The sequence below is a fragment of the Phyllobates terribilis genome, unplaced genomic scaffold (assembly GCF_046119375.1).
Source record: "Phyllobates terribilis strain yellow unplaced genomic scaffold, ASM4611937v1 Scaffold_3__8_contigs__length_932513732, whole genome shotgun sequence".
NCBI lineage: Eukaryota > Metazoa > Chordata > Amphibia > Anura > Dendrobatidae > Phyllobates > Phyllobates terribilis.
In genome coordinates this window covers 829,519,185-829,591,273 of record NW_027362763.1, presented here as the reverse complement: position 1 = coordinate 829,591,273, position 72,089 = coordinate 829,519,185, and positions in this window count along the sequence as shown.

Genomic DNA, 72,089 nt, shown 5'->3' with positions numbered 1-72,089 from the left:
CGTCCAGGTAAAGGAGGACCGTCTCGAAGTTTCGGTGCCCTAGACAGCATTCCATCAGCCGCTGGAAGGTCCCTGGTGCGTTGCAGAGCCCGAAAGGCATACAGTTGAATTCGCTCAGTCCCATCGGGGTGGTGAAGGCGGTCTTCTCCTTGTCAGCCTCTGCCACAGGAACCTGCCAGTACCCGCTAGTAAGGTCCAAAGTAGAAAAGAAGTTAGCAGATTTTAGTGCGGCTAAAGACTCTTCTATTCTAGGCAGCGGATATGCGTCTTTGTGGGTGATACGGTTGATTTGTCTATAGTCCACGCACATTCTCATGGTGCCGTCTTTCTTTTTGACCAGAACCAAGGGGGCTGCCCAGGGGCTACAGCTGTCTCTAATGACCCCAGCTTCTTTCATCTCCCTTAGCATACCCTTGGCGTTCTGATAATGTGCAGGGGGTACAGGTCTGTGCCTCTCTTTTATTGGTGGGTGGCTCCCTGTGGGGATGTGGTGTTCTATCCCTTTTACTCTGCCGAAGTCTAGCGGGTGCTTACTAAAGACTCTCTCGTACTCCCGTACCACCCGGTAGACTCCTTGTTTTTGGTGCAGGGGAGTGGAGTCAGCACCCACGTGGAGTTTCTGGCACCAGTCCTCCTTTTGTTTCTGGGAGCCATTACCCTCCGCCTGAGGAGATGGAGGCAAGGGTTCCACGGCCCTGATAGCTTGGTGTTCGACAACAAACAGTTTGGCGAGTGTAGCGTACCTGGGTAAGTGTACTTCCCTCTCCCCAATGTTGAGGATGCGGACGGGCACCCTCCCATGACGGACATCAACCACCCCCCGGGCTGTCAAAATGGTGGGCCTGCTGTCTGAGTACACGGGTTCTACCATGGCTTGGTAGTCTCTACCTCTCAACCCGATTGCAGTCCGACACCAGATCATCATTTCACTTTTGGGAGGCATGGAAATGGGGAATGGGTCACTCAGTCTTACGCTAGCGATCTCACCACCAGACAGTTCTACCTGCTGCCGTCTCATCAGGGCTTTTATCTCCTTGTTGAGGACTCTCTGTTGGCTGGAACTAGCATTCACCGCCACCTGTTGTAGAATTACAATTACTTCTGAAAGACAATTTTCAATTATGTTAGTACCCACAGTTATTTTAGGGTGACTTTCATGACGGTCAATGTCCACAATAATCACTCCCTGTGCCAGCAGTTCAACTTTACCAATTTTAATGGTCATCTCCTTGAACCCCATCTGCGGCACGGGTAAGCCATTACTGGCGATGATGCTCAAGTTACTGTCTGGATACCGTGTGATATCAGCATCAGTCCAATACTGCTTAAAAAGTACATAAGGGATTGTGGTTACTTGCGACCCAGTATCCAGCAAGGCGCTCATGGGGATACCGTCCAGCACCACGGGTAAAACCGGGCGCCCCCCAACGTACTTATCACGCCAATTATAAGGGCCTGGTGATCTTATGGCTGTGGGTCGGCCCTCTGCCCCAGGGGCCCTCTGCCCCGTTTAAATTACAGTACCTGGAAATGTGTCCGGGCTGGTTGCATCGATGGCAAATGGGCTGTCCATCCTCTGCGTAGCGGTCTGTGGGCCTCCCTCGGAACAATGGGATCCTCCTCTGTCGACGCCACGGGACATCCTCCGGACTTGAAGCCAGCTTGATGGGTCTTGACGGGTCCACTTGCAACGCCTGGACGGTCCTGGTCAACGCCGCGACGCTCCTGGTCAGCTCCTGGACTTGGTGGTGCAGGCCTTTCGACGGGGCTTGGTTCAGGGCCTGTGCATCAGCCTCCACGGAGTCCATAGAGGAGGGCGCCGCCTCCTGGTGGTAGGTGATAGCAGGGCGCCGGGGGTTTATAGCGCCACTGGTTGCAGATTCACGGAGCACCCTTATGGCCCTGTCCTTAAATTGGGCAAAGGTCAGGTCGGGGTTCTGGAAGAACATGAGGCGCAGCTGGGCCCTGTGGGCGCTGGACAGCAGACCCTCTATGAATTGCTCTGTTAGCAGCTTATCGGTTTCCTGCACACTGCCAGGGTCAGTTTGTTGAATAGCCCTCAAGGCTTCCTGCAGATTTAGGGCATAGTCTCTGATGCTGTCCTGTGCCCGCTGCTTACATCCATAGAACCTCATTTTAATCTCAGCGGAGGTACGTGTATCAAAGGTACCCCGCAGCCGGGCCAGAAAACCGTTCACAGTCCTTTTCTCCTCAGTGGGCCATGATTTTACCTCCCTTTGGGCTGCGCCAGTTAACTGCCCTGTCAATATGCTGACCTTCTGCTCCTCTGTCAGGGGGTAAACCTGGAACAAACTGTATAGCCTTTCCTTGAAGTCAGTTAGGGCATGGGGCTCCCCTGAGTATTTGGGCAGCCAGGCCGCTCCAGGGATGTAGGGCAAGGAAAAGGGCATCACCGCTGCTGCAGCTGCGTTGGTGGTAGTGGGCGCCTCTGTGTCCGACATCTTCCTCCCCCCTAGTTAAACGTGGCCTACCTTCAGACGATCCTCTTCTGTAGGCCGCGGCTCCGCTGCTGCTGCTCTGGACGAGGACCTGGCGTCGCGTCCTGATGACGTCAGCGTCACTCTCTCTCCCTTCCAGGACCTTGCGCAGCGTCGGTGCGTGGGGCGGAGCTTCGGATCTCGCGCGGTTTGGACGTCCATGCCCCTCTTCTTCCCGCGCGGCGTCCTGATGATGGCGTCCGATGGCGGGAAACGACTCCGGACGGCGGGAAACGGTCCGAGATAGCGGGAAACTTCTCCACAGGTAAGTTTACAACAGTCTTTTTCAGGCACGCAGTACCCGGTGGTTGCGGGCACGAAATCCTGCCGACTACGCCAAAGCTGACTCGCCTCCTGGGCCGTGGGGCACTCGGATCCGGGCAATAGGGGGAACGATGGGAGTAGTAGTGGCAACCCGGTTCCGTGGCCCAGGGTGGTCAGGCCAGTGGTAGTCCGTTATGAGTTATTAATTATGTCCCACTACGCCACCCGTGGATTTGCGGTTATTAGGAACCGCCGCTGCATGCAGACCGCTGGGGCTGATGAGGTGTGCAGCTATGGTAGTGTGACTCCCCACGGGAAGAGTGCGGCCCCAGGGCAGTATAGTGGATGGTGGGAGTGATGGTAGTGCTGGAGGAGCAAGGAGCACACAGACAACAGATTGCAGTCCAGGGTCTTTACTAAACAGGTAAACTGACCCACAAACAGTCCCAGCTAGGAGGGGACCTGGATGTCTGAGAGCAACGGGGAAATTGGCCCTGGTCAGGGTGAGGGTGTAGGCCTACCGTGCTTTCTGCGCTCCTTCTGACTATCTCCTCCTGATAGGATAACAGCCCACGTTTCCGAGCTTTCCGTGTATTCTCGCCTGTATGGCCTGCGACGTGGGTTCCTTTCTGCTCCCAACCTTGTACGGCTTTACTGGTCCCTTCGGTTGTGGCAGGGCCTCCAGGCTTCTTAGGCTAAGGAATGTATAATCCCTTGCGGACTGGTTCTCTGCTGGGGGATGTGGAATCCTTCCAGCCTCAGACACCAAAGTCTGGTAAAGCTAAGTCTTTCTCTGCCAAGACAGGCTCTCTTCGCCTCTTGTCTCTGGCTTGTGGCTCTCCTCCTGCCACACTTCCTCTTAGGTGCAATCAACTTTCTGTCCCTGCTCCACTCTGGGACACGTCTCAAAGCTAAGACAGGCAATCCAGTTCTCTCTAACCCTGTCCCCAGTACCAGCTTTTATAGGGGCAGCCTGCTCCCCCTACTGGCCTGAGACAGGAGGCATTGCATGCTAATGTTCCCCTTACTAGAGAACCTCCCCCTTGCTCTCAGACACAGCTTTATTACATTTTGTGGCATCCAGGCCAGGGTGACACATATACACGGCCACCGCATAGTGCTCCGTACTGTATACACGGCCCCGCATAGTGCTCCGTACCGTATACATGTCCCCCTCATAGTGCTCTGTACCGTATACACGGCCCCGCATAGTGCTCCGTACTGTATACACGGCCCCGCATAGTGCTCCGTACTGTATACACGGCCCCGCATAGTGGTCCGTACTGTATACATGGCCCCAGATTAAAAAAATAAATACTCACCTCTGCCATTCCAACTCTGATCCCTACCTGTGGGCCCACGGACCATCATCTCACCCTTGTCAGCGCACGCGCCTTCCCCCTTTCTCTAGCGCCGCGGCCATTCTCCTCTGCGCGCGCCCTTCCATCAGGCCACGCACCCTCCCATCAGGCCCAGACCATGGAGGCACAGGGAGGGCAGTAGTACTATATTGGGGCACTGAGAGGGCACTAGCACTATATTGGGGCTCAGAGAGGGCACTAGTACTATATGGGGGCACAGAGGGGGCACTAGTACTATATGGGGGCACAGAGGTGGCACTAGTACTATATGGGGGAACAGAGAGGGCACTTGTACTATATTGGGGCTCAGAGAGGGCACTAGCACTATATTGGGGCTCAGAGAGGGCACTAGTACTATATGGGGGAACAGAGGGGGCACTAGTACTATATGGGGGTGTGACACCCCAGGGGTCTGGTTGCCACAGTGATAGAGATATTATGTCTGAGAGCAGGTGGGAGGTCCTTTGGTCAGGGATCCTGTGCATGCCACACCTCCTGCCCAGTCTTGGGAGGGGAAGGACTTCCCCTATATAAACCTGGGGCTGAGGCAGGGTAGGGAGTTCTGAGAGGAGAAGACAGGGAGCAGAGCTGCTCTATGGGCTCTGCTCCACAGGCAGGCCCTGTCCAGGGGCCTGAGCCTGGAGTCAAGGAGAGTAGAGACAAGAAACAGCAGAAGCAATACTACTACGAGTCAGGGGCTGGCAGCTGCAGAGCTCGCCCTGACTGAGAAGCTTTCTTACCGGACCCGGCGTCCGAGGCTGTGGGGACTAACTCTTACCCAGCAGCAGAAGCCGACCGGCAGGGGATTTCAGGTCCTCAGGCCCAGAAACCCGAAGGCACGGTCACACGCGTGGGACCAGCACCGCCATCGTGGAGCGGAAGCCATTAGAAGGCCCCGAGTCACCGGCCATACGGGTGAGCACCACAAGGTACACTCAGGGACGTGGGCTACTTATATCCGCTTCTAGCAAGGTAGCCAGAAGAGTACAGTCAGTTTGGGAGGCCTACAACTCCGCCTGGCCAGGGGAGATCCCATCTGCTCAAGGACTGACCAGGCCCCGATTGCTAGCAAGTACTCCGGGAGGGTCTATCATTGTTACCAGTAAAGACCCTGAATTACACCGCACCATCTCTGAGTGGTTCCTGCTACCCCCATCATCCACATCTGCTGCCCTGAGGCCATACCCCTCCCGTTGGGGGTTATACCATCTACGCTGCACCATCCATCCACCGGCCTCAGCGGCCTGTCCTGCAGCGGCAGCTCCATAGCTGCATTCAACGGGTGGCGTAGTCGTCCTACATCTACCGCTGTTACATCGCCGCTCAGTTTGACTCCCTGGGCACGGACCGGGTCACCGCCACGAGACTACAACCCTCAAGAGATCCGGCTCCGGGTAAGCTCCCGCGTGCGCAACGCAGCGCGACACAGGCCCAGGGGCGCGTCAGGGGCACAGAGGAGGCACTAGTACTATATGGGGGAACAGAGAGGCACTAGTATTATATGGGGGCACAGAGGGGGCACTATTACTATATGGAGGTTTTCCAGACATGTAGGATCCCAAAGTTATTAAGAAGTAAACGAGTGAGTATGACACACGGTATTATCAGAACTACTTCTCACTAAATGTCCTTTTAGCACTCTAGCACTTTAGACTGGTACTTTCCACATTACTGATTCACAGTGAATATGTCCTGTTAGCACTGTAGCACCTTAGATTAGATGATTTCAGTCTATTGTTTCACAGTGACCATTTTCTGAATACTTGCACTTTAGCATTCTGCACTTCTCTTCTTTGCACTTTATACGTCCCTCAATGAATGCCATTATTTTGGCTTTTTAGCACTTTATATTATAGATATTGTCTACACAACATCAGCACTTTTGCACTTTAAATTTACACAACTTAATATGTATTATTGCTGGAATTTCTACATAATGTGTACCATAATGATTATTAAACTCACTGTTATGTATTATTTTGCACTTCTGGGTACCGATGTGTCCTTTAATATTCTATGGGCTCCTGTAGAATTTTAGAATAGTCCTATGGATTTTTTCTTCTGTGTCTGTCCTATTTAATAAAGAACCCCTTTTTTCACTTTCATTGTGTAGGGTGGTTTTATACACTCTTGTGTCACCATATTTAAAAAAAAACTTTTTTATTATCACTTTTTATTTGAATGGATTCACTTGAGGGGTATTTTTATGACACTGTAGGATTCACTTGAGATGTATGATTTCGGTGCATCATTTCCCTGTTTTTGAATATTTTCACTCATTGCACTTGATTTGGTGGCTGAATACTAATATGTGAAGAACATTAATAATGTTATGTGTTTTTATGTGTCCATATACATACAGTTATATGAAAAAGTTTGGGCACCCCTATTAATCTTAAGCTTAATGTTTTATAAAAATTGGTGTTTTTGCAACTGCTATTTCAGTTTGATATATGTAATAACTGTTGGACACAGTAATGTTTCTGTCTTGAAATGAGGTTTATTGTACTAACAGAAAATGTGCAATCTGCATTCAAACAAAATTTGACAGGTGCATAAGTATGGGCACCTCACCAGAAAAGTGACATTAATATTTAGTAGATCCTCCTTTTGCAAAAATAACAGCCTCTAGTCGCTTCCTGTAGCTTTTAATGAGTTCCTGGATCCTGGATGAAGGTATTTTTGACCATTACTCTTTACAAAACAATTCCAGTTCAGTTAAGTTTGATGGTTGCCGAGCATGGACAGCCTTCTTCAAATGATCCCACAGATGTTCAATGATATTCAGGTCTGGGGACTGGGATGGCCATTCCAGAACATTGTAATTGTTCCTCTGCATGAATGCCTGAGTAGATTTGGAGCGGTGTTTTGGATCATTGTTTTGCTGAAAGATCCATCCCCTGCGTAACTTCAACTTTATCACTGATTCTTGAACATTATTGTCAAGAATCTGCTGATACTGAGTGGAATCCATGCGTCCCTCAACTTTAACAAGATTCCCGGTGCCGGCATTGGCCACACAGCCCCAAAGCATGATGGAACCTCCACCAAATTTTACTGTGGGTAGCAAGTGTTTTTCTTGGAATGCTGTGTTTTTTTGCCGCCATGCATAACACCTTTTTGTATGACCAAACAACTCAATCTTGGTTTCATCAGTCCACAGGACCTTCTTCCAAAAAAAAATTGGCTTCCCCAAATGTGCTTTTGCATACCTCAGCCGACTCTGTTTGTGGCGTGCTTGCAGAAACGGCTTCTTTCGCATCACTCTCCCATACAGCTTCTCCTTGTGCAAAGTGCGTTGTATAGTTGACCGATGCACAGTGACACCATCTGCAGCAAGTTGATGCTGCAGCTCTCTGGAGGTGGTCTGAGGATTGTCCTTGACTGATCTCACCATTCTTCTTCTCTGCCTTTCTGATGTTTTTCTTGGCCTGCCACTTCTGGCCTTAACAAGAACTGTCCCTGTGTTCTTCCATTTCCTTACTATGTTCCTCTCAGTGGAAACTGACAGGTTAAATCTCTGAGACAGCTTTTTGTATCGTTCCCCTGAACAACTATGTTGAATAATCTTTGTTTTCAGATCATTTGACAGTTGTTTTGAGGAGCCCATGATGCCACTCTACAGAGGAGATTCAAACAGGAGAACAACTTGCAAGTGGCCACTTGAAGTAGCTTTTCTCATGATTGCATACACCTGGCTATGAAGTTCAAAGCTCAATGAGGTTACAAAACCAAAAAAAGTGCTTTAGTAAGTCAGTAAAAAGTAGGTAGGAGTATTTAAAACAAGAAAATGATAAGGGTGCCCATACTTATGCACCTGTCAAATTTTGTTTGAATGCAGATTGCACATTTTCTGTTAGTACAATAAACCTCATTTCAAGGCAGAAACATTACTGTGTCCAACAGTTATTACATATATCAAACTGAAATAGCTGTTGCAAAAACACCAATTTTTATAAAACATTAAGCTTAAGATTAATAGGGGTGCCCAAACTTTTTCATATAACTGTATGTGTGTGTGCACTTGTGTGTGCACATGCACATGTATGAATAAACATTTTTTTGCTTGTGTACACACATGCAGGCAATGTGTTTGAGAGATATGATTTTGTGTGGTTAGGGACAGATGAATGGATGTATGAATGAGTTATATCAGATGATATTTACTCCCAATTGACAACTTCAGCATATGCATGTGTAAACTTGGAAAAAAAACAAAAAAACATTTATTTTCTATTAGGGATTCAGTAAGTATCTATGTCCATAGGTTTACATACCGTATATGCAGGTTTAGCTCTTACGAATCTATGCAGTGGTGTTTCCGTTTTGTGTGCCAGACTCTGGGTTTGATTGTCTGGACATCTATATATATCTTTTGGATGGGATCTTTCCATATTTATATCTCCCTTTGGTTGGTTCCCTATGACCCCTACTACACTCTAACACATATTTTGTGTGTGGCGTCTGAATTTGCCTGTGTGATGCTGTTTCCCAGATGGTGCACATATATACTCTGTGCATGACTTCGGAATGTATGACTATACGGCCTACTATACGCAGCCCACTGAAAACCCCCCAGTTACTATAAATAAAAACCACCACACTGTGACATTGGATATAATGGCCACAGCAGCCTCATTTATTATATAACAGCATAAACATAAATAACATTAATTAACATTAAATTAACTCTGAAAAAGGAGGAGGGGAATTGAAGGCTCCACCATTTTTGGAGAAAAACTGCAACAAACAGCTCCACCATGCCACCCCCAGCCGCACCACAACCGGCCCAGGGGGACCCAGCTGACTGTTGCCCATACATTTTGAAAAACTGCAACAAACAGCTCCACCATGCCACCCCTAGCCGCACCGCAACCCGGCCCACGGGGACCCAGCTGACTGTTGCCCATCCAGAAATGTCCCGCTGAGACCTGGCTCAGTAGGGACCCGTTTTAAATTTTAACACCCGCTTAACACCGATGAGAGTCACCCATCCCTGCAGTGGGTTCCCCCGTCCTCCTTCGATGTAAGCAACCGCCTTCAAAACCCCCCTCCTTTTCCGCCATAGCGAGCAGGCATGACACCTTATGCCTGAGAGTCCCGCCATACCAAAAGTGCCTTTTCAACTCCCGCCATCAATGCTAATGCCCACATATCTATGCCAATATCATTCAAATGGACCCCATCAGACCGCAGAAATTCCCTAGACGGAACTTCCAGATCCCGATGACGAACCACAACCCCCCCATGCAGAGCAATGAATCGGGAAACCTCCCTATTCACCTTGCTCCGAGCTTTATTTATCCTTTCGACTGACCTGGCGTGTCGCCATGCCAGGCGTGCGACGATGTCCGACCATACGAGCACTAATCCCGGATAGGTTTCCAAATGCCTCAGGCAGTCAAACGATGTCACGGATCAAGTCTCTAGACGTCCTGGAGCCCAAGTCATTCCCACCCGCATGCAAAACGAGTATATCCGGGGGCCTAAATTAGCATAAAAATGAAATTCGGGCATTACCCGGATCCACAGCAAATCCCTGATACCGATACACCGAACCATCGCAAACTCCTTCGTTGTGCCCAACTGGCGCCCCGCCGGTCTTGCGTTGGCCCGAATGGAACCCCAATATACATATGAGTGACCTAACACCCAGATCAACCGAGGGGGTCCTGAAACATAAAACAAAGAGGGGGGGGGGAATGTAAAAAAGAAAAGAAAATCGTTATCAAATAATAACGCTATCAAAAAATTGGGGGAAAATCTTATAACATATGAGGCCGGACATAAGACCGATACCTCGCCGACTCCCAGCGACCAATCTTTTTCACAGCTTTAACCCCCAAACCCCAGCGAGCAGCCTCAGTAGCAGCCCCAATCCGAAACGAATGAGAACCAAACTCCAAACCATTCAGACCACAACTAGCTAAACCCCGCCTGAAGATGGTAATAAACTGATACACTGATAATGCAGATCCATCTTGATGTAACAAAAAGGCACCTGATGATGGACCTCTCACCTCCAGAAATGCAGAAACCCATCTCACAGGGCATTCAAACAAACCGTCCACAGCCCACAATTCCACCAAACAACCCTTACCGGCTGTATCGGTTTTTGACCGCCTCAAATAACACCGTACTGCCTCCTCCGAGCACACTACATAATGTGATAACAGCCCGCCATGACACTTAACATTTCTGCTCACCAATTCGCTTATCCTAAATGCCCCAAAAAACGCCAGAACAAAGGCCGGCCCAAATAACCGACATTCATATTCAGAACTACACAAACAGCTAAGGCAACGCAAAAGCTGACCCAGTATTTCAAACTATACCGGGCTCCGCCAATCTCGTACCGGATAGCTCCTCCGAAATGCCTTCATCGCCTGGCGTACCAAGAAATCCTTGGTAAAGTCCCTCCAACCACTTAACTTAAAGAAGAAGGCCAAACCTGCTAACCTACCAGCTACAGCTGAGCCTGATAAACCCTCCTGAAATGCCCTGCCGATCATATACAACAATAAATAGGGACGGTCCGCTTCCTTCACCTGCTCACCTGCCGACTCCTCTAACTCCTGCCAAAGACGCCATGCAGAAACAAATCGAGACCAAGTACTGGGGTTAACAGAACACCTCACCAAATTCAAAGCTGCACGGACACTAGATCCCACAACCACCGGGGCCAATCGGTCTCCAACTGCTCCGCGTCTGGCGCTAGCTCCCGAAAACGATCCCACTGGAAGCGAGACAATGCATCAGCTATTGAATTCTGAACACCCGGTACATGAACAGTACAAAACCAGACATTAATATCCAAACACCTGAGCACTAAATGGCACAAAAGAGACAGAACTGGCAATGAAACAGCTGACAAGTTGTTAATACAATGCACTACACTTAAGTTGTCACAGAAGAAAAGCACTTTCTTGTTCCTCAGCTCAGAGCCCCAAACCTCCAAAGCCACCACAATAGGAAACATTTCCAGCAATGCCATGTTTCTTGTCAAACCTGCATCCTTCCATGATTCCGGCCACTCTCCCACACACCATTTTCCACCGAAATAGGCCCCAAAACCATAAGAACCTGACGCGTCTGTAAACAAAACCAGATCCACATTAGAAACTACTTGATCCATCCAAACCGACCAATCCAAATAAGATTGAAGAAACTCCGCCCAAATGGACAAATCCGCCTTGTGTTCCGAATTCAATCTTACAAAATGCAACGGATGTTTAATGTCTGCTGTCGCCTGAACCAACCTACGTGAAAAAACTCTTCCCATAGGTAAAATCCTGCACGCAAAATTTAACTTACCCAAAAGAGATTGCAGTTGGCGCAGGCGCAATTTCTTTGCCCGCAAAGCCTCTTGGACACAAGACTTCAGATCTAACAACTTGTCCTCTGGCAAGCGGCATTCCATCCTGACGGAATGCAATTCAATGCCCAAAAACTTCAAAACCGTGGAGGGGCCCTCCGTTTTCTCCGGGGCCAACGGAATGCCAAAGCGAGATGCTACCTGTTCAACCGTCGTAAGCAGCAAAGAACAAACTGAGGACCCAGCTGACCCAATACACAAAAAGTCATCTAAATAGTGCAATACGGAGTCCAAGCCGGATTCCTCCCTAACTACCCATTCAATAAAACAACTAAACTTTTCAAAGTACGAACACGAGATCGAACATCCCATCGGTAGACAACAATCCACGTAATAATGAACGTCCCAAAAACAACCAAGTAAATGAAAACTGTCTGGGTGCACAGGAAGCAGACGAAAAGCGGACTTAATGTCCGTTTTTACCATGAGAGATCCTTTTCCCAGCCTCCGCACCCAGTCCACGGCCTTGTCAAAAGAAACATACGATACTGATGCCAAATCTCGATCAATACCATCATTAACTGAACTACCATGAGGATACGACAAGTGATGGATTAACCCAAACTTGTTAGGCTCTTTTTTGGGCACAACGCCCAGAGGAGAAACACATAAACACGGCAACAGAGGTTCCAAAAAAGGACCAGCCATGCGACCGAACTTAATTTCCTTATCCAATTTTTCCTTAAGAACTGCCGCATGCATCCGAGCCGAAATCAAATTCTTAGGCCGCACCGTACGTGGCACAACTGCCGACGGAATCCTGAAGCCAAAATTAAAACCATCCCTCAACAACACAGCTGCTTCCTTATCCGGATACCTACTTAGAAACGGAAGCATCCGATCTATTCTCACTGGTGTCCTCCCTTTTTGAAAAAGAGTCGCTTGATTTTTTCTTTCTTTCTTTTTAAAGCACTTAGAATGGCTGTGAGACCCTCCGCAGCCTGAACATTCGTGCTTAAACTTACAGTCTGTGCCAAAACGGCATTCCCGCTCGTTAAACTGCCAGCACAGCCCCTTCCTGGAGCCTGACGAGGATGCCGCCGAATTGGCAGAACCCCCGCTACTCCCAGGAAAGGACTGTGAGGCCGACTTTGGTGCTGTCATCAATCGCAACCACAAACTAATCTCCTTGTGGTCCCACCGTAAACTCGGACGGACTGCCTTTCTTTGCCTAAACTGTTCATCATACCTCAGCCAGGCCGTCCCGCCATAAACACGGTATGCTTCACTAATCGAATCTAAATAACAAAATAATGCAGAACAGTTCTCCAGAGCTTTCTCCCCAATGACACTCGCTAGTGTGGTAAACGCCTGCAGCCAATTTTGAAAAGTGCGAGGAATCAGACGATAACGCCTGCGCTCCTCCTCATCCTTCTTACTCTCATCTGGATTTACCCTGTCCTAATTAAACATCTCCAACGGTAGCAAAGAAAAAATTTCCACGTACTCATCCTTCCATATTTTTTCTCGCACCTCCTGCTTTAAATGAGCTCCCAAGGGGCCATCAAAGCACATATAAACCTCGCCCCTCGCTCTGTCATCCAACCGCATTGTATCCACTGGAGTCGCCGCAGCCGCTGGTGCTGCAACCGTCTCATTAGCTGCAACTGGTGCGGGAATCCCTCCACTCACAACTGCCGGGGTCTCCGCAACCGCCCCTGAACCTCCAGCACCACCAAACTCCGCTAGGACCTGCCGCAGGTGACAAAAAACCCCGCACCATGCTAAGAAATTCCGACACAACATCGCTCACCCGTTCACTACCCATCGCCCTGTCAGCCGCCAAGCCCCTCTGAAAATACCGCTCCCTCTGATCTACATCATCCGCATTCCCCCGAGGTGCATTTAAACCATGTGACTTACCAGGCCGACTACGAGGAAGCCTCGGAACAGCCGTTTCATGTCCTCCGCGGCGATCGTCCCCACTCTCTTCGCTGCCAGATGAAATCTGGCCCTCTTCTTCAGAGGCAAAGTTAGGCTCGGGGACATCCGACGGAGTCAACCCATCGCTAGACCTGGACCTCCTATCCACAATAGCGCGCTGTCTGGGAGGAGGAGAGACTTCAGCTGCATGCCTGCAGCCCGCATCCCTAGCAGCAATCTGCCCTCTCCCATGGACATTGCACCGGTCCTTGGTGCTACTGACATCCCGGGTGGGTCGTCTCCTGGCACCCCCCGCACTGGTCTTCCTGATCTCCGCCGCCGGGGTCCTGCTCATCCTGACGCCTGGGCCCGGTGCGATTGCACCTGCCGTTCTTCTGGGTCAGCTCCAACTGACCGGTACTCCTTTGCTTTCCCCGCTGCATGGGCCCGGCGCGGCTGTGCCTGCCGCTCACCTAAAATAGCTCCCGCTGACCAGTTCACCCTCCTGCCTCCTTCTGCTCCCTGGGTCCGGAATCCTTCAGGCTCAGCTCTCCTTCCCCTGGCTGCTCGCTGGGCCCGAAGTGGATGCCCCGGCCGTTCATATAATGTATCTCTCCCTCCTGCAGCAGCAGAGGCCCTGCTCTCCTGAGCAGCCCGCACTTCCTGGATAGTGGTGCCACATGACCGGGATGACCTCACAGGGGGGGGCGGAGCCAACGATGTCACTCACCCCGGTCTCTGGACGATGCTGACGCTGAGAGATTCTTCCAGAGCGGCGTGCGGCAGATGGGGGCTGGGGTTGTGCCTGTGATCCGGAGGGGTCCCTGGAGGTTCTTTGCAACCGGCGCCTGGTCCAGGGAGTCCCTTCCGGGCTGAGTTTCTCCGGCGGCCTGGACCTCCTTGCACCTCTCTGAGGTGATGCGGGTGCAGCCACCTCTCCGGCCGTCCCTTCAGTGTTCCATCGCTGCAGCTGATCCTGGAGCCACAGCTGTCCCCTGCTCTCAGCCAAGGAACGGATCTCCTGGAAAAGAGCTTCCATTCCTCAGGAACCGACGTAGATTCAGGTACCTTAACTTTTCCCGAATGGACTACCCCCACCTCTCCACACCTTATATACCCCCCACAGAGATACTTCCCACTAGCCAATCAGATAACCCCGTACTATCCCCCTGCCCCTATACTCCTCCCCTACAAATTCGCGCCCAAAACTCTATTCCTTACATTAACCCCTTATCACCTCAAATTACGGCCTAGCAGACCTCCTGAGTCATGCGGCCCTCCCCTTACGGCCCCTATGGGGGGATGCAGTCCGGGCCATACTACCTCTGGAGTAGTCCAGGCAACACGCACTTTTATATGGACTCTCCTTCCTCTGACGTGTTGTCACACGTGGTGGGAATGGATGCACTATTTGGCGTCTGGGGTTGACCGGGCAACACACGCTCTCCCTGATTGAACTTCTCCCCTCCCTCCTCTCACATGTGACTGCACGGCGAGAAAGCGAGGTGCAACAGGTAGCCCGCCCTGCAGGTGAGCTTGGCGTTTTTTACCGCAATCGATATCTGGTGTATAGGGCTATATACTCCTCATTCTATAAAGGGTTAACATCTCCATGTAACATTCTCATGCAATCATTTTAAATAGCATTTGATGTGTAAGGTAGTGGATTAGCTGTCCAATTACATAAATACCCAGTCTCTGTCTACTCAGTATACCCTTTTGAAGAAGCTTTGAAGCGAAACGCGCGTTAGAGGGTTTACTGCAGTGAATATGAATTGCTTGCTGTCCTTTGAGACTTATTTATGTTCAATAGCACTGTTTTAAGGATTTTTCAGTCTGCTGACTATGTGGTTATATTGAGCACTTGTTCTGTTTATAGTTATACTTTTTTCTGAGTACCACTCCTCAGCATTGTCTCATCCTGTTGCCACTACCCTTATGGAGTGAATCCACGGGAATATAAAATCTTTTTTCTATATATTGATCTTTGTGAACAGTTTTATTGTGCGACCATAGTATTTCTATTTGATGAACACTAGGTGGATCACACATTGTGTACTTCTGGCACTATTACTTAGGTCTAAGAGTGAACTTTCACTATTTATATTACATATTTATACAGCCGGGTGGATCCCCCTTGATGTTCATTACTGTTCAGGGCATTTATATGTATATATTTGGATTCTCATCCTTTATATGTTTTTTCTTCATATTGGTCTTTAGTGGCTCCATGTGCAATTTATATTTATATTTGTAACCTGTCCAACTTTCCAGGACAAGCATGCTAATTTGCATTCATCCACCATCTCTGTAGTATCACTTGTTTAATGTTGTCTAATTGATTGTTGAATAAAGATTGACTGATTTTTGTACATGGGAATTCTCTTTTTTGGCTTTTTGTATGAGAAGATAGTATATAAGAGTGGACACTGTCCTAATAAATTTGAGAAGGTTTGGAAGCTTTGGTGTGACCCATACCCTACTGATCCTACCTCTCAATTCAGTCTGGGAGATAATAGTTTTCCTTGTATTTCCCCTATAAACACCTGTGTAATGTGTATTGCTGTATTCTTTAAACTTGACTGACATGATGTGTATGGAGATGTATATAAAGAGCTAATAACAGATATGATGTTGTTGAATAATTATGTATTTTCATTCTGGAACCATTGTTATTCTTTTTTTCCTGTTATGCAATCTCTCAATTACTTGAATTAAAAAAAAAGATAATCTTGGAGAGGTGACGTCTAAGAAGGAAAAGAGATTTAGACATGGTCTATTCCAACTTGGATGGAAGACACCCCTTGCCAGAAAAAGAGCGAAAACTAACACAGGACACAAGCAGAGGTGCACATGAATGAAAGTGATCAGAGAGACATCTGCGTTTTCATTTTAAGACTACGCTAAACTCCTTTGTTTCATCAAATATTGGTGAACATCTCCTTTAATATTGGAAGTGGCTGGTGTGAATAGTCAACTCTGATCATGGACCTAAAGGAAGTTGTTCTTCATTTGTATCTGGATCCTCAGTGAAATGTAAGACATGTTGAAATAATTCTGAAGCCCCCACTACTTTCTTACCAGAATGGTTTTATACCAGGGAGTGGAACTGATTCATTTGAGGAAAGTGTTTAACAATATTAGGAGACGGAGACCACCGCTCCATCATGGCATCAAAGGCCACAAAGACTTGTAACAGGGTGGTGTAGGAGTTCTTGTGGAGGGTACTCAAGATGTTTGGGTTCAGGGAGAATTTTATCAGGCGGATCAAACTATTATACCATTCACCCAAAGCCAGAGGTACAAAACGGTGATGCCCCCTCTCTTATCTTCTCACTGTATTTTCCTTGAGGAAATCAGTGGTTTTGGCAGCAGTGGAGAGGGGGAAAGATATTGATCTATGCAGATGATATTCTGCTGATTTTGTTAGAGATGTGGAAATCTCTCCTGTGGACCATAGAGGTGACCGTGTCTTTTGGTGCCCACTTTGGCTTGGATAGCAACTGTAGTATATGGGTTTTATTACCATATGATGAAAAAATCAGAAAAGCGTGAATAGATTTACAGACTTTAGTAAAAAGATGGCTTTGAATATTTAGGGATAAATATCACATGGGAGCTTGTGAGTTTTGTATCGCTTAACATTATATTGTTCATTAGGAAATTAAAATAGATGTTGATGTGGATGCTGCTGCCGATATCTAATGTGGATAGAATAACCCTGATTAAGATGATGGTCTCTCGCCTCTAGTTCATTATGTCCTCAGTGTCTGCCCGGTATGGGTAAATGAGAAAATCTTTAAATAAACAGAAACTCTTCTGAACGACCTGATTTGTTGGCGAGAGAGGGTGAGAATAAAAGTAACTATCTTCTGAAGTCTCAGACAGAAGGAGGCTTGGCCGTCCCTTATTTCCACAGATATTTCTGGGAAGCCCAATTACTTAAATTTCAGGAATTCTGATTTTGAAAGATTTTTACTAAATAAGAAAAAAGGGGATTTTGTAACATTTATGAATTTTTGAAATCAGGGATTTTGTTTCACGGGAATCTAGGAGATGACAAATGTTTTATTCTTGCAATTATACTTGATTATTTAAAGAAGATATTAAATATTAACACGTCAATTGGATACGCCTCATCATAGGATAATATAAATATATATAAAATTGTTAAGATACAGGGTTTTGGAAGAGAAAAGGTTGCATTTGGTTAAACATTTAATCCATGAAGATGAGTTGTTGCCATTTAATGTGATGAAGACACAGTTTAGCTTAGTAAAGTGCACGATTTTAGATATTGTCAAATTCAACAAGCGATGAAGAGTATGAGGGAATCAAATTGAGGAATGGAGTATTTTTTGATTGGTTGCCATTTAACAAAGAATCTATCTAATATTAATAAACTTATATATTTTATACAATATTCTATAATATAATAAATATAATATTAATAAAAAATTAACCGTGATTCCTTATATATTTAATGTTTAAGAAGAAGATTAGTTGAGAAAGTAAAGAGTAAATCTTGCAGAGGCTCAATATATATAAAAACAAAAGTGGGATGTCAATTAATCAAACTATAAATTAATCCAATTGATCCATTAGTTCTATTATTTTCACCAGGTATTATACAGAATGGAGAAGATAGCTGACAATACTTGTAAGTTGTGTAAGAAACAAGGGCAGAATTGATACATTTATCATAGGGTATAAAGATATAGAGGGGAAACTGGGGACTTAGATCTCCATTGAGGTCAAATCAACAATTGTAACCTGCTCTCTGGAACGGAAGAGATGAAATGAGGAAGAAGAGTTCGTAAGTAGGCGACTTTATACAGCAAGAGTGGATTTGGTTAGGAAATGGATAGGGAAAAAAATTGAATACTACAGAATGGAAGAATTTTTTTCAGAGAGTAATAAAATAGAAGAGGGCGTGGCTTTGCTCCTCAGAGAACTTAAAAAATTGGGAGAAGATTTTGCAAAAAATGTAGCGTAGAGCATTAAAACTTTGGGGAGAGGGATAATCAATCACCTATTTTTTTCGGGGTTTCTTTGTTTTTTTAAATCTTGTTTTTTGTCGACTTTTTTGATTATTATTTTTTTTCTGAACAATTCAAAAAAGGGCAGGAGTTAGAGAATTAGAAGGATTGTTGTTTTTTTCTGGATTTATGTTTTGTATTTCTGCAGTACGTTTTCTAGATTTAAATAAAGTTAAATAAAAAAACAAACAATCGCATCATTCCGATGATGTCACAATGACTGGACGATATAGAACGCCCCGTCATCCAGAGTTCCGCTGAGGGATTTTGTAGGCGTTTGTGGAGAGAGGAGTGTTGTAAGTGACTTTTGCAAATATGATGAGAAAAAAGCGATTTAAGCGCATTATAGTTCTCTCTGACACCGAGGACAGCAGTGATAATGACGATTTCCATCAGGTGAGCGTCATTTTTATATTTTTAAATAGTGAGAATACATTTGGGATAAAAATCCCATTAAAAACAAATGGTGGCACCAAAAATAGAGCTCCAGGAAGAGGCATGATGGGGTGATAGTTTGGATCATGTTTGCAGAGTAATGACTGCCTTTAGTTGTGGTATTTGTGTCAACATGTCCATGTACAGGGTACATAATAATATTGTATGAAGACACGAAAATGTCACCACCGCCCCTATCCATATCCTAACCATAAGTGTCCCGCACACCCGTCCTACTCTGCACATGAAGTAAGTGCAGGCCAATGGTAACTATATTCATATAGGCATCTACCTGTAAGTCAATGGAAAATGGAGGAAGATTATAAATTAGAGATGTTCATGCTCATAGATTCTATCTGACATGTTTGACAATTTTTCAGTATCATCCACGAAAGAAGCCAATACCGAGGTCTCCAGGCCAGGTTATCATCAGTGGCTTCAATTCGGGCCCGACTCCGAATTTACCAGGTACTGTGCTCCGATCCAGTAACAGCTCTGATATATTGATGTGTCATTATAGTCATTGGGTGCAGCTCATTGTGGTCAGGGCTTGGATTTATCTCTATTGTACGTCTAAGGTAATGAGTTCATATTAAACATTTCTTTTCAGCATTTGGTCAGGAATATTTATGCAGGCATTATAAAGTCAGACAGAAATGAGATTTGGGGATTTCTTCTCATGGTGGCCATGTACAGGGCAGGTTACTGTACCTGAATGTGGTGTTTTGCCCCATGTACATATAGGGTTACACTGGATACATTATTAGGATTTTTTTCTTTGATGTCCTTCAGTCATTGTTATTACAATATTCTTATAAGAGATTTATGTTGTGTTGCCCCCACAGATCTGAATTTACCACCTTCAGATCCTGATCCGGACAGTACAACCTGGTAAGACCCACGTCTCCTCCATTACTAGGTATATGATGGGGATTAATGATTAATGGTCAGCTCATTATTTGTTACCTTTATTTCACAGCTCCGATGCCATCATTATTAATGATGATGAGGATTCCAATAGAACAGGAACTTCCGCATATAATAGTAAGTGATCATTTCTAGATACAATCAGGGTAATGTTATTGTAGAAACAACATTGAATTTTCTGTACTGTCACAGATCAGTTACCAAATGTAACAATTAAAGGCAAATTATAAATGGGTCTGTGCATTTTTAAATTAAAGATACATTAAAGGGGTAATCCTATTTTAGATAAGCTTTATTGGTGTGAGTCCTATGTCTGGGACACTTCCATAGTGGCAGAACAACATTTCTTTTCAGCATTTGGTCAGGAACATTATTCATGCATTCGCTCTATAGTCGGTCAGGATTGGGATTCAGGGATTTCTTCTCATGGTGGCCATGCACAGTGCAGGTTACTTTAGCTGAATGTGGTCTATTTCCCAATCTACATATAGGGGTACACTGAATACTGTATTAGGATTTATTTCTTTGATGTTCCTCTGTCGTTGTTATTACAATATTTAATAAGAGATTTATGTTGTGTTGCCCCCACAGATCTGATTTTACCACCTTCAGATACTGATCCGGACAGTACCACCTGGTAAGACTCACATCTCCTCCATTACTAGATACCTGATGGGGAATAATGATTAATGGTGGCTCATATTCTGTTACATTTATGTCACAGCTCCGATGATGACATCATTGTTATTACTGACGATGACGATTCCAATACTGGAGAATCTTCCACATATCATGGTAAGTCATCATTTCTAGATACAACCAGGGTTATGTTATTGTAGAAAGAACAATGTTTTTTTGTACTGTCAGTTTCCAAATCTAACAACTAAACGCAAATTACAGTTGGGTCTGTACCTTTAACCCCTTAGGGACTGGTCAATTTGTAGTCTACTTATGTCTTTTCCTCTCCTTCTTCCTTGAGACTTATCTGTTTTTATATTTTCATCCACATTGACATATAATGGGTTGCTTTTAGTGCAATGAGATGTTCTTCTCAATGGCACAATTCACATTACCATACAATGTATTGCAAAATGCAAAAAAATTCCAAGTAAGGGAAAACTGAAAAAAAAAAACAACGGATTTTTTGGAGGGTTTTTGATTTTTAAGGTCTTCATTGCACAGTAAAATGAACCTGGAAATAAGATTCTCCAGGCCAGTATGATTATGTCCATACCAAACTTGCAAAGTTTTTCTTTTTAAGTGTGGAAAACAATTCTGATATTATTAATAAATATATTTGATTTTGTCGCCATTTTCTGAGATCTGTAACATTTTTATTTTGCTATTGATGGAGGCGTATGAGGGCTTGTTCTTTTATAAGGCGGCTCAATGTTTTTATTGATAATATTATGGGATGTGACATTTAAATTGCTTCTTATTGCATTTTTTGAGTAGTTGCAGAGAGAAAAAACCCCACAATTCTGGCATTTTGATTTAGATGTATTTTCACTTTACAGCATTTATTATGTTTTCTCTCTAGCATGGATCTGCATTCTGACCTGTCTGATTACAAATTTTCATTCTTCCATATTTCTGTACAGATAATTTACCATCTGATAGTGAGGAGAGCTCCGCTACAGAGGAGAGGTGAGTTATACCGGATGCATCTACCTCTGTGGAAAACCATGAACTAGGTCAGATGTTTCCTTTGGATTTATTTCTGATTCCTTATCTTTCCCAGGACACCACTATGTAACATCCCCGGCTGTTTCCTGGAAGACATTATTTCTCCATCTTCCATCTACGTTACCCACTTTCAGGTAACAAAGGAGAAGCTGGTGGAGCGACTGTACCATCTATACAACAGGACAGTCTTCGAGAATAAGGTATCTTATTATCGGTATCTGGACGACACATGACTTATCCATTATCTCCACCTTCAAACAATCATTTCTATCATTCTAAGTTTCTGAAGAGCACCCTAACTCCCTTGTCATGGTTCTGAAATCTCAGGCAAAACTCACTTAGTTTGGTAAATGCCATCACCTTCTTCTTATCTGTGGGATGAGTGGAGACCTTACATGATCCATCATGCAGACATATAGAGATTAGCAACTTTTTGTAGTTCACAGGATTTTACATTTACATATAAAAACCAATTTGTTGACATCTGGACATTTTAGGAAAAATTTATTTTTATTTTTTTTCTCACATGTTGGACTTCTCAGTAGACCCCATGTCCCATACAAGGAGACTAGTGCTGTAAATCACACAGTAGAGTTGGGTGCTTTGTTAGAATGGGGTAAAAGAGTTTACAGATTTAGTGGAATTTGTTTCCTCTATTTTAGCTCCCGAGGAAAATGGACGTAGTCTGGAATAAGAGGCTGACATCAGCATCCGGTCAATGCCGTCACAAGTTGGAGAACAACCACCGTTCCTCAGTTATTGAGCTTTCCGATAAGGTCTTGGATTCTTCCGGTAGGTTTCATATCACGTCCATCCTGCAGCTTTATGAGACAACCTCTATAGGTTGCAAAACTGCTACTTGTGATGTAATACATCTTATAAATTCATCGTACATGCTGTCATGGGAAAAACTAAGTACACCCTCTTTGGAATCTAATGTTTTACATATTAGGACAAAATCAAAAAAAGCATCAGGTCCTTAGAAGATCTTAAAAGTAAGAAAATACAATCTCAGAAAACAACATGATAAATAATATAGTGTAATTATTTATCTAACAAAAAGAAGGGCAAAATGCAAAAGCAGTGTGTGATAAATTAAGTACACCCTTGCTGCAGCTTCAAGTTATTATTGATAAAGATCATTCTAAAAGCTAGTGATTCATGGGGTGTACTTATTTTTCACTCTCTGCTTCTGCATTTTGAAGTAGTTATTGGTAAATAAGTAATGGCACGTTGTGACTTTTCATGTGTTTTTCATCTCAGGATGTATTTACCTAATTTGAAGACGTTTTAAGGACCAGACATTTTATATTATAACCTAAATCCTGATATGTAAAACCAAAGAGTTCAAGCAGGGTGTACTTAGATTTTCTTATGCCTGTATAAACCCTTTTTTAGTGCGACTACGATCCACACTTGCGCACGAGATGTGCCATGCTGCCTGTTGGATAATCGACGGTGAAGGCAGAGATAACCATGGCCCGTTATGGCAGACTTATACCAGAAGGGTAAATGACATCCATCCCGAGCTGCCGGAAGTGACGATGTGTCACAGCTATACCATCAGCTATAAGTACAACTACCAGTGCTCCCTGTGTGATAACAAGTAAGTAGATTTGATGATTCATCGCGTCATGAAACACAATCACCGTGCAGAGACGTCAGGGCGGTTCTGTTGGTATAAGGCTTTTATACTTTACTACTATCAGAGCGGACTGACGTCTGGGGACTGTAGGGCTTAGGATGCTACATGTTATATTTTCTGTGCTGGGGCCAGTCCTTAATATATTGGTTTCAATTTGTTCTTTTTAACATGATCCATGGTATTAACCAACGTTCATTCCAGTCTGGTAACCAATATTTCTCTTATCTTTGTAGACTTGGGCGTTTTCAAAGAATAGCTGATAATAAATCTTATTGCCGCCGGTGTGGAGGCCGATTACGTCAATTGTCCATCAGCTAAACATGTAACTATTCTTCAGAATATTTAGTCTCTAATTTTGTTTCTTTATAATTTAAAGTTCAGATACTTTTATATATTTTCCCCTGAGTAGCGAGACAATGAGTATTTGTGCTCATCACCAGCACCAGCGATTAGCAGCAAACATTCAGAATCCATCCTCATAGGTTACCATATTAATACTGGATACATTTCCATAACTTGCTGGATATGGAACGATTGATCATTTCCATCAATTATCTACAATGCTTTTGAAAACCTTTTATAATTTCAAGCTTAGTTGGATGTAATTATGTTTCTTTATATTTTCAGGTTCACTATTTGAACTATTTGAACATTGAGATTTGTCTAAATATCATCATCTCATCTACCTAAGATGAAGGTAAGAAAGAAGCCTCCACTATCATCAACAATCAGTAATAAGCTATTTTTAAAATATTGAGAATCGTAAGTCTCTAATTTAGTCTTTTATTGCCGTATATCATTTAAAGTGTAACTACTTTTATATATTTAGCTTTTCTTTCACCACGTAGGGAGACAATCAGCACACGTCTTCATCACGAGCAGCTAACAACAAACATTCAGAATCCACCTATCCTGATTCACACAAAGCTTCCAACATGTATTTTCCAGGTAAATATTTTGTTTTTCCTCCATGACTTCTCTTTAGTTTGTTTTATTTGATAAAAGGGATATATTCAAAATTTTTTAAAAAACATGTATTTTAATTGTTTTCAGATTAATGAGAAAGGCGTCTTATTGTTTCTATACAGGCATGAGACATCTTGTTAGAAAGAGGTGAAGACCTGCACCCACCTGCGCTGACAACATGATCAGAAGCAGTTTCCAAGACCTGGAGAATCTCTACATGTGTTTTTTCAGAGCTGCCCAGCAATGGATATGATGGATATGGTGTGGAACATTTGAACATTGTTTTTTTTTTTACATTTAAATATAAAAAACATAAAAAAAAATATATATAATTCTTTCTAGTTTTGGATTTTTGTTCTGGAAAGCGATGGTTTTTGCTAAACATATTACAATCAATATAAACCTAAAGAACTTCAACTTGGGTTACTACAACTATCACTGTCATTCATCCCTCCTTTTCGAGTTACCTTGCTTGAATTGTATGTATTTTTTTTATTATTTTCTAATAAATATATCTTTTAATCATGTGGGGATGTCATTCATTTTGGTTTATATTTATTTCGTCAAAGTGTTTTCCCAGTTACTGCTATGTGGATCCAGTTTAGGATTTTTTCCTTGTTGTATATTACAATCAATACTGTCTACGTGTGTTATTCAGCCATCATCTGCCTCTAACAGCGAAGTTCCGTCTACGTCTGTTAATTGCTGCTGTCAGTCTGTGACAGCAGCATTTAATGCGCGCCGGCAGGGGGGCTCACTATTCTAGGCGCCCAATGGCCCCCCGAGACTTTATCATGGCGCGTCAATGGGTTGCCATCATGGTCGGGAGTCTGCTGAAGACCCACATGCCGGTCATGATACAAAAGTTCAAATCACCTGTTTTCCCCCATTAAAAATGATGAAATATAAAAAAATACACATATTTGATATCACTGCGATCATCAAAGTCCATCTATCAATGTATAGAAAAAATTATTCCAATCAGTAAATGGCAAGAAGAAAATCAAAACGCCAAAATAGCATTTTTTTCAGCCATCGCAACAGCACAAAAAAATGTAATCAAAACATCCTATCCACCCCAAAGTTATATCACTAAAAACAATGTCTCGGAGTACAAGAAACCAGACCCCGCACAGACCCAAGTCCTGAAAAAAGAAAATGCTGCAGTGCATACAGCTTGAGGCTGATGTTGACGTTCCGGAAATGGAGGGTGAGGAGAAGGTGCAGGAACTGCTGTATAGGGTGGGGGCAACCCTGATTGAACCAGGGCCCGCAATCCTCGGTGTCGGTAGCACATGTACCGTCCCTGGGTCGACTGGGTCCCAGCTTCCATAGTATTCACACAGTGTGCTGTCAGTGTACCGTCAGGGAAATGTAGTGTCCCTGGCCACAAGCACTTGTCCACGTGTCCGTGGTTAGGTGGACCTTCCCAGTAACTGCATTGTGAGGACACGGGTAATGTTATGGGACTCGTGCTTGTGTAAGGCGGGGACAGCACACCGGGAGAAATAGCGGCGGTTGGGGACCGAGTACCGAGGGACAGCCGCCATGAGGTTGCGGAAAGCTTCCATCTCCACAAGCCTAAAAGACAACATTTCCAGTGCAAGCAGTCTGGAAATGTGGCAGTTTAGTATTTTGGCCTGTATGCGAGTGGTTGCGTATTTGTGCTTGCGTTCCAAGAACTGGGGTAGGGACAAACACTTGGTTGCAAGTGCAGGTGGGAGGCATCTTCGCCTACATCATGGACAGGGGATTTGATAGAAGAAGATGCGCAATCAGCTGTAGATTTGGTGCAGGCTGAATAGGATACTATCCCCCGTAAGGATATAGATAATAGCCGTACTCAAAGGTAATTTGCAAAGGTGGAAACAGTTTATTCAAATATATACATTCACCACACCATTGAAAACCAACAAGGAGGAGCTTAAAGCGATATGCCATGACGTTTCGACCAAAAGTGGTCTTTTTCAAACATCAGTATAAGAGAAATATAAAAGCATTAATCGCATATAAAAGCACCTGAAGGGTTAATAAACTTCTGGAATGTGGTTTTGAGGGGTGCATTTTCTAGGAGGGTGTCACTTTCGGGTATTTTCTGTCACATAGGCCCTTCAGTCACTTCAAAGGTGATGTGGTTCCTTTCAAAAAAAAAAAAAAGTTTTATTGGAAAAATTAGAAATTGCTGATAAACCTTTAACCCTTCTAACTTTCTAACAAAAATAAATTGTTTAAAAAATTCTGCAGAAGTAAAGTAGACATGTGGGAAATGTTAGGGAAATTAGGGAAACTATTTTGTGTGATATAACTCTCTGGTTTAAGAGCATAAAATTCAAAGTTTGAAAATTGCTGAAGTTTCAAAATTTTTCACCAAATTTCTGATATCTTCACAAATAGATGCAAAAAATATTGACCTAAATTTACCACTAACATAAAGTACAATATGTCACAAAAAAACATAGGGTTGGAGTATAATAATGACTTTGTGGAAGAGCAATGGAATAAAAACAAGCACAAAGATATAAGGGGTAAAAAGAAGATTTTATTTATAGATGGGGATTATTTTATACTATAATATCATGTATGTGTAAATTATTCATCTATCAGACTAATCCTATTTATGGGCCGTGTTGATCCAGAGGAAGGCGAAAACCCCCTGTGAGGAATAGGCCAATTGTCCTCATATCAGGGGGGAAAATTCCTTCCTGACCCCAAATAAAGAATGGCGGTCAGAATAAATCCCAGGATCAAAGGCTGATACCGAACCTGTGAAATGTAAGTGCAAATTAAAAACAAACAGAAACAAATGATTTTTGCATGTGTGCACTAATTTATGTCTATATTTGGCTTAGCTAACATTTTTTTTCACTAATATTTTATTTCATACCTTATTCTTATACTCTCAAAGTATGTACTTACTTATTAACCTCTCACACTAAATGTATGTAGGGGCCGTGTTGATCCAGAGGAAGGCGAAAACCCCCTGTGAGGAATAAGCCAATTGTCCTCATATCAAGGGGGAAAATTCCTTCCTGACCCCAAATATGGCGATCAGAACGAATCCCAAGATCAAAGGCCAATACCTGACCTGTGTAATGTACCTAACCTGTGTAATGTACCTAAGCTGTGTAATGTACCTGACCTGTGTAATGTACCTAAGCTGTGTAATGTACCTGACCTGTGTAATGTACCTAAGCTGTGTAATGTACCTGACCTGTGTAATGTACCCAACCTGTGTAATGTACCTAAGCTGTGTAATTTTCTAAGTAATCAAAAAAAAATCATTTTTTTCTCAGTAATGATGAAAATTAATGTTAATACGCAGTTTGAGTGTACAGCGGGGTGGGGGGAGGGGCAGGGGATGGATCTCTGCAGGAATAATGAAGATCTCCATTTTTTTTTCTCTTTCCCGCATTTACAGTGGGGAGGTGCAATCTGTCAGCCTATCAGCAGCGCACACACGGAGCGAAGTGCTTTTTTTCACACAAGCAAGGGCATGTGTCATTGGCAGTGTATATCACATGTCCTTGCCCTATAAGACCAAGCCATTTTCCCCGTCGCCACCATTTTCTCACTGCTGCAGCTGCGTGTTAGACGGCACCGCTGTTGCTGTGTGCGCTATACCTTGTTAATTTCAAGCCAATTTTCGCACAAATCTACAGATAGCTTGGGAGTAGGGAATAGTTGTGATTGCAGTCCTTTTAAGGACTAGGTTACAGCATTTCCTACGACTTTTATCAGGCATTTCTGTGCTCTTAAATAGATAGGTTGTGGGAGTAAAGACTAATTGTAATTGGAGTCCTTTTCAGGACTAGGTTACATCAGTTCCTATCAGTTTTTGCCAGGCAGGTCTGTGCCAGTGCTGTGCAAGTTTTTTTCACAGCATTTGGCTGAATCTAGCAAAGCTAATCCTTTTTGGCCTATTGCAGAGTGTGTTAGTCAGTGGAGTAGCCTATCTGTGTTGCAAGTGTAGCACCCTGAGGATTCGGCTGCTACAGGGGTATTGCACCTCAACCCAGAGGTGTGATATTCCACTCCCGGGTAAGGATGGAGTGTGGAACTGAGCTCGGTAGGCTGCATGCACTACACACATCCCATTTCCGAGGAGCAGACCGACGGTACTCCCACTTAGAAATGTGCAGGTACGACCGAGTCTGTTCCTGGCTGGAGTGGGAGGGGGGTGGTACATCCCAAGTAGTGTAGGGGCAGATAGGGGGAGCAGCCTGGGTAAAGATAGGAGCTCATTGGGTGCTGGTCACCTGAGCTCACACATAGAGGGTGTATATAAGGTGGGCACCATCAAAGAACAGGGTCAGTCAGTCTTTGCAGGCAGGTCAGTCTGTCAGAGTAAGAAGCAGAGGAGCAGAGCAGCCCCAGAGAGAGAGAGAGAGGAGAAAGAAAGAAAGACCCAGAGGGGGAAACAGAAGAAAGGAACTCTGAGAACCCAAAGTCCATCAGCGGGTGAAGAGTTGGCATCAGGGTACCGGAACCCAAGCTGGTGGGGGCAAAAACACTCCCCAGCCAGAGACCGGAGGCCATGGGCAGCGTCTGCCACGGTCACCCACCACATCCACCACGAAAGCATACCACGTGGAGGGTCAGGGAACCCAAGGCCAAGGGTCTCCCAACAGAAGGCCCGAGGGAGCTGGACCTGGGTGGATCAATAGTGGGGACGGCCAGTGAAAGGACAGAAGGAGAGCTCAGGGTCACGCTCCGGACTTGCTTGGGGGTTGGCTGGATCCAGGACCTGGTGGATGCAGCACGGCTCGGGAGGTCACTCGAAGCTGGAGTGACCGGAACATCAGCAGTGAGTAAATACCCTTAACTGCATAACCCGACTCTGTCTTCATTTAACACCTATGCTGCACCACCACAACCCCCATCCTCTGCACCTGACCCCCTGAGGCTATACCCCACCCGTTGGGGGTTATACCATCACAAGCTGCACCTACACCATCAGCCTCAGCGGACCCTGCTGCAGCGGCGGCCATAGTGACCGCAATACAACGGGTGGCGTAGTCGACATTAAGAACTTATTAACATCTGTAGGACTGCCACATACAACTGAGTTTGACACCCTGGGCACGGACCGGGTCATAGCCACTCGGAGACTACAACCCCCATCTGATCCGGCTCCGGATATTCCCATAAAGAATATGGCCCAGGGGGCGCGTCAACTTTGGCGTAGTCGGCAGGATTACGTGCCCGCAACACCCGGGTACTGCGTGCCTGAAGAAAAGAACAAGTTTACCTCAAAAAGAAGTCTCCTGCCGGTTCCGGAGGGTCCCCGCCATCGGACCCCATCACCAGTCGATTCCCGCCGGTTGTCCGCCATTAACAGCGTTTTCCCGCCATCTGCAGAGTTTCCCGCCACTGGGAAGCGATTCCCGCCATTTCCAAAGGTTTCCCGCCTTGGAAGAGCGGACGCCATTATGGGCGTGCCAGAGGGTGGCGAGAGGCCGCCTCCCATCGTGGGCCAGGACCGAAAATGGCGCCAAAAGTGGAAACCGCCCCCACCAACAGAGACTGTGATGCTAGAGGTGTCTGTCAGCGTGAAAGAACTGCCCCTGGAGCTGACAGTCACCAAGTGGCCCCGGGACCGCCCTCGGGGTGGGAGGAGATGAAAGGAGAGAACAAAGATGGGTGCCGCCTGGAGGAGTCTAGAGCGAGCGCACCCGGAGGCAAGAAGCCTGGAGAAGAATATCGGAGGAGCTTACCCGGAGATGGCGAGAAAGCAGAGCAGCACCGGCCCGTTGGCCAGGAGCCTGCTAGAAACAGAGGAGGGAGAGCAGAGCAGCACCGGCCCGCTGGCCAGGAGCCTGCTGGAGACGACTGTAGGAGAGCAGAGCAGCACCGACCCGTTGGTCAGGAGCCTGCTGGAAACAACGACCCCACTAGGACTAGTGGAGGTCCTAGCACAGCTCCCCCGAGACCGGGAGTGTGCACAGACCGCTCTGGAGGGCCTCGCAAGGAGGATGGCCCGGGTGCAGCGAGAGACGTTGGCGGAGTGGAGCCGTGAGATGGCCCAGCAGACCGAGACCTGTCAGCGGAGCACGCCACCCGAGACGAGGAGACAGACCGCCTCTGAGGATGGCGCGGGAAGATTGAAGGCCGGAGACGGCGCCGAGAAGGGAGCCGAACGAGTGGAGGCAGGTAAAGGGGACGTCTATACCCCAAACCGGGAAACCGCGTACCTGCCCCAGCTCCCCGTCGCAGAGCCCGAAGTCTATCCTGCCGTGCCCGTCGCTGCAACGTCACCGCCGCCGACTAGGCCTCGAACGGGAGCCGCGACCCCTGTGACGTCACACGCCTCGACCCCGAGCGTGACCAAGCAGGAAGTACCACCAGCCTGGTCGCAAGGCCTAGTACCCCCGGGCGCCGCAATACCAACAGCGCCCCCTACCTCCGCGGAGCCCCCGGCCTGGTCGCAGGGCCAAGTAGCCCAGGGCGCCGCCGTCCTTACGGTGCCCTTCACCTTCCAGATACCCCAGGCCTGGCCGCAAGGCCCGGGCAACCCGGGCGCCACCACCACCGCGCCCATAAGACCAAGAGTGCCGCATCTGGGAGAGGACCTGTACGCCCAGCATACGTGCCCGGATGGGCAGCCATTTATATGGCCACCGGAGTTTCACCATCCCCGACTCCGGAGAGAGAGACCCCTGGATGAACCCCTGATCCCGGCTCCAAAGCCCGTAAAGAGGATCTCGCCCCCGCTAGCGGAAGCACAGTTTGAGTGGGACCCCACCGGAGAAGATCTTATGGGGTTCACTCAAGAGACTCGGGCAGCTGCAGCGGAGCGTGCTGAGTGCTGCCGCCAACAGCTCGAGGACTTCGAGAGGGAGCGGAGAGAGAGGCGGGTCCGGGAACAGCAAGCTCAGATAAGGAGCGCGGAGCAGAAGAGCCGGGCCAGGAGAGACCCCCGTGCAGCGCATAGTCCCCGCACCACCGGGACTGTGATAAAGTTTAACCTGCAGCATGGGTGGGGCTTCATCCGAGACCACCACACCCTAGGCGACGTCTTTGAGACCAGAAGAGACGTTGAGTCCCACCTACCGGAGGGACACAGAGGTCGTGACCTTTACATCGGGGACGAGGTCACCTTCACCCGGCACAAGTGTGCCAAAGGTCCTTACGCCCTCCATGTGCATCGCCTGACGGAGGAAGAGCTGCGGTGTGAGGAGGAAGAACAAGAGGACCCGGACGGGTCTGAAACTAGAGCCAAAGGTAACCAAAAAGCAAGAGCAGGAGGACGCCGTCGCTAAGGACAGCGAAGCAGAAGCTGTATATAGTTGCCCGTCGGGGCACAGTAAACTGAAACCGTAAACTGAAACTGAAACTGTTGCTGTTGCTAATATAGTCCCCGTTGGGACCAGCATGTGTGAACTGTTACCCGTATTTCCCTTAATCCCACTGACCGAGGACTGAGAGCGGTCATTCCTCCCTAATACCTGGCCGAGGACTGAGAGCGGCCATATCCCTTTATATAGTTGCGCGTCCTAAAGCGCCCCCTACCGGTTTTATAGGAAAACCAGTTTTCCAGAGAGACTGTCGCACTTTACCCGGTCACACGTTGCACAGTGACCGGAGGAGGAGCCAGAGGCGACGAGAATGTTTTATATATATATAATGTTTTATATGTTTTATATGTTTATGCAAAAATTTGTATGTTTTGGTGTTTTGTCTTACAGCCCGAGGACGTGCTGTGATTTACCAGGGGGGAATGTAGCACCCTGAGGATTCGGCTGCTACAGGGGTATTGCACCTCAACCCAGAGGTGTGATATTCCACTCCCAGGTAAGGATGGAGTGTGGAACTGAGCTCGGTAGGCTGCATGCACTACACACATCCCATTTCCGAGGAGCAGACCGACGGTACTCCCACTTAGAAATGTGCAGGTACGACCGAGTCTGTTCCTGGCTGGAGTGGGAGGGGGGTGGTACATCCCAAGTAGTGTAGGGGCAGATAGGGGGAGCAGCCTGGGTAAAGATAGGAGCTCATTGGGTGCTGGTCACCTGAGCTCACACATAGAGGGTGTATATAAGGTGGGCACCATCAAAGAACAGGGTCAGTCAGTCTTTGCAGGCAGGTCAGTCTGTCAGAGTAAGAAGCAGAGGAGCAGAGCAGCCCCAGAGAGAGAGAGAGAGGAGAAAGAAAGAAAGACCCAGAGGGGGAAACAGAAGAAAGGAACTCTGAGAACCCAAAGTCCATCAGCGGGTGAAGAGTTGGCATCAGGGTACCGGAACCCAAGCTGGTGGGGGCAAAAACACTCCCCAGCCAGAGACCGGAGGCCGTGGGCAGCGTCTGCCACGGTCACCCACCACATCCACCACGAAAGCATACCACGTGGAGGGTCAGGGAACCCAAGGCCAAGGGTCTCCCAACAGAAGGCCCGAGGGAGCTGGACCTGGGTGGATCAATAGTGGGGACGGCCAGTGAAAGGACAGAAGGAGAGCTCAGGGTCACGCTCCGGACTTGCTTGGGGGTTGGCTGGATCCAGGACCTGGTGGATGCAGCACGGCTCGGGAGGTCACTCGAAGCTGGAGTGACCGGAACATCAGCAGTGAGTAAATACCCTTAACTGCATAACCCGACTCTGTCTTCATTTAACACCTATGCTGCACCACCACAACCCCCATCCTCTGCACCTGACCCCCTGAGGCTATACCCCACCCGTTGGGGGTTATACCATCACAAGCTGCACCTACACCATCAGCCTCAGCGGACCCTGCTGCAGCGGCGGCCATAGTGACCGCAATACAACGGGTGGCGTAGTCGACATTAAGAACTTATTAACATCTGTAGGACTGCCACATACAACTGAGTTTGACACCCTGGGCACGGACCGGGTCATAGCCACTCGGAGACTACAACCCCCATCTGATCCGGCTCCGGATATTCCCATAAAGAATATGGCCCAGGGGGCGCGTCACAAGATATACCACCTGTGTATAGAATACCAATTTTTTTACTGCACCTAGTGAAGTAAAATCTTTTGGGCATAGCATCATTCTATTAGTCCATCTATACTGACCTCCATCAGGTTGCAAATTAAAAATAATTTTTATCTGCATCTAGCTCTGAAAAAATATTTGGGCTTCTAGCTGTGTGTGGGACTTGTTCTATTAGTCCATCTACACTGACCTCCATCAGGTTGTAAATTGAATATAATTTTTTTCTGCATCTAGCTCTGAAAAAATATTGGGCTTCTAGCTGTGTGTGAGACTTGTTGTATTAGTCCATCTATACTGACCTCCATCAGGTTGCAAACTGAATATATTTTTTTCTGCATCTATCTCTCAAAAAATATTGGGCTTCTAGCTGTGTGTGGGACTTGTTCTATTAATCCATCTATACAGACCTCCATAAGGTTGCAAACTGAATATAATTTTTTTCTGCATCTAGCTCTGAAAAAAATATTTGGCCTTCTAGCAGTGTGTGGGACTTTCTCTATTAGTCCATCTATACTGACCTCCATCAGGTTGCAAACTGAATATAATTTTTTTCTGCATCTAGCTCTGAAAAAATATTTGGCCTTCTAGCAGTGTGTGGGACTTTCTCTATTAGTCCATCTATACTGACCTCCATCAGGTTGCAAACTGAATATAATTTTTTTCTGCATCTAGCTCTGAAAAAATATTTGGCCTTCTAGCAGTGTGTGGGACTTTCTCTATTAGTCCATCTATACTGACCTCCATCAGGTTGCAAATTAAAAATAATTTTTATCTGCATCTAGCTCTGAAAAAATATTGGGCTTCTAGCTGTGTGTGGGACTTGTTATATTACTCCATCTATACTGACCTCCATCAGGTTGCAAATTGAATATAATTTTTTTCTGCATCTAGCTCTGAAAAAATATTGGGCTTCTAGCTGTGTGTGGGACTTGTTCTATTAATCCATCTATACTGACCTCCATCAGGTTGCAAACTGAATATAATTTTTTTCTGCATCTAGCTCTGAAAAAATATTTGGCCTTCTAGCAGTGTGTGGGACTTTCTCTATTAGTCCATGTATACTGACCTCCATCAGGTTGCAAATTAAAAATAATTTTTATCTGCATCTAGCTCTGAAAAAATATTTGGGCTTCTAGCTGTGTGTGGGACTTGTTCTATTACTCCATCTATACTGACCTCCATCAGGTTGCAAGTTGAATATAATTTTTTTCTGCATCTAGCTCTGAAAAAATATTGGGCTTCTAGCTGTGTGTGGGACTTGTTGTATTAGTCCATCTATACTGACCTCCATCAGGTTGCAAACTGAATATATTTTTTTCTGCATCTACCTCTGAAAAAATATTGGGCTTCTAGCTGTGTGTGGGACTTGTTCTATTAATCCATCTATACAGACCTCCATCAGGTTGCAAACAGAATATAATTTTTTTCTGCATCTAGCTCTGAAAAAATATTTGGCCTTCTAGCAGTGTGTGGGACTTACTCTATTAGTCCATCTATACTGACCTCCATCAGGTTGCAAATTGAATATAATTTTTTTCTGCATCTAACCCAGCCAATAGTCTTGGCCTAATACCACAGTTTGGCCACTCAGCTCTGCTCGGTTCCCATCCATTGTTTTTTGGTGCAAACAACTCCAGAGTTGTGAATTAGTTAACCACCAAAATGAGTGGAAAAAGGCCTGCTGCTGGTGGAAAGGGGAATAGGCGTGTTGAGAAGGGGAAAAAAGGTTGTGTCTGTGGGGTAGGTGTTAAAGCAACAGTAACATCTGCAGAAGAAAGACCATCTTCCAGCCAAACTAAAATGTCTACTTCTTTTAGCGGACAATGTGATAAGATCCCTTTCTTACGGCCACGCCAATCGCTACAAATTCCAGATGAGGCACAAAAACAGCAGGTGCTTCAATGGATATCAAGTGCTCCTTTAAGTGGGCTCTCCTCCACATCAACTTCAACATCACAAATACTCCAGTCCTCAAAGGTGTCACCCCAATCGCACTTGCTTCCTCACAGCTCCCAAATCTCCAGCTGCCCGTCTGAGTATGAGGTAGAACAGATGGTTGAGTCTGCAGAGCTGTTTACTCATACTATAGCCTGGGAATCAGAGGTCGACTCCAGCGCTTCTGTGATCCAGACGAGGAAATGATCTGCACTGATGCCCAGAATCTTTATGAGTCGGATCCAGGACCAGACGCAGAAGGTTCTGACCATAATGTAGACCCTCATTCCCAAACTGTAACTCCTGTTGGTGGAGACAATGAGGAAGACGATGATGAGACTCAAATACCTGATTGGAGCGACAACTTTAGTTTTTTGTCAGGGCAGGAACAGGTTGGCTCTGAGGACGACGGGTGTGATAACGCACAGGGTGATGATGATGAGGTTGGAGATCCCACTTACTGTCAACCCACAGTCAGACAAGAGATGAGGTCAGCAGAGGAGGTGGAGGAAGATGCTAGTGACGACGAGGTCAGGTTGCGCCTTCCTGGACAGAGACGTAGTACTGGAAGCACGTCAACAACTGCATCCTCAAACACAACTCTGCCTCTCACCACAAGTCGTGGTGGCTCTTCAGGTCGCATGGGTGCTAAGCCTTGCATAGCCTGGGCATTTTTTCAGATCGATAAAGATGACCCAACTCGTGTTATCTGTAACATTTGTCAGCAAAAGCTAAGTAGAGGCCAAAAAATACATAGTTTGAGTACTTCATGCATGAACCGGCACATGGACATGAAGCATAAGTTGCAGTGGGAAGCTCAGTGTGCTACAATGTGGCCTAGCAGGCCGGGCCAACCACCGTCTGCCATATCTTGTGCATCCGCGGCCTCTTCATCCTCTGTGACTGGGGGGACAGCAGTCACACCTGTTTTTGGGCGCAGACCTGCCACCTCTTTACCCGCAACAGCCAGCGTGATTGGCAGGTCATCATTTTCTTTGGAGGTGGTAACACCAGCTGGTGTTGAGCGCTGTCCGACATCGATAGCACCACCTTTGGATCAAGGCAACCTAACATGTCCGCCTGCATCTTCCTCACAGACCGGCAGGTTGCCGGGGACACCCTTATCAACCCCGTCTAAGCACAATAGCCAGCCCTCGGTCCCTCAGATGTGGACAAGTAAAAGACCATTTCCTCCTAGCCATGAGAAAGCTAAGAGGTTGAATTTCACCATCTGCAAGCTCTTGGCTACAGAAATGCTGCCTTTCCGCCTGGTGGACACAGAGGATTTTCGAGACCTTATGTCCGTCGCAGTGCCCCAGTACCAGATGCCCAGTCGGCACTACTTCTGTCGCACACAACATCACCGCTTCTTTGAGAAACTCTGTGTGTGACAGGGTGCATTTCACCACAGACACTTGGACGAGTAGGCATGGACAGGGGCGTTACATGTCTCTGACTGGGCACTGGGTAACTATGGTGACAGCAGGACAAGGGGCTGCTGTCCAAGTCTTGCCGTCCCCACGAGTTGTGCGTCAATCCTCTTTATGTCAAAGTTCCTCCACTGCTTCTGCCTCCTCAACCTCCTCTCGGTCTTCCACCTGCACCCAAAGCCTGTCTGGTCATGCCACAAGCTTTCTAACTGCGCAGAAGGGATCCTGCACACTATGCTGGCAGTAGGGCTCAACGTCATCAGGTGGTTTTTACTTTGAAATGTCTGGGAAATGTGAGTCACACAGCTGAGGAGTTGTGGTCAGCTCTGGAGAACCAATTTCATAAATGGTTGTCTCCACTGGACCTGAAACCAGGGAAGGCCGTGTGCGACAATGCTGCAAACCTGGGTGCGGCCCTTCGCCGGGGCAATGTCACACACGTGCCTTGTATGGCTCACGTGTTGAACCTGGTTGTCCAGCAATTTTTAGCCCACTATCCCAGACTAGATGGCCTTCTGCAGAGGGCACAGTCGCTGTGTGCTCACTTCCGCCGTTCGCATCCCGCAGCTCAGCGACTTACATCTCTACAGAAGTCGTTGGGCCTGCCACTTCACCGGCTAAAATGCGATGTGCCTACCCGGTGGAATTCAACTCTGCACATGTTGCAGCGACTGTGGCAGCACCGACAAGCCCTGGTGCAATACGTTCTGACGTATAGCCTGGGCCAACGAGATCCAGACGTGGGGCAAATCACGCTGGAGGAGTGGTCTCAGATCAGGGACCTATGCACCCTTCTGCACAGTTTTGAAATGGCGACGAAGATGTTTAGTGCTGACGATGCCATTATCAGCATGACTATTCCGGTGATTTACATGCTGGAGCACATGTTAAACAGAATTCGGAGTCAGGTGGTGGCACAAGAGGAGGTGGAAGAAGTAGAGGAGGAGGAGTTGTATGCGGAAGGGCTAACATCTGCAAGGTCCAAACGGTCGGCAGCACCAAGGCGGCAGGCATGTGAGGGTGGGGGAGATGGTTTTACCAGGGCGCATGGTAGCAGCCAAACTAGTGAGGAAGGTGCAGGAGCCCAGGAAGAAGTGGAGGACGAACTGATGGAAGACTCATCAGATGAGGGAGACCTTGATCACATTTCTGTTGTGCAAGGTTGGGGGGAGAGGACAGAGGAAGGAAGCATGATTGTTACCTCGCCACCAACACAACAGGGACTTGGTGCTCCTGGATGCGCAACACACATGAGTGCCTTCTTGCTGCACTACCTGCAACATGACCCTCGAATTGGGAGAATTAGAAATAATCCTGACTACTGGGTTGCCACACTGTTAGATCCCCGGTACAAAAGTAAATTTGCAGAAATTATTCCTGCCATAGAAAGGGATGCACGCATGCAGGAGTATCAGCAGAGACTGTTGTAGAATCTTACATGTGCTTTTCCACAAAACACCAGTGGTGCACATAGTGAATCTCACAGTTCCAACTTGCCAACCGTGGGACCGTCAAGTGTTCAGCACTCAAACCATAACAGAACCACAGTATCTGCTGGTAACATCAATTTTGCGCAATCATTTCACCACTTTTTTAGCCCATCCTTTGCAAGGCCACAGGAGACAAGAAGTCTGACACATAGTCAACGCCTAGAGACGATGGTACAGGAGTATCTCCAAGTAAACATTGAAGCCATGACTGTGTCACTGGACCCTTGCTCTTTTTGGGCTTCCAATCTGGATAAATGGCCGGAGCTAGCCACTTACGCCTTGGAGATCTTGTCATGCCCCGCAGCCAGCGTTCTGTCTGAACGTGTGTTCAGCGCTGCTGGTGGTGTGCTGACAGATAAGCGCACGCGGCTCTCCACTGATAATGTAGACAGACTCACGTTCATAAAGATGAACAAATCATGGATCCGAAACGACTTTTCTACCCCTGTGTCATCCTGGGGAGAGTAAAAGATGGATGATTGGTTAAAATCACCCTACCAACCGTTTTAAGCTTTCAAATTACTAATCATGTTTGTCTGTATCTTGACTGGAAAATAATTTGGGCTTTGTAGCAGTGTGCAGCACTGATTCTATTAGGCCATCTATAATAAGCTCCACCAGATTTAAAATTACTAATCGTGTTTATCTGTATCTTGGCTGGAAAATAATTTGGGCTTTGTAGCAGTGTGCAGCACTGATCCTATTAGGCCATCTATACTAAGCTCCACCAGATTTAAAATTAATAATAATGAAAATAATTTTGGGGCTCCGAGATGCGCAAGACACATAAGTGCCTTCTTGCTGCACTACCTGCAACATGACCCTCATATTGTCAGAATTTGAAGTAATCATGACTACTGGGTTGCCACACTCTTAGATCCCCCAAACTTTTCGATCAATCTTTTCATTTTAATAAAGACCAACAAAATGGTCATTTTTGAAATTATAAGCATTAGCAGGTTATTAGAAACTGAAATCAAACAGTTTTCAACTCAAAACTTTATTCTAGGTGATGTTACATTTTCACATAGGACCCCTTGTTCGAAAGGAGCTTCTGAACTCTCTCGTCCATTGAATTTGTCAGGTTTTGGATGGTTTCTGCTTCAATTGTTTTGCATGAGGACAGAATACCCTCCCAGAGCTGTTGCTTAGATGTGAACTGCCTCCCGCCATCATAGACACTCCTTTTGATGATGCTCCAGAGGTTCTGAATGGGGTAGAGGTCAGGGGAGCATGGGGGTCACACCATAAGTTTGTCCCCTTTTATGCCCATATCAGCCAGAGATGCAGATGTTTTATGTGCAGCATGAGATGGTGCATTATCATGCAATAAAATGATCTTGCTGTGAAATACACGGTTCTTCTTCTTGAACCATGGCAGAAGTGCTGTTTGAGAAAATCCAAATACATTATGGAGTTCATCTTTAGCGCCTTCAGGGATCCTAAAGGGACCGACAATCTCTCTCCCCATGATTCCAGCCCAAAACATTACTCCACCTCCTCCTTGTTGGCACTGTAGCCGTGTTTGCGTGGGGTGTCCATCAACCAGCCATCCTCCACTCCATCCATCTGGACCATCGAGCGCTGCACGGCACTCATCTGTGAACAAAACAGTTTTGAAATCAGTCTTCATGTAATGTTTGGCCCACTGGAGCCGTTTCTGCTTGTGTGAAGTGGATAGAGGAGGTCGACAGGATGGCGTATGCACAGCTGCAAACCTCTGAAGGACCCTGCATCTTGTTGTTCGGGGGACGTTGGAGGCACCAGCAGCTTCAAAAACTTGTCTGCTGCTATGACAAGGCTTTTTTGCCGCTGCTCTTTTAACCTAATGTAATTGCCTGTAGGAAAGAGTCCTCAATTTGCCCCTATCAGCACGCACACGTGTGTACTGTGAATCAGCTACATACTTCTTGATTGCCAAGACACTTCATCCTGATCATCGTACAATGTTGATTGTAGTCATGCCTTGACCTAAACACTCCACAATTTGTTGCTTCTCAGCAGCCGACACATCCTTTTTCTTTCCCATTTTGGCAGAAAATGTAGGCTGCCTAATAATGTGAGACAGCCTTCTTAAGTAGTCTTGCCTTTCATTGGACACACCTGCCAAACTAATTAGCACAGGTGTCTGCAATTGCTTACAGTGATATAAAGAGCCCTGACCCACATCACCATCAATGAGTTTAACTGACAAACAAACAAATTCTTCACTCCTAAACACTTTTTGCATAATAATTTGGAACACAGTGTACATGTGCTTTTCCACAAAACACCAGTGGTTCACGTAGTGAATCTTACAGTTCTAACTTGCCAACCGTGGTCTGTATGGAGTTGTTCAATAAAGGGCCCAAAATTAAGATAACATAGATGGGAGAGGTCTCTATGAATAGGAATTCCTAAGTATTTGATACCCTGTGAGGGCCAGGCAAAGGGAAAGTTGGACTGGATGGAATCCTATATGGATTTGGGGAGGGAGACATCGAGGGCCTCAGTCTTCGCTGCATTGATTTTAAAATTTGACCATGTAACAAAGTGATCTATTTCAGCCATAACAGCATGGATGGATATATGTGATTGAGTGATATATACTAGGACATCATCAGCAAATAGAGAGCACTTGTACTCGGTGCCTACCACCTCAATCCACCTAATATTGGGGTTATGGCGAATTGATGAGAGCAGGTGCTCCGTCACTAGGATGTATAAGAGAGGGGACAGAGAACATCCCTGCCTTGTCCCTTTGGTGATTGTGAAAGGTGATGAAAATGTTCTGACGCGCCCCCTGGGCCTTGGGACACCTGGAGCCGGACCCTTTTTGGTGGATGCTGGTGGTTGTAGTCTCCGTGGCGGCGACCCGGTTCCGTGGCTCAGGGCGGTCAAACCAGTGGCGGAACTATTTATGTGGTTTTGATGTTTAAATGTCCGACTACGCCACCCGTGGATTGCGGTCAGAGTGAACCGCCGCTCCAGGGCAGACCGCTGAGGCTGGTGTTGTGGGTGCAGCAGAGCGTAGCATAACTCCCCATGGGAGGAGTATAGCCTCAGGGCAGTGTATGCGGAGGATGGGGGTGATGATGCAGGGCAGCAGCAGTAACGACACGGAGTCAATGATGCAGTCCAGGGCCTTTACTCACAGTTCTTATTATCCAGACCACGTCTGCAGGTAACGGCTGCCCACGTCGTACTGTGCTCACCAGGTGAGGGGCTCAGACAACTCCCAGATAACTTTGGAGCGCTTCACAGGACCCCCTTTGTGTGTCCTTTGTCTGGCCTTTCTTACCAACCCTTCTGTCCCGCTGCCTCGGGCCTCCTCTTGGTAAACTTGGCGCCAGTTTCCCTGACCCTATGTGGTGCCTTCCTAGCGGGTGTAGCGAGGGGCTGCGCCACATAAAATGTCACAGCCTCCTGTTTCTAGCTGAGGGTCGTTTCCTGCCTCCACTAGTTTCGGGGACCGGTCTCCCCCTTTGGCCTGACCCCTCCACGCAGGGGGATTCGGGCGTGCGGTGGCGACTCGCCCGTCCGCACCCCTGGGATCCCTTCGTTCCTCGTTCCTGGAGCCTTCTCCGCTCCTCTTCCTTCCTTCTCCCTCTTCCAGGCCTGGGCCTCTGTTACTAGGCCCGCCTCCGGAGCAGAGCTCATGCAGAGCCCCTGCTCCCTGCCACTTCTGCTCAGACTTCTCTGCACTGAACTAAGATGGTGCCCACCTTTTATACTCCCTTCTCAATGCACCCAGGAACTGCTTCCTCCCTGCTCCTGCACTACAGGGTTCCCCTTCCTCAGTGTTCCCTCCCCCCACTCCAGCCAGGGACAGGGACTGTCGTGCCCATCTCAGGGGCATATTGGTCGCCCTGCCCCACGGCAATGTGGTGTAATGCATGCAGGTGTCGGGTCCTGATCCACACTCCATCCTTACCTGAGAGTGAGATATCACACCTCTGGGTGAGGTGCAATACCTCTGTAGCAACCGAGCCCTCAGGGTATTACAGTTCCATTTATCTTCAGCCTAGGTGACGTATTGCGATACAGGGCCGTGATTTTGGCTATAAAAGGGTCCCCTAGACCCCTACCCCAAGCTTTTTAAGAGAATCATATATGGCGTGCCAGGAGACTCTATGGAATGCTTTCTAGGCATCCAACGAGAGTATCTAATTACAAATTTTTAACTGCATCTAGCCCAGGAAATACTTTGTGCCTAGTAGCAGTGTCTGCTAGTCAGCAGATTATCCCGGCTGTTAAGCAAGCTACACCACCTGTAGTTTGGACACTTAATTTTTTCAAAGGAAATGCTTCGGGACCACGGGATACTCAGTGAAGAGCATCAGGAGGCACCCCAAGGCATAGGGGCTGGGACTGGCAGTAGGATGCCTTGCGGTGGACAGCCGAGCTCGATCCTTATAAAAGCTTTTTAACTGCAGCAGCTTTAGTGGACGCTACTGGAGCTGGAATTACGCGGCTGCTGGCATGAGACTTGCCCTCCAATAGATCCTTTTAAATGGATTTAAAGTGTATTCATTCAAATTAGAGAGACAATTTAAATTAAAAAGCTTAGAGCTGCCTCCACCACAGGGGGGCTCGCTCGACCCACCAGCGGACAGGCACCAGTATTGGGAGAGGGGGGCTGGCCGTCAGGGTTCACCGCGGCTCTGGCACAAACCCGGCGACACGGAGGTGGCACGGGCAGGAGCGGACTGAACGTGTCGGCTTCTCACTTTTTGGATTTTAGAAGGGCATGACATGCCTATATCTGTGTCTCCCCCTCCTTTTACTCCTCCACCTCTTTTCTTTTCGCATGACTATATGTACTTGTCACTTTTCCATGTGTTAGTTGTGTCTTCTGAGCAGTTTGTCAGCTTTTGGACACCTTTGAAGGTGTTTTCTATGTGTTTCTATGTGTTTTTGTTTGCCTGCCATTGGTTTTAACGGTGTTCGAAGGTCTTCGACGAACAGTTCGACGAACAGTTCGGCGAACACACGGGTGTTCAAAGAACCGAACCGAACTCGAACACTACGGGGGTGGCTCAACACTACACTACATCCTGTGATAACAGCCCGCCATGACATTAAACATTTCTGCTCACCAATTCGCTTATCCTAAATGCCCCAAAAAACGCCAGAACAAAGGCCGCCCCAAATAGCCGACATTCATATTCAGAACTACACAAACAGCTAAGGCAACGCAAAAGCTGACCCAGTATTTCAAACTATACCGGGCGCCGCCAATCTCGTACCGGATAGCTCCTCCGAAATGCCTTCATCGCCTGGCGAACCAAGAAATCCTTGGTAACGTCCCTCCAACCACTTAACTTAAAGAAGAAGGCCAAACCTGCTAATCTACCAGCTACAGCTGAGCCTGATAAACCCTCCTGAAATGCCCTGCCGATCATATACAACAATAAATAGGGACGGTCCGCTTCCGTCACCTGCTCACCTGCCGACTCCTCTAGCTCCTGCCAAAGACGCCACGCAGAAACATATCGAGACCAAGTACTGGGGTTAAAAGAGCACCTCACCAAATTCAACGCTGCACGGACACTAGATCCCACAACCACCGGGGCCAATCGGTCTCCAACTGCTCCGCGTCCGGCGCTAGTTCCCGAAAACGATCCCACTGGAAGCAAGACAATGCATCAGCTATTGAATTCTCAACACCCGGTACATGAACAGCACAAAACCAGACATTAAAATCCAAACACCTGAGCACTAGATGGCGCAAAAGAGACAGAACTGGCAATGAAACAGCTGACAAGTTGTTAATACAATGCACTACACTTTAGTTGTCACAGAAGAAACGCACTTTCTTGTTCCTCAGCTCAGAGCCCCAAACCTCCAAAGCCACCACAATAGGAAACATTTCCAGCAATGCCATGTTTCTTGTCAAACCTGCATCCTTCCATGATTCCGGCCACTCTCCCACACACCATTTTCCACCGAAATAGGCCCCAAAACCATAAGAACCTGACGCGTCTGTAAACAAAACCAGATCCACATTAGAAACGACTTGATCCATCCAAACCGACCTGCCATTATAAGATTGAAGAAAATCCGCCCAAATGGACAAATCCGCCTTGTGTTCTGAATTCAATCTTACAAAATGCAACGGATGTTTAATGCCTGCTGTCGCCTGAGCCAACCTACGTGAAAAAACTCTTCCCATAGGTAAAATCCTGCACGCAAAATTTAACTTACCCAAAAGAGAATGCAGTTGGCGCAGGCGCAATTTCTTTGCCCGCAAAGCCTCTTGGACACAAGACTTCAGATCTAACAATTTGTCCTCTGGCAAGCGCCATTCCATCCTGACGGAATCCAATTCAATGCCCAAAAACTTCAAAACCGTGGAGGGGCCCTACGTTTTCTCCGGGGCCAACGGAATGCCAAAGCGAGATGCTACCTGTTCAACCGTCGTAAGCAGCAAAGAACAAACTGAGGACCCAGCTGGCCCAATACACAAAAAGTCATCTAAATAGTGCAATACGGAGTCCAAGCCGGATTCCTCCCTAACTACCCATTCAATAAAACAACTAAACTTTTCAAAGTAGGAACACGAGATCGAACATCCCATCGGTAGACAACAATCCACGTAATAATGACCGTCCCAAAAACAACCAAGTAAATGAAAACTGTCTGGGTGCACAGGAAGCAGACGAAAAGCGGACTTAATGTCCGTTTTTACCATGAGAGATCCTGTTCCCAGCCTCCGCACCCAGTCCACGGCCTTGTCAAAAGAAACATACGATACTGATACCAAATCTGGATCAATACCATCATTAACTGAACTACCATGAGGATACGACAAGTGATGGATTAACCGAAACTTGTTAGGCTCCTTTTTGGGCACAACGCCCAGAGGAGAAACACATAAACACGGCAACGGAGGTTCCAAAAAAGGACCAGCCATGCGACCGAACTTAATTTCCTTATCCAATTTTTCCTTAACAACTGCAGCATGCATCCGAGCCGAAATCAAATTCTTAGGCCGCACCGTACGTGGCACAACTGCCGACGGAATCCTGAAGCCAAAATTAAAACCATCCCTCAACAACACAGCTGCTTCCTTATCCGGATACCTACTTAGAAACGGAAGCATCCGATCTATTCTCACTGGTGTCCTCCCTTTTTGAAAAAGAGTCGCTTGATTTTTTCTTTCCTTTCTTAAAGCACTTGGAATGGCTGTGAGACCCTCCGCAGAATGAACATTCGTGCTTAAACTTACAGTCTGTGCCAAAACGGCATTCCCGCTCGTTAAACTGCCAGCACAGCCCCTTCCTGGAGCCTGACGAGGATGCCGCCGAATTGGCAGAACCCCAGCTACTCCCAGGAAAGGACTGCGAGGCCGACTTTGGTGCTGTCATCAATCGCAACCACAAACTAATCTCCTTGTGGTCCCACCGTAAACTCGGACGGACTGCCTTTCTTTGCCTAAACTGTTCATCATACCTCAGCCAGGCCGTCCCACCATAAACACGGTATGCTTCACTAATCGAATCTAAATAACAAAATAATGCAGAACAGTTCTCCAGAGCTTTCTCCCCAGTGACACTCGCTAGTGTGGTAAACGCCTGCAGCCAATTTTGAAAAGTGCGAGGAATCAGACGATAACGCCTGCGCTCCTCTTCATCCTTCTTATTCTCATCTGGATTTACCCTGTCTAAATTAAACTTCTCCAATGGTAGCAAAGAAAAAATTTCCACGTACTCATCCTTCCATATTTTTTCTCGCACCTCCTGCTTTAAATGAGCTCCCAAGGGGCCATCAAAGCACATATAAACCTCGCCCCTTGCTCTGTCATCCAACCGCACTGTATCCACTGGAGTCACCGCAGCCGCTGGTGCTGCAACCGTCTCATTAGCTGCAACTGGTGCGGGAATCCCTCCACTCACAACTGCCGGGGTCTCCGCAACCGCCCCTGAACCTCCAGCACCACCCTGCCAAACTCCGCTAGGACCTGCCGCAGGTGACAAAAAACCCCTCACCATGCTAAGAAATTCCGACACAACATCGCTCACCCGTTCATTACCCATCGCCCTGTCAGCCGCCAAGCCCCTCTGAAAATACCGCTCCCTCTGATCTACATCATCCGCATTCCCCCGAGGCGCATTTAAACCATGTGACTTACCAGGACGATTACGAGGAAGCCTCGGAACAGCCGTTTCGTGTTCTCCGTGGCGATCGTCCCCACTCTCTTCACTGTCAGATGAAATCTGGCCTTCTTCTTCAGAGGCAGAGTCAGGCTTGGGGACATCCGACTGAGTAAACCCACCGCTAGACCTGGACCTCCTATCCACAATAGCGCGCTGTCTGGGAGGAGGAGAGACTTCAGCTGCATGCCTGCAGCCTGCATCCCTAGCAGCAATCTGCCCTCTCCCATGGACATTGCACCGGTCCTCGGTGCTACCGACATCCCGGGTGGGTCATCTCCTGGCCCCACTGCACTGGTCTTCCAGATCTCCGCCGCCGGGGTCCTGCTGATCCTGACGCCTGGGCCCGGAGCGGTTGCACCTGCCGTTCTTCTGGGTCAGCTCCAACTGACCGATACTCCTTTGCTTTCCCCGCTGTATGGGCCCGGCGCGGCTGTGCCTGCCGCTCACCTGAAATAGCTCCGGATGACCTATTCATCCTCCTGCCTCCTTCTGCTCCCTGGGTCCGGCATCCTTCAGGCTCAGCTCTCCTTCCCCTGGCTGCTCGCTGGGCCCGAAGTGGATGCCCCGGCCGTTCATATAATGTATCTCTCCCTCCTGCAGCAGCAGAGGCCCTGCTCTCCTGAGCAGCCCGCACTTCCTGGATAGTGGTGCCACATGACGGGGATGACCTCACAGGGAGGGGGGCGGAGCCAACGACGTCACTCACCCCGGCCTCTGGACCATGCTGACGCTGAGAGATTCTTCCAGAGCGGCGTGCGGCAGATGGGGGCTGGGGTTGTGCCTGTGATCCGGAGGGGTCCCTGGAGGGGCTTTGCAACCGGCGCCTGGTCCGGGGAATCCCTTCCGGGCTGAGTCTCTCCGGCGGCCGGGACCTCCTTGCACCTCTCTGAGGTGCTGCGGGTGCAGCCACCTCTCCGGCCATCCCTTCAGTGTTCCATCGCTGCAGCTGATCCTGGAGCCACAGCTGTCCCCTGCTCTCAGCCAAGGAACGGATCTCCTGGAAAAGAGCCTCCATTCCTCAGGACCCGACGTAGATTCAGGTACGTTAACTTTTCCCGAATGGACTACCCCCACCATCCCTCACCTTATATACCGCCCACAGAGATACTTTCCAATCAGATAACCCCTTACTATCCCCCTGCCCCTTTACTCCTCCCCTACAAATTCGCGCCCAAAACTCTATTCCTTACATTAACCCCTTACCACCCCAAATTACGGCCTAGCAGACCTCCTGAGTCATGCGGCCCTCCCCTTAAGGCCCCTATGGGGGGATGCAGTTGGCCATACTACCTCTGGAGTAGTCCAGGCAACACGCACTTTCATATGGACTCTCCGTCCTCTGACGTGTTGTCACACGTGGTGGGAATGGATGCACTATTTGGCGTCTGGGGTTGACCGGGCGACACACGCTCTCCCTGATTGAACTTCGCTCCTCCCTCCTCTCGCATGTGACTGCACGGCGAGGAAGCGAGGTGCAACAGGGAGCCCGCCCTGCAGGTGAGCTTGGCGTTTTTTACCGCAATCGATATCTGGTGTATAGGGCTATATACTCCTCATTCTATAAAGGGTTAACATCTCCATGTAACATTCTCATGCAATCATTTTAAATAGCATTTGATGTGTAACGTAGTGGATTAGCTGTCCAATTACATAAATACCCAGTCTCTGTCTACTCAGTATACTCTTTTGAAGAAGCTTTGAAGCGAAACGCGCGTTAGAGGGTTTACTGCAGTGAATATGAATTGCTTGCTGTCCTTTGAGACTTATTTATGTTCAATTAATGAGAAAGCAAGCAAAGATGTCTCCAGCAGGACCAGGGTTGTATATATCTTGTTAAAACTTCACTTTTAATTTCAAATTATAAAAGCCAAGGATGAGTTACAGAATGAGCAATATAGCGGCTCTTAGGTACAGCACATTCTAACGCGTTTCGGCTGAACCTTATTCATGGAATAATGTGAGAACTAAGCCTACTAGCTGAAGTTAAATAAAAAACACTTCTTGGTGATTGCTTCAGGTGTTGGACCACAGCCCAGAGGAGAATTAACCCATTATTGGCAGCTAAAATTAACTACAGCAAAAAAGCACAAAAACGACATAAAATTGGACATGAAATAGAATGGAATACAAAATTAGTGGAAAAACAAAATGAGTGAGAGATACATGCAGAAACAAAAACAAAAAGATCTTTTATGCCGTGGAGCAGTAAAACACATAATAATGATCATAATAATCACTAAGCATCCTTTATGTCTGGTGAGCATGACTGTTTAAACACCATTAGAGTATAAATATAGTTAGTATATGTAGTCCCATTTAAAAAAAAAGAAAAAAAAAATATCTTTGAAAAAAATAAAAAAAAACAAAAAAAAAAATTTCCTTTTTTTTTTTTTTTTCCTTTCTTTTTTTCCTTCCCTTTTATGGAAAAAGGATGCAAAAGTCATAAATATAAGCATTGAACAATAAAGCAGTTAAACAGTTAGACAGTGCATTCTATTATGACCACAAAGGAAATATATTATCAAAGTACTGTCGAACATGAATACGTGAGACTAAGTGTATTGTAAAATGAGATCCTGTCTCACATTCAAACCTTGCGGAAATCTAGTACACAAGAGAAAAATCCAGAATGATTCTCGGTTCAGGATTTTTCTCCTGTGGTCACCACCTCTCTCCGGCTTAAAAACTTTTTCTATTGCTTTAAATCTGAAGTTATTTAGATCTCCATGGTGAACATTTGCAAAGTGTTTTGAAACTGCCGATTTGTTTAGGCTGTTAGGATTACATGCATCCGACATATGACGACGGATGCGTATTTTTAAAGGTCCTGTGGTACAGCCTACATACTGTAGCTTACAAGCAATACATTCTGCAAGGTATATAACCCCTTCTGAATTGCAGTTTAAGAAGGTGCTGATTTTGTATATTTTTTTGGTGATTTCAGACTGAAAGGAAACACTTTTGTGTGCGTATTTGCAAGAAATGCACCTACTATGGCCACAATTATAAAACCCTTTTAAAGTGAGCCAGGTTTCTGATGGAAAATGAGAATTTTTTGTACAAAAAAGACTCGGAGAAACCAGTGAACCTATAGTGGGAGCTTTTTTAGAAATATATTTTATGGAACAATTGTCCATGATTTTCACTAGAGTGGGGTCCTGATTTAGCATGGGTATATATTTTTTTATGATATTGACAATACTGTTGAACTGTGGGCTAAATTGTGTAGTAAACACAACCGTATTTTTCGTATTTTTAAATCTGCTTGGTTCTTTTTTGGATCGATTTTTCAATAAATCCTTTCTGTCTATATTAGCTACTATTTTTTCTGCTCTGTTTAGAATGCCTTTAGAGTATCCTCTTAAAGCTAGTCTGTTTTTAGTGCTGGAGGCTGCCTCTTGATAACTCTTTTCTGTTGAGGAGTTCCTCTTTAACCTGATCATTTCTCCCACTGGGATATTTTTAATATTGTGGGGAGGATGGCAAGAGCTTGCTTGCAGAATGCTATTACCTGACGTTTTTTTCCTAAATGGTGAGATCAAAACTCGCTTCATATCATCATTACCTTCAAGTGTTACATCTAAAAAGTTAATAGATTTTTTGTCAGTGTGAGATGTAAATTTAAGATTATAATTATTTTTATTGATATATTTGACAAAATCTGTGATAAGATGGGGAGAGCCTGTCCAAACAAGAAGTAAATCATCTATATATCGCCCATACCAAGCAATATATTTCAAAAACAAATCAGTTCATTTTCCAGTTTTTCAATTTTTTGAAAGATTTCTTTGTTTAATGCTGTAATTTCTTCATTGTGCCCATAAGAATTTATTGAGCCAAAATTTGCCAACTAATCCAACTAGTATTATTCAAAAAAAATTTTTTTCTTTATTGAATGAAGGCCTAAGTTTGGGAGCACTGGATAAAAAAATCTTTGAATATCTTGCTATAGAACATCCTGTTATTCCCATTCTCCACTCACTTCCTAAAATACATAAAGATGTCTTTCCCCCTCCGCTTAGACCCATCATCTCAGGAATTGGCTCTCTTGGTGAGAGACTTGGAGAATGGGTGGATCATTACTTACAACCTTTGGTTGCTGATATACCAGGATATATTAGAGATTCTAAATCTATCGCCAATACTTTTGATGGATTTGAGTGGAACAGGGATTTTCAATGGCTTATATGCGATGTAGAGGGGTTATACCCCTCTATACCGCACGATATTGCCATTCGCTGTTTAGATAAGTTCCTTGAAAAATATAGCTCTTATGAAACCAATATACAAAATTTTCTTATTTCAGCAGTAGGATTTTTGTTGAATAATAATTTTTTCACCTTTGATGGTCGCTATTATCTGCAAAAACGGGGAGTCAGCATGGGGGGAAAATTCTCCCCATCATTGGCTAATATTGTCATGGCCACCTGGGAAGAGACCGATGTTTTTTCAGATTCAAACCCGTTTTTGAAATATATTGCTTGGTATGGGCGATATATAGATGATTTACTTCTTGTTTGGACAGGCTCTCCCCATCTTATCACAGATTTTGTCAAATATATCGATAAAAATAATTATAATCTTAAATTTACATCTCACACTGACAAAAAATCTATTAACTTTTTAGATGTAACACTTGAAGGTAATGATGATATGAAGCGAGTTTAGATCTCACCATTTAGGAAAAAAACGTCAGGTAATAGCATTCTGCAAGCAACCTCTTGCCATCCTCCCCACAATATTAAAAATATCCCAGTGGGAGAAATGATCAGGTTAAAGAGGAACTCCTCAACAGAAAAGAGTTATCAAGAGGCAGCCTCCAGCACTAAAAACAGACTAGCTTTAAGAGGATACTCTAAAGGCATTCTAAACAGAGCAGAAAAAATAGTAGCTAATATAGACAGAAAGGATTTATTGAAAAATCGATCCAAAAAAGAACCAAGCAGATTTAAAAATACGAAAAATACGGTTGTGTTTACTACACAATTTAGCCCACAGTTCAACAGTATTGTCAATATCATAAAAAAATATATACCCATGCTAAATCAGGACCCCACTCTAGTGAAAATCATGGACAATTGTTCCATAAAATATATTTCTAAAAAAGCTCCCACTATAGGTTCACTGGTTTCTCCGAGTCTTTTTTGTACAAAAAATTCTCATTTTCCATCAGAAACCTGGCTCACTTTAAAAGGGTTTTATAATTGTGGCCATAGTAGGTGCATTTCTTGCAAATACGCACACAAAAGTGTTTCCTTTCAGTCTGAAATCACCAAAAAAATATACAAAATCAGCACCTTCTTAAACTGCAATTCAGAAGGGGTTATATACCTTGCAGAATGTATTGCTTGTAAGCTACAGTATGTAGGCTGTACCACAGGACCTTTAAAAATACGCATCCGTCGTCATATGTCGGATGCATGTAATCCTAACAGCCTAAACAAATCGGCAGTTTCAAAACACTTTGCAAATGTCCACCATGGAGATCTAAATAACTTCAGATTTAAAGCAATAGAAAAAGTTTTTAAGCCGGAGAGAGGTGGTGACCACAGGAGAAAAATCCTGAACCGAGAATCATTCTGGATTTTTCTCTTGTGTACTAGATTTCCGCAAGGTTTGAATGTGAGACAGGATCTCATTTTACAATACACTTAGTCTCACGTATTCATGTTCGACAGTACTTTGATAATATATTTCCTTTGTGGTCATAATAGAATGCACTGTCTAACTGTTTAACTGCTTTATTGTTCAATGCTTATATTTATGACTTTTGCATCCTTTTTCCATAAAAGGGAAGGAAAAAAAGAAAGGGAAAAAAAAAAAAAAAAAAAGGAAATTTTTTTGTTTGTTTTTTTTATTTTTTTCAAAGATATTTTTTTTTTTCTTTTTTTTTAAATGGGACTACATATACTAACTATATTTATACTCTAATGGTGTTTAAACAGTCATGCTCACCAGACATAAAGGATGCTTAGTGATTATTATGATCATTATTATGTGTTTTACTGCTCCACGGCATAAAAGATCTTTTTGTTTTTGTTTCTGCATGTATCTCTCACTCATTTTGTTTTTCCACTAATTTTGTATTCCATTCTATCTCATGTCCAATTTTATGTAGTTTTTGTGCTTTTTTGCTGTAGTTAATTTTAGCTGCCAATAATGGGTTAATTCTCCTCTGAGCTGAGGTCCAACACCTGAAGCAATCACCAAGAAGTGTTTTTTATTTAACTTCAGCTAGTAGGCTTAGTTCTCACATTATTCCATGAATAAGGTTTAGCCGAAACGCGTTGGAATGTGCTGTACCTAAGAGCCGCTATATTGCTCATTCTGTAACTCATCCTTGGCTTTTATAATTTGAAATTAAAAGTGAAGTTTTAACAAGATATATACAACCCTGGTCCTGCTGCAGACATCTTTGCTTGCTTTCTCATTACTTGAACTTGGTAGCCCGTGACCTGGGCGTCTCCGCTGCAAGACTTCGTTGGCACTGGATGAGTCTGGCTATTACATGGTGAGCTGACTTACGTCTTCCCTTTCCCTTTCCCCTTGTTTTTTCATTATTTATGTTCAATAGCACTGTTTTAAGGATTTTTCAGTCTGCTGACTGTGTGGTTATATTGAGCACTTGTTCTGTTTATAGTTATACTTTTTTCTGAGTACCACTCCTCAGCATTGTCTCATCCTGTTGCCACTACCCTTATGGAGTGAACCCACGGGAATATAAAATCTTTTTTCTATATATTGATCTTTGTGAACAGTTTTATTGTGCGACCATAGTATTTCTATTTGATGAACACTAGGTGGATCACACATTGTGTACTTCTGGCACTATTACTTAGGTCTAAGAGTGAACTTTCACTATTTATATTACATATTTATACAGCCGGGTGGATCCCCCTTGATGTTCATTACTGTTCAGGGCATTTATATATATATATTTGGATTCTCATCCTTTATATGTTTTTTCTTCATATTGGTCTTTAGTGGCTCCATGTGCAATTTATATTTATATTTGTAACCTGTCCTACTTTCTAGGACAAGCATGCTAATTTGCATTCATCCACCATCTCTGTAGTATCACTTTTTTAATGTTGTCTAATTGATTGTTGAATAAAGATTGACTGATTTTGGAAAATGGGAATTCTCTTTTTTGGCTTTTTGTATGAGAAGATAGTATATAAGAGTGGACACTGTCCTAATAAATTTAAGAAGGTTTGGAAGCTTTGGTGTGACCCATACCCTACTCATCCTACCTCTCAATTCAGTCTGGGAGATAATAGTTTTCCTTGTATTTCCCCTATAAACACCTGTGTAATGTGTATTGCTGTATTCTTTAAACTTGACTGACATGATGTGTATGGAGATGTATATAAAGAGCTAATAACAGATATGATGTTGTTGAATAATTATGTATTTTCATTCTGGAACCATTGTTATTCTTTTTTTCCTGTTATGCAATCTCTCAATTACTTGAATTAAAAAAAAAGATAATCTTGGAGAGGTGACGTCTAAGAAGGAAAAGAGATTTAGACATGGTCTATTCCAACTTGGATGGAAGACACCCCTTGCCAGAAAAAGAGTGAAAACTAACACAGGACACAAGCAGAGGTGCACATGAATGAAAGTGATCAGAGAGACATCTGCGTTTTAATTTTAAGACTACGCTAAACTCCTTTGTTTCATCAAATATTGGTGAACATCTCCTTTAATATTGGAAGTGGCTGGTGTGAATAGTCAACTCTGATCATGGACCTAAAGGAAGTTGTTCTTCATTTGTATCTGGATCCTCAGTGAAATGTAAGACATGTTTAAATAATTCTGAAGCCCCCACTACTTTCTTACCAGAATGGTTTTATACCAGGGAGTGGAACTGATTCATTTGAGGAAAGTGTTTAACAATATTAGGAGACGGAGACCACCGCTCCATCCTGGCATCAAAGGCCACAAAGACTTGTAACAGGGTGGTGTAGGCGTTCTTGTGGAGGGTACTCAAGATGTTTGGGTTCAGGGAGAATTTTATCAGGTGGATCAAACTATTATACCATTCACCCCAAGCCAGAGGTACAAAACGGTGATGCCCCCTCTCTTATCTTCTCACTGTATTTTCCTTGAGGAAATTAGTGCTTTTGGCAGCAGTGGAGAGGGGGAAAGATATTGATCTATGCAGATGATATTCTGCTGATTTTGTTAGAGACGGGGAAAACTTTCCTGTGGACCATAGAGGTGACTGTGTCTTTTGGTGCCCACTTTGGCTTGGATAGCAACTGTAGTATATGGGTTTTATTACCATTTGATGAAAAAATCAGAAAAGCGTGAAGAGATTTACAGACTTTAGTAAAAAGATGGCTTTGAATATTTAGGGATAAATATCACATGGGAGCTTGTGAGTTTTCTATCGCTTAACATTATATTGTTCATTAGGAAATTAAAATAGATGTGGATGTGGATGCTGCTGCCGATATCTAATGTGGATAGAATAACCCTGATTAAGATGATGGTCTCTCGCCTCTAGTTCGTTATGTCCTCAGCGTCTGCCCGGTATGGGTAAATGAGAAAATATTTAAATAAACAGAAACTCTTCTGAACGACCTGATTTGTTGGCGAGAGAGGGTGAGAATAAAAGTAACTATCTTCTGAAGTCTCAGACAGAAGGAGGCTTGGCCGTCCCTTATTTCCACAGATATTTCTGGGAAGCCCAATTACTTAAATTTCAGGAATTCTGATTTTAAAAGATTTTTGCTAAATAAGAAAAAAGGGGATTTTGTAACATTTATGAATTTTTGAAATCAGGGATTTTGTTTCACGGGAATCTAGGAGATGACAAATGTTTTATTCTTGCAATTATACTTGATTATTTAAAGAATATATTAAATATTAACACGTCAATTGGATACGCCTCATCATAGGATAATATAAATATATATAAAATTGTTAAGATACAGGGTTTTGGAAGAGAAAAGGTTGCATTTGGTTAAACATTTAATCCATGAAGATGAGTTGTTGCCATTTAATGTGATGAAGACACAGTTTAGCTTAAGTAAAGTGCACGATTTTAGATATTGTCAAATTCAACAAGCGATGAAGAGTATGAAGGAATCAAATTGAGGAATGGATTATTTTTTGATTGGTTGCCATTTAAAAAAGAATCTATCTAATATTAATAAACTTATATATTTTCTACAATATTCTATAATATAAGAAATATAATATTAATAAAAATTAACCGTGATTCCTTATATATTTAATATTTAAGAAGAAGATTAGTTGAGAAAGTAAAGAGTAAATATTGCAGAGGCTCAATATATATAAAAACAAAAGTGGGATGTCAATTAATCAAACTATAAATTAATCCAATTGATCCATTGGTTCTATTATTTTCACCGGGTATTATACAGAATGGAGAAGATAGCTGACAATACTTGTAAGTTGTGTAAGAAACAAGGGCAGAATTGATACATTTATCATAGGGTATAAAGATATAGAGGGGAAACTGGGGACTTAGATCTCCATTGAGGTCAAATCAACAATTGTAACCTGCTCTCTGGAACGGAAGAGATGAAATGAGGAAGAAGAGTCCGTAAGTAGGCGACTTTATACAGCAAGAGTGGATTTGGTTAGGAAATGGATAGGGAAAAAAATTAAATACTACAGAATGGAAGAATTTTTTTCAGAGAGTAAAAAATACAAGAGGGCGTGACTTTGCTCCTCAGAGAACTTAAAAAATTGGGAGAACATTTTGCAAAAAATGTAGCGTAGAGCATTAAAACTTGGGGGAGAGGGATAATTAATCGCCTATTTTTTTCGGGGTTTCTTTGTTTTTTTTAAATCTTGTTTTTTGTCGACTTTTTTGATTATTATTTTTTTTCTGAACAATTCAAAAAAGGGCAGGAGTTAGGGAATTAGAAGGATTGTTGTTTTTTTCTGGATTTATGTTTTGTATTTCTGCAGTACGTTTTGTAGATTTAAATAAAGTTAAGTAAAAAAACAAACAATCGCATCATTCCGATGATGCCACAATGACTGGACGATATAGAACGCCCCGTCATCCAGAGTTCCGCTGAGGGATTTTGTAGGCGTTTGTGGAGAGAGGAGTGTTGTAAGTGATTTTTGCAAATATGGTGAGAAAAAAGCGATTTAAGCGCATTATAGTTCTCTCTGACACCGAGGACAGCAGTGATGATGACGATTTCCATCAGGTGAGCGTCATTTTTATATTTTTAAATAATGAGAATACATTTGGGATAAAAATCCCATTAAAAACAAATGGTGGCACAAAATAGAGCTCCAGGAAGAGGCATGATGGGGTGATAGTTTGGATCATGTTTCCAGAGTAATGACTGCCTTTACTTGTGGTATTTGTGTCAACATGTCCATGTACAGGGTACATAATAATATTGTATGAAGACACGAAAATGTCACCACCGCCCCTATCCATATCCTAACCATAAATGTCCCGCACACCCGTCCTACTCTGCACATGAAGTAAGCGCAGGCCAATGGTAACTATAATCATATAGGCATCTACCTGTAAGTCAGGGAAAAATGGAGGAAGATTATAAATTAGAGATGTTCATGCTCATAGATTCTATCTGACATGTTTGACAATTTTTCAGTATCATCCACGAAAGAAGCCAATACCGAGGTCTCCAGGCCAGGTTATCATCAGTGGCTTCAATTCGGGCCCGACTCCGAATTTACCAGGTACTGTGCTCCGATCCAGTAACAGCTCTGATATATTGATGTGTCATTATAGTCATTGGGTGCAGCTCATTGTGGTCAGGGCTTGGATTTATCTCTATTGTACGTCTAAGGTAATGAGTTCATATTAAACATTTCTTTATAGCATTTGGTCAGGAATATTTATACAGGTGTTATAAAGTCAGACAGAAATGAGATTTGGGGATTTCTTCTCATGGTGGCCATGTACAGGGCAGGTTACTGTACCTGAATGTGGTGTTTTGCCCCATGTACATATAGGGGTACACTTTTATTTCTTTTGACAATATTCGAATAAGAGATTTATGTTGTGTTGCCCCCACAACATTGAATTTTCTGTACTGTCACAGATCAGTTTCCAAATGTAACAATTAAAGGCAAATTATAAATGGGTCTGTGCATTTTTAAATTAAAGATACATTAAAGGGGTAATCCTATTTTAGATAAGCTTTATTGGTGTGAGTCCTATGTCTGGGACACTTCCACAGTGGCAGAACAACATTTCTTTTCAGCATTTGATCAGGAACATTATTCATGCATTCGCTCTATAGTCGGTCAGGATTGGGATTCGGGGATTTCTTCTCATGGTGGCTTTGCACAGTGCAGGTTACTTTAGCTGAATGTGGTCTATTTCCCAATCTACATATAGGGGTACACTGAATACTGTATTAGGATTTATTTCTTTGATGTTCCTCTGTAGTTGTTATTACAATATTCTAATAAGAGATTTATGTTGTGTTGCCCCCACAGATCTGATTTTACCACCTTCAGATATTGATCCGGACAGTACCACCTGGTAAGACTCACATCTCCTCCATTACTAGATACCTGATGGGGAATAATGATTAATGGTGGCTCATATTCTGTTACATTTATGTCACAGCTCCGATGATGACATCATTGTTATTACTGACGATGACGATTCCAATACTGGAGAATCTTCCACATATCATGGTAAGTCATCATTTCTAGATACAACCAGGGTTATGTTATTGTAGAAAGAACAATGATTTTTTGTACTGTCAGTTTCCAAATCTAACAACTAAACGCAAATTACAGTTGGGTCTGTACCTTTAACCCCTTAGGGACTGGTCAATTTGTAGTCTACTTATGTCTTTTCCTCTCCTTCTTCCTTGAGACTTATCTGTTTTTATATTTTCATCCACATTAACATATAATGGGTTGCTTTTAGTGCAATGAGATGTTCTTCTCAATGGCACAATTCACATTACCATACAATGTATTGCAAAATGCAAAAAAATTCCAAGTAAGGGAAAACTGAAAAAAAAAACAGCAGATTTTTTGGAGGGTTTTTGATTTTTAAGGTCTTAATTGCACAGTAAAATGAACCTGGAAATATGATTCTCCAGGCCAGTATGATTATGTCCATACCAAACTTGCAAAGTTTTTCTTTTTAAGTGTGAAAAACAATTCTGATATTATTAATAAATATATTTGATTTTGTCGCCATTTTCTGAGATCTGTAACATTTTTATTTTGCTATTGATGGAGGCGTATGAGGGCTTGTTCTTTTATAAGACGGCTCGATGTTTTTATTGATAATATTATGGGGTGGATGTGACATTTAAATTGCTTCTTATTGCATTTTTTGAGTAGTTGCAGAGAGAAAAAAACCCACAATTCTGGCATTTTGATTTAGATGTATTTTCACTTTACAGCATTTATTATGTTTTCTCTCTAGCATGGATCTGCATTCTGACCTGTCTGATTACAAATTTTCATTCTTCCATATTTCTGTACAGATAATTTACCATCTGATAGTGAGGAGAGCTCCGCTACAGAGGAGAGATGAGTTATGCCGGATGCATCTACCTCGGTGGAAAACCATGAACTAGGTCAGATGTTTCCTTTGGATTTATTTCTGATTCCTTATCTTTCCCAGGACACCACTATGTAACATCCCCGGCTGTTTCCTGGAAGACATTATTTCTCCATCTTCCATCTACGTTACCCACTTTCAGGTAACAAAGGAGAAGCTGGTGGAGCGACTGTACCATCTATACAACAGGACAGTCTTCGAGAATAAGGTATCTTATTATCGGTATCTGGGCGACACATGACTTATCCATTATCTCCACCTTCAAACAATCATTTCTATCATTCTAAGTTTCTGAAGAGCACCCTAACTCCCTTGTCATGGTTCTGAAATCTCAGGCAAAACTCACTTAGTTTGGTAAATGCCATCACCTTCTTCTTATCTGTGGGATGAGTGGAGACCTTACATGATCCATCATGCAGACATATAGAGATTAGCAACTTTTTGTAGTTCACAGGATTTTACATTTACATATAAAACCAATTTGTTGACATCTGGACATTTTAGGAAAGGTTTATTTTTATTTTTTTTCTAACATGTTGGACTTCTCAGTAGACCCCATGTCCCATAGAAGGAGACTAGTGCTGTAAATCACACAGGAGAGTTGGGTGCTTTGTTAGAATGGGGTCAAAGAGTTTACAGATTTAGTGGAATTTGTTTCCTCTATTTTAGCTCCCGAGGAAAATGGACGTAGTCTGGAATAAGAGGCTGACATCAGCATCCGGTCAATGCCGTCACAAGTTGGAGAACAACCACCGTTCCTCAGTTATTGAGCTTTCCGATAAGGTCTTGGATTCTTCCGGTAGGTTTCATATCACGTCCATCCTGCAGCTTTATGAGACAACCTCTATAGGTTGCAAAACTGCTACTTGTGATGTAATACATCTTATAAATTCATCGTACATGCTGTCATGGGAAAAACTAAGTACACCCTCTTTGGAATCTAATGTTTTACATATTAGGACAAAATCAAAAAAGCATCAGGTCCTTAGAAGATCTTAAAAGTAAGAAAATACAATCTCAGAAAACAACATGATAAATAATATAGTGTAATTATTTATCTAACAAAAAGAAAGGCAAAATGCAAAAGCAGTGTGTGATAAATTAAGTACACCCTTGCTGCAGCTTCAAGTTATTATTGATAAAGATCATTCTAAAAGCTAGTGATTCATGGGGTGTACTTATTTTTCACTCTCTGCTTCTGCATTTTGAAGTAGTTATTGGTAAATAAGTAATGGCACGTTGTGACTTTTCATGTGTTTTTCATCTCAGGATGTATTTACCTAATTTGAAGACGTTTTAAGGACCAGATATTTTATATTATATCCTGAATCCTGATATGTAAAACCAAAGAGTTCAAGCAGGGTGTACTTAGATTTTCTTATGCCTGTATAAACTCTTTTTTAGTGCGACTACGATCCACACTTGCGCACGAGATGTGCCATGCTGCCTGTTGGATAATCGACGGTGAAGGCAGAGATAACCATGGCCCGTTATGGCAGACTTATACCAGAAGGGTAAATGACATCCATCCCGAGCTGCCGGAAGTGACGATGTGTCACAGCTATACCATCAGCTATAAGTACAACTACCAGTGCTCCCTGTGTGATAACAAGTAAGTAGATTTGATGATTCATCGCGTCATGAAACACAATCACCGTGCAGAGACGTCAGGGCGGTTCTGTTGGTATAAGGCTTTTATACTTTACTACTATCAGAGCGGACTGACGTCTGGGGACTGTAGGGCTTAGGATGCTACATGTTATATTTTCTGTGCTGGGGCCAGTCCTTAATATATTGGTTTCAATTTGTTCTTTTTAACGTGATCCATGGTATTAACCAACGTTCATTCCAGTCTGGTAACCAATATTTCTCTTATCTTTGTAGACTTGGGCGTTTTCAAAGAATAGCTGATAATAAATCTTATTGCCGCCGGTGTGGAGGCCGATTACGTCAATTGTCCATCAGCTAAACATGTAACTATTCCTCAGAATATTTCGTCTCTAATTTTGTTTCTTTATAATTTAAAGTTCAGATACTTTTATATATTTTCCCCTGAGTAGCGAGACAATGAGTATTTGTGCTCATCACCAGCACCAGCGATTAGCAGCAAACATTCAGAATCCATCCTCATAGGTTACCATATTAATACTGGATACATTTCCATAACTTGCTGGATATGGAACGATTGATAATTTCCATCAATTATCTACAATGCTTTTGAAAACCTTTTATAATTTCAAGCTTAGTTGGATGTAATTATGTTTCTTGATATTTTCAGGTTCACTATTTGAACTATTTGAACATTGAGATTTGTCTAAATATCATCATCTCATCTACCTAAGATGAAGGTAAGAAAGAAGCCTCCACTATCATCAACAATCAGTAATAAGCTATTTTTAAAATATTGAGAATCTTAAGTCTCTAATTTAGTCTCTTATTGCCGGATATCATTTAAAGTGTAACTACTTTTATATATTTAGCTTTTCTTTCACCACGTAGGGAGACAATCAGCACACGTCTTCATCACGAGCAGCTAACAACAAACATTCAGAATCCACCTATCCTGATTCACACAAAGCTTCCAACATGTATTTTCCAGGTAAATATTTTGTTTTTCCTCCATGACTTCTCTTTAGTTTGTTTTATTTGATAAAAGGGATATATTCAAAATTTTTAAAAAACATGTATTTTAATTGTTTTCAGATTAATGAGAAAGGCGTCTTATTGTTTCTATACAGGCATGAGACATCTTGTTAGAAAGAGGTGAAGACCTGCATCCACCTGCGCTGATAACATGATCAGAAGCAGTTTCCAAGACCTGGAGAATCTCTACATGTGTTTTTTCAGAGCTGCCCAGCAATGGATATGATGGATATGGTGTGGAACATTTGAACATTGTTTTTTTTTTTACATTTAAATATAAAAAACATAAAAAAATATATATATATAATTCTTTCTAGTTTTGGATTTTTGTTCTGGAAAGCGATGGTTTTTGCTAAACATATTACAATCAATATAAACCTAAAGAACTTCAACTTGGGTTACTACAACTATCAATGTCATTCATCCCTCCTTTTCGAGTTACCTTGCTTGAATTGTATGTATTTTTTTATTATTTTCTAATAAATATATCTTTTAATCATGTGGGGATGTCATTCATTTTGGTTTATATTTATTTCGTCAAAGTGTTTTCCCAGTTACTGCTATGTGGATCCAGTTTAGGATTTTTTCCTTGTTGTATATTACAATCAATACTGTCTACGTGTGTTATTCAGCCATCATCTGCCTCTAACAGCGAAGCTCCGTCTACGTCTGTTAAATGCTGCTGTCAGTCTGTGACAGCAGCATTTAATGCGCGCCGGCAGGGGGGCTCACTATTCTAGGCGCCCAATGGCACCCCGAGACGTTATCATGGCGCGTCAAAGGGTTGTCATTATGGTCGGGAGTCTGCTGAAGACCCACATGCCGGTCATGATACAAAAGTTCAAATCACCTGTTTTCCCCCATTAAAAATGATGAAATATAAAAAAAATACACATATTTGATATCACTGCGATCATCAAAGTCCATCTATCAATGTATAGAATAAATTATTCCAATCAGTAAATGTCAAGAAGAAAATCAAAACGCCAAAATAGCATTTTTTCAGCCATCGCAACAGCACAAAAAAATGTAATCAAAACATCCTATCCACCCCAAAGTTATATCAGTAAAAACAATGTCTCGGAGTACAAGAAACCAGACCCCGCTCAGACCCAAGTCCTGAAAAAAGAAAATGCTGCAATGCATACAGCTTGAGGCTGATGTTGACGTTCCGGAAATGGAGGGTGAGGAGAAGGTGCAGGAACTGCTGTAGAAGGTGGGGGCAACCCTGATTGAACCAGGGCCCACAATCCTCGGTGTCGGTAGCACATGTACCGTCCCTGGGTCGACTGGGTCCCAGCTTCCATAATATTCACCCAGTGTGCTGTCAGTGTACCGTCTTGTCCACGTGTCTGTGGTTAGGTGGACCTTCCCAGTAACTGCATTGTGAGGACACGGGTAATGTTATGGGACTCGTGCTTGTGTAAGGCGGGGACAGCACACCGGGAGAAATAGCGGCGGTTGGGGACCGAGTACCGAGGGACAGCCGCCATGAGGTTGCGGAAAGCTTCCATCTCCACAAGCCTAAAAGACAACATTTCCAGTGCAAGCAGTCTGGAAATGTGGCAGTTTAGTATTTTGGCCTGTATGCGAGTGGTTGCGTATTTGTGCTTGCGTTCCAAGAACTGGGGTAGGGACAAACACTTGGTTGCAAGTGCAGGTGGGAGGCATCTTCGCCTGCATCATGGATAGGGGATTTGATAGAAGAAGATGCGCAATCAGCAGTAGATTTGGTGCAGGCTGAATAGGATACTATCCCCCGTAAGGATATAGATAACAGCCGTACTCAAAGGTAATTTGCAAAGGTGGAAACAGTTTATTCAAATATATACATTCACCACACCGTTGAAAACCAACAAGGAGGAGCTTAAAGCGATATCCCATGACTTTTCGACCAAAAGTGGTCTTTTTCAAACATCGGTATAAGAGAAATATAGAAGCATTAATCGCATATAAAAGCACCTGAAGGGTTAATAAACTTCTGGAATGTGGTTTTGAGCACCTTGAGGGGTGCAGTTTTTAGGAGGGTGTCACTTTCGGGTATTTTCTGTCACATAGGCCTTTCAGTCACTTCAAAGGTGATGTGGTTCCTTCCAAAAAAATTAAAAGTTTTATTGGAAAAATTAGAAATTGCTGATAAACCTTTAACCCTTCTAACTTTCTAACAAAAATAAATTGTTTAAAAAATTATGCAGAAGTAAAGTAGACATGTGGGAAATGTTAGGGAAATTAGGGAAACTATTTTGTGTGATATAACTCAATGGTTTAAGAGCATAAAATTCAAAGTTTGAAAATTGCTGAAGTTTCAAAATTTTTCACCAAATTTCTGATATCTTCACAAATAGATGCAAAAAATATTGACCTAAATTTACCACTAACATAAAGTACAATATGTCACAAAAAACATAGGGTTGGAGTATAATAATGACTTTGTAGAAGAGCAATGGAATAAAAACAAGCACAAAGATATAAGGGGTAAAAAGAAGATTTTATTTATAGATGGGGATTATTTTATATTATAATATCATGTATGTGTAAATTATTCATCTATCAGACTAATCCTATTTATGGGCCGTGTTGATCCAGAGGAAGGTGAAAACCCCCTGTGAGGAATAGGCCAATTGTCCTCATATCAGGGGGGAAAATTCCTTCCTGACCCCAAATAAAGAATGGCGGTCAGAATAAATCCCAGGATCAAAGGCTGATACCGAACCTGTGAAATGTAAGTGCAAATTAAAAACAAACAGAAACAAATGATCTTTGCATGTGTGCACTAATTTATGTCTATATTTGGCTTAGCTAACATTTTTTTTCACTAATATTTTATTTCATACCTTATTCTTATACTCTCAAAGTATGTACCCACTTATTAACCTCTCACACTAAATGTATGTAGGGGCCGTGTTGATCCAGAGGAAGGCGAAAACCCCCTGTGAGGAATAAGCCAATTGTCCTCATATCAGGGGGGAAAATTCCTTCCTGACCCAAAATATGGCGATCAGAACGAATCCCAAGATCAAAGGCCAATACCTGACCTGTGTAATGTACCTAACCTGTGTAATGTACCTAAGCTGTGTAATGTACCTGACCTGTGTAATGTACCTAAGCTGTGTAATGTACCTGACCTGTGTAATGTACCTAAGCTGTGTAATGTACCTGACCTGTGTAATGTACCTAAGCTGGGTAATGTACCTGACCTGTGTAATGTACCTAACCTGTGTAATGTACCTAAGCTGTGTAATTTTCTAAGTAACAAAAATTATTTACTAGTACTAATTATCATTTATATTTGAATAAACTAATTTTTCTTTTTAACTAAGAAAATGTTATTTTATTTTTTATAATTTCTTTTCTTCTGTGTGAATCTACTTATTAATTTATGATACTAAACCTATGTAAGGCCGTGTAGATGCAGAGGAAGGCGAAAACCCCTATGAAGAATGGGCCAATTATCCTCATATTAGGGGGAAAAATTCCTTCCTGACCCCGAATATGGCGATCAGATTAAATCCCGATCAAAAGCCGAACTATGTCCTACATCTATGTGCCAAAATTACTGTGTGCACTGTGTGTGCCTATACTGATCATGTAGTGTGTGTAGCTATACTGATCATGTAGTGTGTGTGCCTATACTGATCATGCAGTGTGTGTGCCTATACTAATCATGTAGTGTGTGTAGCTATACTGATCATGTAGTGTGTGTGCCTATACTTATCATGCAGTGTCTGCCTATACTGATCATGTAGTGTGTGTGCCTATACTGATCATGCAGTGTGTGCCCCTATACTGATCATGTAGTGTGGGTGATGTGATGGGTGCGATACTTACCAGGCCTGTGCTAAGGTGAGTTCAGGGATAATGGCCGCTCCGTGTACATTCTGCTGCTCCGCTGCCCCAGGATGATTTTTCCTGAACTCACCAGATGGAAACTTAACACAGGCCGCTCCTGGGGTAGAAGATCTTCGGGCTGGAGGGATGTCAAATTCCAGCCCAGGATTGGAGGAGGCCAGGTCAAGGGTCTGGGGCGGCAAAACAATGGCAGTGGTCCAGCATGAAGATGTTATAGAGAGAGCTGATGTTGAAGGGCAGCCGAGGTGACGTACAGCAGCAGAGACGAGGTACGGGTCAGGAGGCATGGAGTTCTGGGCAGTTGGCACGGACTCATCCTGCAAGACATAAGAGGAAGACATGAAATATTTTGTCTACCGCATCTTCTGTTATTAGGGGAATGGTTTTTATAATGAACCATTCCGCTATGTAACATCTGATACAATGTACTGATATAATAGGTGTCCTGTGTGTACAGCGGTCACTCACCAGATGGTCAAGGAATCTTTCACAGTCCAAAACTTTTCATCGACCTAAGAAAAACAGACATAAAGCCATTAGCAGAAAATGTAAAAAAAGACAAGATGGATGATGATTACCACAATGTGAGAACACCTAATGGGAGTTATCCCCAGATGAAAAGATCCATACCGGGCCCAGTTTGATGACACGTACGTAAATTCGGCCACGGGGTGAAGGACTGTATGCTCCGGCCACTGCAGATGATGATTCTCCAGAACTGGCCTGAATGGTGTAAATGGCGGCTCTGCACTCCTTTTCTCCAGTTCCTCCCAGCCAATGGTGGTAAAAAAACGGATGTTCTCGCTCACACCCAGGCGCGTCTGAGGGTCTTTGCGCAGCAGGTTCTTGATGAGATGTTTCACGTCAGCATCAAGCCAAGATGGAAATTTTGGCTTTTCGCTGATGATAGCTTTGAAAGCCGTTGGCTTGACGGGGCCGTTGTAAAATGGGAATCGTCCTGTTGCCATCCGGGATACCACGATCCCCAGGCTCCACCAGTCCACTGCTGCACCGTATGGTTTTCTACGAAACACCTCAGGGGCCATGTAGTGGAAAGTGCTCGTCACTCCAGACATGTTTTTGGAGGAGGTGACGCCATCTTGGGCAAGTCCTAGATCGATTATACGGATATGGCCATCTGCATCCGACATGATGTTTTCCGGCTTTATGTCTCTGCAATGAAAGAAGAAAATAAAATTAGAAATCTGTCCAGTGATACAAGAAATGGAAAATGGATCACTACAAGACCAGGTAGAATAGGGGGCAGGACAGCAGGAATGCTGAGGGTCATATCTCCAGAATGTAAAGGAGACAGAGAGAAGGAGGAACGTTCTGCTTACCGGTGGACGATGTTGTGTCCATGGAGGAACTGGAGGCCTCATACAATCTCTGCTGTGTAGAATCTGACGGAGAGAACAGAGTGTAGTATCAATGTCATCAAACCCTTCTCTAGCAATTCCCAAATATCCTTGCACCCCACTGCCTGCATCCAGCACCCTAAACATATGCCCTGCCAGTCCTTCCTTAGCTACACCCAGACCTCGGTTTTTTTCCATCTCCTTAGTTCTTCTTTAGGTACATTTTCCGTTTTCTCACCTCACATTGCCGATGTTCAGGCAGTCGCACATCCTGATCAATTCCTCCAGGCTGCTACCGAACAGATACTCCGTGATGAAATATGCCCTCTGCAGAGACTGGTGTGCAGCATAGAGGTGGCATAAGAATGGGCAGTCTCTGGCCGCCAGGAGTATCCGCTGCTCTCGCATAATGTTGTCCTCATTGTCCTCTTTTATGGTAATCATTGATGTTACGGCCGGGGACTGATGCCAGGACCACCTAAAAAAGACAAATGAAGAATACTTGGAAGGTGTCTGCAGGAAGTGGAAGGGATCTGGATTTTCTACTAAGGCACATGATAAAACTGAGTGGTTTCTCAATCTGCTGGTAACCAGGACCATGTAGAGGAGCAAATCTCTGCGCATAATGCACTGCCTACTCCAGGGATGGGCTATGGAAAGGTGATAAAAAATAGTCAGCATTTTTATTTCATAAATCAATAATACACATGAAAATAAGCAATGTGTAATAAATCTAATCACAGAAATCTGCTTTTTTTCTCTACCAGGACTGATTTTTCATTTTTTAAAATTCTCAATTTTCAGTTAAAATCTGTATTCAGTGATAAAAGATTGTTGCATTACTGAGAAAGGAGGCGACAGTTGGTACTGATAATATTCTATGTAGAAGAGAAGTGGAAGGAGGAGGGAGGAATTCTGCCTTTAGCTCCTCCCTCTCCCCCTTTACATAGAATATTATCAGCACCAACTGTCATCTCCTATCTCAGTAACGTAACAGTCTGTCTTCACTAAATACAGATTTTACACGAAAATAGAGACTTTGAAAATGAAAAATCAATCTTGGTGGAGAAAGAAGCAGATTTCTCAAATAATATTTATTATGTTGCTTATTTTCATGTGTGCTGTTAATGAAATAAAAATTAAAACAACAGCGACTCTTTAAAGGGTTTTCCACTGTTACCATATGGGAATAAACATAACAAGCATTAGTGGAGGCTTTGAGTTGGCATTAGTGTGGTCTGAATATCATTGTCTATTAAGGTTTAATAAAAAAACAGAGAGCAACGTATGTACAATATGGCCGCCTGATAGGAGCCAATATTGATGATGACATGGAAAAAAACAATGTCCCCTGCTCCCTACAGCTGTGACCCCTGAGATCAACCATCCAGTGTAGAAGAATACCACGTTATAGCAGCACTAGACCTAACTATGGAGATGACTTATGTCATCTCACAGAACACTACAATGTGCAACAACAAAGCATGACATGGCTGATAACAGAGAACAACACATGAGGATATAATAAAAACTTCAGGTTTAAAATGAATATAAAATATGTAGGACTTACTTTGCCAAAGGCGCCCCTACCCAAGACCTGGTGGATGTCGAAGCGGCTGATGTTAAGCCTGGCATAGGGACTGGATGATCCAGGGTCTCCGCTGCATCCAGGTGTTGACTCCTCCAATCCATTGTTGGCTTCTCTCCTCTTCTTCGTGATCTTCTGGAATCCGGTCACGCTGTCCTCTTCTCTCTTCTCTCTTCTTCTCCTCGCTCTGTTCTCCATGTCTAGTAGACGCCATTTGCAAAAATATCTTCCAAAATCTTCCAAACCGCAAACCTCCATCCGATCGCTTCAGCCGACAGATGAAAGTAAACGGCAGTTGGTCGTGTGCAGGTGAGGTCAGAGGTGATGGAACCTCAGGTGGCACCTGCCAGGCAGCAGGTCATGGACCTGCTCTGCTCTATACACTGATGTGGGCATCATGGGTGACAGTTTAGAGTCCAGAGGAACGGCAGAGAACTTCATTTCGACTTCTAGTGTTTTTTTTATTATTATTCTATTAATCCCTTCATGCAGGAGGCAGGCGACGCCAGTAGAAACTTCAACTGGATGTGCGTCCCTATATGACTATGGGAATGCATTATACTAATATACAGTATATGACTATGGGGGTGCATTACACTAATATATATGACTATGGGGCGGCATTACACTAATATATATGACTATGGGGGGGCATTATACTAATATATATTTATTTATTATTATAGCGCCATTTATTCCATGGCACTTTACATGTGATAGGAATATACATAGCAAAAACATTTATATACATGGTATACATGGCCCCGCCTAGTGCTCTGTACTGTATACATGGCCACCGCATAGTGCTCCGTACTGTATACAGGGCCCCGCATAGTGCTCCGTACTGTATACACGGCCCCGCATAGTGCTCCATACTGTATACACGGCCCCGCATAGTGCTCCGTACTGTATACGCAGCCCCGCATAGTGCTCCGTACTGTATACACGGCCCCGCATAGTGCTCCATACTGTATACACGGCCCCGCATAGTGCTCCGTACTGTATACACGGCCCCGCGTAGTGCTCCGTACTGTATACACAGCCCCGCATAGTGCTCCGTACTGTATACACGGCCCCGCATAGTGCTCCATACTGTATACACGGCCCCGCATAGTGCTCCGTACTGTATACATGGCCCCGCATAGTACTCCGTACTGTATACACGGCCCCTCATAGTGCTTCGTACTGTATACATGGCCCCGCATAGTGCTCTGTACTGTATACATGTCCCCCTCATAGTGCTCAATATCGTATACATGGCCCCGCGTAGCGCTACCTACTGTATACATGGTCCCGCATAGTGCTCCATACTGTATATATGGCCCCGCATAGTGCTCCATACTGTATACATGGCCCCGCATAGTGCTCCATACTGTATACATGGCCGCGCATAGTACTCCGTACTGTATACATGTGCCCCTCATAGTGCTTCGTACTGTATACATGGCCCCGCATTGTGCTCCGTACTGTATATGACTCGCCCCCTGGGCCGTGGGGCACGCGGATCCGGGCAACAGGGAAACGATGGGGGTAGTAGTGGCGGCCCGGTCCCGCGGCTCAGGGTGGTCAGACCAATGGTAGTCTGCTATGTACCGTTGATAATGTCCGACTACGCCACCCGTGGATTGCGGTTATTATGAATCGCCACTGCAAGGTAATCCCCTGAGGCTGATGGTGTGTGCAGCTGAGATTGGATAACTCTCCACGGGAAGAGTGTACCCCAGGGCAGTGCAGTGGATGATGGGGGTGGTGGTACAGGGAGTCCCAGTACCGGTAGTGCTGGAGGAGCGAGAAAGTACACAGACAACGCACTGCAATCCAATGTCTTTTACTCACAGTTCATGTGCTCCGGGTCACTTCGGCACCAGTAGTGACCGCCCGAGCCGCGCTGCGTCCACCAGGTGTGGGGCTCGGTCAACTCCCAGGCAGTTCAGAAGTATGGCTCAGGACCCCCTTCTGTCCTTTCTCTGGCCTGCCTCACCAGTGACCCACTTTTGTCCAGCTGCCGCGGATCTGCGCGGGTAAACGTGGGCCCCGTTCCCCGCTATCCTATATGGTGCCTTCCTAGCAGGTTTGATGAGGTGTCGCACCAATAAATGATCACGACCTCCGGTCTTTGGCTGAGGGTAGTTTCTCCTCCACCAACTTGGGATCCGGTACCCTTAATCTGCCTGACCCTTCACCCGGTATTCTCGTGGGTTCTTAGGGTCCCTTCTGCCTTCTTGTTCCCTAGCACCTCTGTTTCTCTCTCTCTTCTCCTTCTTTCCTGTTCCTTCTTCTCCTCCTTTCTTTGGCCTCTTCTCCAGGCCCACTTCTCTTTCTCCTCTCAGACTCCGGCCTTTTCTCTAGGCCTGCCTCTGAGCAGAGCTCCTACAGAGCCTCTGCTCCCTGTCTTCTCTGACTGGACTTCACTTCTTCTACTCCCAGAACTAAGATGGTGCCCACCTTTTATACCTCCCTTTAGAAACATGAGCCCAGGTGACCAGCAACCAATGGGCTCCTACCTACGCTCAGGAACCATCCCCTTCTGCTCCTACATCACTGGGTATTCCTCCCCCCTCCCCACTCCAGCCAGGGACATGGTCTGTCGTGCCTGCATTTCTGTCTAATGGGAGCACCGTTGAGCTGTCCCTCGGAAATGGGGTGAGTGTGCTGTATGCAGCTATCTGAGCCCTGGTCCATACTCCATCCTTACCTGGGAGTGGAATATCACACCTCTAGCAGAGGTGAAATACCCCTGTAGCGGCCGAACCCTCGGGGCGCTACATATACACGGCCCGCGCATAGTGCTCCGTACTACTGTATACATGGCCCCGCATAGTGCTTCCTACTGCATACATGGTCCCGCATAGTACTCCATACTGTATACATGGCCCCGCATAGTGCTCCGTACTGTATACATGGCCCCGCATAGTGCTCAGTACTGTATACGTGGCCCGCGCATAGTGCTCCGTACTACTGTATACATGGCCCCGCATAGTGCTTCCTACTGCATACATGGTCCCGCATAGTACTCCATACTGTATACATGGCCTCGCATAGTGCTCCGTACTGTATACATGGCCCCGCATAGTGCTCAGTACTGTATACGTGGCCCGCGCATAGTGCTCCGTACTACTGTATACATGGCCCCGCATAATGCTCCGTACTGTATACACGGCCCCGCATAGTACTCCATACTGTATACATGGCCCCGCATAGTGCTCAGTACTGTATACACGGCCCGCGCATAGTACTCCATACTGTATACATGGCCCCGCATAGTGCTCCGTACTGTATACACGGCCCGCGCATAGTACTCCATACTGTATACATGGCCCCGCATAGTGCTCCATACTGTATACATGGCCCCTCATAGTGCTCAGTACTGTATACACGGCCCGCGCATAGTACTCCATACTGTATACATGGCCCCGCATAGTGCTCCGTACTGTATACACGGCCCGCGCATAGTGCTCCATACTGTATACATGGCCCCGCATAGTGCTCAGTACTGTATACGTGGCCCCGCATAGTGCTCCGTACTGCATACATGGCCCCGCATAGCGCTCCGTACTGCATACATGGCCCGCATAGTACTACATACTGTATACATGGCCCCGCATAGTGTTCCGTACTGTATACGTGGCCCCGCATAGTGCTCCGTACTACTGTATACATGGCCCCGCATAGTGCTCCATACTGCATACATGGCCCCGCATAGTACTCCATACTGTATACATGGCCCCGCATAGTGCTCCGTACTGTATACGTGGCCCGCGCATAGTGCTCCGTACTACTGTATACATGGCCCCGCATAGTGCTCCGTACTGTATACACGGCCCGCGCATTGTGCTCGGTACTACTATATACATGGCCCCGCATAGTGCTCTGTACTGTATACATGGCCCCGCATTGTGCTCGGTACTACTATATACATGGCCCCGCATAGTGCTCCGTACTGTATACATGGCCCTGCATAGTGCTCCGTACTGTATACACGGCCCCGCATACAGCTCCATACTGTATACATGGCCCCGCATAATGCTCCGAACTGTATACATGTACCCCTCATAGTGCTCCGCACCGTATACATAGCCCCGCATAGTGCTACCT